This window comes from Hipposideros armiger, unplaced genomic scaffold, assembly GCF_001890085.2.
Source record: "Hipposideros armiger isolate ML-2016 unplaced genomic scaffold, ASM189008v1 scaffold_480, whole genome shotgun sequence".
Classification (NCBI taxonomy): Eukaryota; Metazoa; Chordata; class Mammalia; order Chiroptera; family Hipposideridae; genus Hipposideros; species Hipposideros armiger.
Window position 1 is genome coordinate 1 of NW_017731830.1, and position 58,159 is coordinate 58,159.

Below are 58,159 nucleotides of genomic sequence, written 5' to 3' on the forward strand. Positions count from 1 at the left end.
CTCCTGGGGTCCTAGCTCGATGGAGCCCGGTCTGGCCTACTCTTGTCCGTATTCTTCCATGCCAGCAAGTCTGATGAAGTCGTCTCCAGAAGGGCCTGGCATCTGTTGGGGCAGCTGGTAACGGCCGTGAGTGACTCGACCCTGCCTTCAGGGACTCGGACCTGTTGGCATCCTCCCCAACAGCTGAGGACATTGATTTTTCCAGTGGCCACGTTGGTGGCAGTAAGCAAATTGGTCGTGTCCCAGCCTTGGCCTCCCATAATGTGCCCCCCCTTGACGTCGTCCTTGCTGGGGTAGTCCCAGGTTTGGGATGGCGTTTTGTCCTGAGGTCACAGCCCTTTCAGCAAGCGCAGCAGCCAGTAAGTTCACCTTTTCCTTCATCTTCCGATCCACCTCCCGACGAGCCTCCTGGTCACGATTGACATAGACTTTTGTCGCCACTTCAAGGAGTTGGCTGATATTCATGCCAGCAAATCCATCCAGTTTCTGAAGTTTCTGCCGGATGTCACCCTGGGACTGCCCGACGAAAGCAGCATTGACCATCCGCTGATTCTCGACAGTCTCAGGGTCAAAGGGAGCGTAGAGACGAAATGTCTCACAGAGTCTTCCATAAAATTGGCTTGGGCTCTCCTCTGGCCCCTGGAGGACTTCAGAGATTTTATTCATATTAATGCTTTTTTTTTGCTACCATCCTTTAAGCTTCCTATAAGGGCTTCTTGATACTGTTCCAGCATCTGGAAGTCCCGGTCATTATTGGGGTCCCACTGTGGGTCCTCCTCAGGAAAATGATTCTGAGCATACACTTGAATGTTTAAGGTCCCGGGTGGGGCATGTTCCTCTAGCCATTTTATAGCTCCCTGGGTGACTCGCCGGCGTTCCTGAGTGTTGAAGAGAGTTAGGAGGAGCTGGCGACAATCAGCCCAGGTGGGCCGATGCGTTTGAATGATTGAAGGAGGTCAAAGCCTGTGGTTTCTCTGTAAATGATGGGGTATGATTTTTCCAATTTAAGAGATCGGCGGTTGAGAAGGGCTGGTATACAAAAATGCGGTGGCCTCCCTGTATCTGGCCTTCCTGATCACAGTAGACGGGCCTCTGGTTTCCTGTCGGGGGAGCTGGAGAGCACCAGTCTCAGGACCCTTGGTCTGCAGCCGCTTATTTGTGAACCCCTAGGGGGTCAGCACTGGCGGTGGAGGCATGTCAAAAACCTCCAGAACGGGCGTGGAGGGCGGAGGAAGCGGAGACAGCGAGGGCGGTGCCAGGGGCTGGGCCAGCGTCATGGGCGGAGACAGTGAAACCGGCGAGGGCGGTGCCAGGGGCTGTGCTAACGTCGTGGGCGGAGACAGTGAAGCCGGTGAGGGCGGTGCCGGGGGCTGAGCTAGCATCGTGGGCGGAGATAGTGAAGCCGGTGAGGGCGGTGCCGGGGGCTGGGCTAACGTCATGGGCGGAGACAGTGAAGCCGGTGAGGGCGGTGCCGGGGGCTGAGCTAGCGTCATGGGCGGAGACAGTGAAGCCGGCGGGGGCGGTACCAGGGGCTGGGCTAGTGTCATGGGCGGAGAAAGCAGTGCCGGTGGGAGCGGTGCCAGGAGCTGCGCTAGCGTCGTGGGTGGAGAAAGCAGAGCCAGCGGGGGCGGTGCCGGGTGCTGGGCTAGCGCCTCCCCCAGGGAAGGCGTGGATAAATCGGTAAGGAGGTGGGACTTCCTCCGGTCCGAAGACAGGACTGGCTTTTGTCCTGTTTTTTTCCTAATCTGCTTCCTTGGGGGGCTTATAGTTTGTGCTAGAAAAATTCTGCTCTGGCTTTCCAAACAGGACTTCAACCAAGGGGGTCGGGTACGTGCAGTAGCCTCCCATGAGTCAATGTAAGGGAACTGATCGGGGTGCCCGGGGCTGCTGGTAACAACGAGGTAAACTTTCCCAATGAGATCTCTGTCTAAGCTTCCCTCTTCTGGCCATTCAACACCAAATGATGGCCAATCAATCTCACAGAAGGTACGGAGCTTTTGGGGGGTCATCTCAATGCCATAATCCCCTGAAAATCTCTTCTTAAAATTTTTTAACATACATCCTAACGGAGTCTGAGTACTCTGTTGCCCACCCATGGCAACCACCCAAAATCACTGTGACACACATTCATGAGATACGGTTTGTCCGTCTCCAGCCGCTTCTCTCACAAGAATTCTCAGATGCCTCTTAGCATTGGTGGGTTGATTTAAATCCTCGACGTGGATCCCCAAACTGTACGAGACAATTTAGTGATTCCACCCTAAGCCATATGAGGTGCACCACGGAACCGTGGATCAGGACTCCACACTCACTTTGCAGGCAGGCTGTGTCTCATTCACACACACTCAAACACATTCATTCTCCATCCGCCGCCCTGTTCTTGGGAGTCACGGTTTCTCTCAGAAACTGACACACTCGGGTGACTCTGGGAGGTAATCAGTCTCCTCTTCTGTCCGCTGATGGACAGGCTACCAAGTGACCCGGGTCCTTACTTGCCTGGTCGGGTGGTGCTCCAAAGTTGGTTCCCATGGCCCTCAGAGTTCCTTCGTGCTCCTGGGTCAGTCCTCATGGCCGGCAGGGTAGACATCCCCACTGACGGACAAGAGTCCACTGGCGCTGAGTAGAGTGCGTTTCTCCTCTCATCCGGGGGAGCAGGGCTCCAGGGACAAGGGAGGTGAAAAATATCACCGTCTCCGTCTCCCAGGCGAGCCCCCAATTATGTTGCGGGGAACCCAGACAAAGAGACAGGACACCAAGGCATGGGAAGCAACTTTTACTAATGCCGGCACTGGCTCAGCGGATGCACATCCAGAGGCTGAGCCCCAACCTGGGCGGGACTCGGGGTTATATACCCTGAGGTTTCCAGGTTCCTTATTAGGACATGTGGCCATTGTGCCAGTTCCTGACTGGCTCTCAGGTGAGGTAGGAATTTGGAAATGTTAAACGCGTAAGTCTTGCTGACCGTACAGTTCAGGAATGTCTTTGTGTGAAGCCCGTGCAAAATCCTTGGTGACCACATGGTCTGAGAAGGTCTTTGTCTAGCGCCCGTTGCCACAAAATAACCAGAAAAATATAACTGATCAACTTGAATAAGTGCTACCAGGACCAAGTGTTATGAAAACGTGTGGTAGCCGAGAGCGGACCTAGTCTGGGGGAACGTCAGGGAGGTTTTCCCTTGTGTTTGTTCTGAAGGACAAACAATGACCTAGTTAGAGAAGGGAGTGGAGGAACGGGGGAGGGTCTCCAGGCAGAGGACCTGCCTAAGCCAAGGCCTGAGGCGGGAGGAAGGCCAGCCCTCTGGGGAAACAGAGAACCCTGATGGCGGAACAAGGGAAGAATGGTGATGGGCTTGGAGAGGCGGGCAGGTCCCAAGGTGTGATAAGATGTGGCAGTTCACGTAAACTACCTTGGTTTTGATTCTTGGTATAATTAGCGAGAGCTAATTTGTATGTGTAGGGGGAACAAACTTGTTAAGATGTTAAAGACGTGAACCCCACTGTCACCTAAGAATTCCAGGAATCACATATTTGAAATGCCAGCTTCTGTCCCACTTTGGAGCCCCGCCCCCCTCCCCAGCTCTTTAGATCCCAGATCGCCTTCAAGTTCATGATCTAGTTCAGCATTTCAAACACTTCCCCAAGGCTCTTGTAGGAATGAGAAAAAACTTTCTTTTGTTTGCAGTCAGGTTGGGAGGCCCCAACTGCCAGCCCTCTTCTGGAGACTGTGCGACCTCTCAAATTTGCTTTCTAGAGACATCAATCCAGTGAGGAGATCCCAGCATATTGGGACCAGGGGCCCGTGAAGCAGCTCGTTGGGAAGAACTTCAACCTTGTCGTTTTTGACAAGGAAAGGGACGTGTTCGTGATGTTCTGTGAGTATATCCACAGAGGCCACAGGAGGCTGTGGCCCCGACATGACTTGGCAGGGTTGCCCCTGGATTCGTGGGCAAAATCCATCTAAGCACCATGTGAAGGGTGGTCTTCAGGTGGTCAAAGACTGTAGATCTGGGTGCTATTGGCGACAATGTAAGTGTCCCTCGATTTCACTTCTTGGAACCTGTGGGATACCGTACACATAGTCCAGGCCTGTGGCTTTGTCACAACGCCAACGGCTAACACCGAATGCCAAGGGTGTGCACGGCCTCGTGCTGAGCCGTGCTATGCATTATCATGTAATCCTTAATACGTACTCTTGAAGGTAGGTACTATTATTGTGCCCACTCACCAGAGACCCAGGGAGGTGAGAAACTTTCCCAAAGTCAGGCCGCTCAGAAGCGCTGGCCCTGGGATGGGACCCCCGGCAGCCCGGCTCCCGCACCTGTGCCAGTAATGGCTGTGCTGCAGCAACTCTGGTTTTCTGTAACTTATCAAATGGCCCACACTTAACGCACTTGAGGTGGGGTGGCCACACCGGGGACCCACATTCTGCCTCTAAAGGACTTAGTGTCTGGCATATCGTGGGCACGTGATCAATGATGGCTGTCATGGCTGGTGTCCTTCCTTTTATAATAATTTCCAGTGCTCACCTGCAGACTCGCATGGGCGAGCAAAAACCAGGACCTTCTCTCCCACCCTGAGACTCAAATGTGGGGTGACAGTGAAGTTATTTCTCTTTTATTTAGCATTTCTCGGGTGCTTACAATGAGCAGGAATGGGTTTGCTGTTGACACATCTACCCTCATTTCCTCCGGAAAATAGGCCTCATAGGGAGGTCTGTGACTTCCCCATGCTACAGGCCAGGGAACCCAGCCTCAGAGAGGTTTGCTACCTTACCCCAGGTCACACAGTAAGTTGCAGGGCAAAAAGTTCAAAGTGACTCCGATGCTATCACTCCCTGGAGGGTGACACAGTTGCTGATGGCATCATGCAGGCCTTTGTAATCTCTCTGAAATGAACTCTTTCACAGGGGCGGGGGGGGGGGGGGGGGGGTTATGCTCTGCATGGCTGAATAACCATAATCTGTGGCCTTTACATGAGGCGGGGGCGGCCTTTCTGTACTTACCAGGCGCCCCGAGTCATGAGAACCCCATTGGGTACTGGAAAGAGGCAAAAGCAGCCTCGTTTTCCGGAAGCAGGGCTGTCAGATTGGCCTCCTGGGGTGGCAGCCATTATGTCCCCTCCTGCTCCAAGCCAGGGCCCACTGGGCTCCTGGGCAGCTGCATGGAGAGCCGATGGGCCTGGAGGCACAGGGTTTGTGAATGAGGGATGGTCATCCAGATGAGTGTCTGGGCCGTTGAGACCACTGAGACCACTCTTCCCGCAGAGAAGGGACACTTTAATGGAAAAACAGAGGCAAGGCTCAGCTCCCCTCCATGAGCTGGTCCCTGAGTTCTCGCCAGGGGGCTGGTACCTGGGCGTAAGGATGCCTGGTGTCCCCTTTCCAGGGGTCGATGTGCTGGTCACAACCTCCTGCTACCTCTGGGGCACAGTCCTATCCATCAGACAGGAAGGGACAGTGGTGTGACGGTGACTGGTCTTCAAACTGCACATCCTCTGCTTAATTAACTGGCTGACCTTGGGCTTTGAGCTTAACCTTTGTTAGAGACTCTTGTTTTCTCTCTCTCACACACACGCACGCTTTCTGGCAGAACATGAGTCACCTAGTGTTTTTCTTTTTTTGACTAGAGCAGAACTCTATGTTAAAGGAACACAAAGAACGGTAGCCAAGGTCCCAGCATACTGAAGTGTTGGTGTCTGGGTGGGAGGGGAGCAGGGTTCCCTTATTTCGGATGTGTTTAATCGTGACCAGGTACTAGGTTAGAAATGCAAAATAACCTGACACCCCATGAAAGGAAAGAGGGGGTGCAATCTCCAAAGCAGCACACAGGACACAGAGCGGTGTTGCTGGGGGGCTGTGGCTGCCAGAACCTCTGGCTGGGAGCCTGAGCCCTAGCGCTTTTCCTGCAGACGCCCCCTGGTGCAGCCGATGCAAGAAGCTGTTCCCCGTGTTGGAGGAGCTGGGCGTCAAGTACCAGAACCACTCCACCGTCACCGTCGCCAAGATCGACATCACGGCCAACGACATTCAGCTGATGTACCTGGACCGGTACCCCTTTTTCAGGCTCTTCCCCGCCGGCTCTCAACAGGTAAGTGGCCCCGGGACTCAGGGAACTGGAGATATGCTTACATTACGGTCATGGATGCGAGATCTCCCCAGTCCAGCTCTGCCTTCCACCCAACCAGCTTCACGCTCAGCTCCGACCCCCATAGTCTCTCCGCGTCATGGTCAAGTGTGTTCCTTTAGCCTCGAAAGAAGCCCCAACCTCACTGTAATTGGGCCCACCCCTGACCCAATCACTGTGGCCAAGTGGATGTGGGTGTCTGGATGTGTCAGGGACCACACCAGGCCTGTGGCTCCCTCGGGTACCCAGACTCCATGGGATGTGGTGGGGGACATTGCCTGTGAATATTGGGGGTGCAGAGCCAGCACAGCAGTCGGCAAACTTTTGACATGGAAGAGCCACCAGGAGTCAGCAGACTGCGGCTCACGAGCCACATGTTTGGCTCTTTGGGGACGTACATGTGGCTCTGAAGTAAAATTGAAAATGAAAATATAGATTCACTTATAAAATTTTTAAATTGTTGTGAGGGGCAGGATTGGCTCTTCCACGGGTCAGCAAACTTTCGAGATGTAACGTACCCAGAGAGCCGCATGTGGCTCGCGAGCCACAGTTTGCCAACCCCTGAGCTAGCGGAAGAAGGAAGCTGGTGTTCACAGAGCACTGTCCATGCTGCTTTGGCATGTGGGGTGGGCATCGATCAAACAATTCCAGGCCAGGGTCCCTGTTCCCAGGAAGACTCTGACTGCGTGGGGTGGTGGCCACAACCCCAGCCCATCTCCAAATGCAGCTGGAATCAGACCGCTTCTGCGGGGCACGTATGGCTGGAAGTCTTCATGCAGATATGGGTTTTGGAGAGCAGTGGGGATTGAAAGCAGACTAGGAGAGCGGTGTGAATTCTAGCTGGGAAGTACAGTAAGACCAAGGAGGTGGGCACAGGGTGGCCACAGCCCTGTGAAGGACATGTCGTCCTCTGTGACAGACGTCGCCTGTGGGGAGTCGGCAAGGAGGCTGGACTGAGGGGGTGGGGCTGTCACCACCCTCCGTTACTGGGAGGGAGCTTTAGACAACTAGTGGGCAGGAAAGACTGAAAGAGGCAAGGGAACAAGTGGTGGCTGAGCAACAGCTACGTACCAGACGCTTTGGAAAAGAACAACTGTTCTTAGTCTCCCTGTAATAATAACAGCAAACACATTCGGCGCTCACTAGGAGTCAGGCACTGTTTTAAGTGCTTTTCATATAGTAACTCCTTAAATCCTTCCAACACCACAACCAGATAGGTACTGTTAGGATATCCGTTTTACAGGTAAGGAAACTGAGTCCCAGATTCAGCAGCCAGACTGCCTGCTAAATGGAGAAGCCCGGGGGTGGGTGCGCCCCCATAGTCCATGCTCTGAACTGACATCACAGCCCTGTGACAGGGGGTGGGGGAGTTATTAGTTTAGGGCCACGGAAATGGGGGCTCGGAGCGCTTCTGTCGTCAGGAATTGGGCCCTGGACCTACCATGTTTAATGTTTGTGACTGGGTTCCGTTTTCCTCCCAGGCCGTGCTGTACAAGGGAGAGCACACCGTGAGGGGCTTGTCTGACTTCCTCGAGAGGCAGATCCAGTCCAGGGCGGAGGACGAAGACAAGGTAGGCGAAGCGCCCGTCCCTAGATTATCCTGTCCCTCAGAGTCATCAAGACTCCGGACGAGGAGGGCGGGTGCCGTCCACAGACAGCTGCGGACGAGCCACCGCCCAAGCTGGGCGGCTGTACTTCAGGGCACTTACAGCAAGCAAGTGGAAATGGCCGACTTGAGCGCACAGGGAAGGGTGCAGGCGCTGATGTGCACAGCTCTCAGGTGGCCCCTGGGCTCCTGTCCCTGAGTGGGGAACCCGGCGTCTAGATGCGACGCAGCCCTCTGACGTCACTCCTGATGGGACGCTGCCCATCCCCATGGTCTCCTAATCCCATCATGCCTCAGTGAGGCCAGCTGCAGGAGGCTGCCACCTGTGTTAATTAGGACTCTTTCACTGCAAGTGTCGGAGAGGCTGTCCTTGCCTCCAACAACATGGGCTTCGACCCCCCAGAGCTGGAAGGACATCAGCTGGGGGTACCCAGGGGCACTAACTTGTTTTCTGTCTCCCCATCTCTGTTTTCCTCTGGTGGCTTCATCCCCGAACAGTCACTTCCCCTTCGAGGGTCAAAGACAGCCTCACAGCTCTAAACGAATCCTCCCAGCTTACAAAGCACCTACTTCTTAGCAGCCCTGCCAGCGTCCTGGACAGGAGTGTCATTAGCGAGGCCTGGGTCACAGGCCCAGCCCCCGAGCTCCGCATGGGGCAGCCGCAGCCATGGACTTACCGTGGAGCGAGGCTGGCTCCCCAAAGGTCCTCTTAGTGGAGGGGAAAACCACAGCTGGGCCCTTCCCCACCTGAGCCCAATGGACCTCTGCATCATTAGGATTCTCCAGGTGACGCGGCTTCCAGAAAAAGAGGGCGTGCCCATGACCATCGCAATGATCACATATTTCTTTATCTCCCTCCCTCCCTTTCTTGAATAGCTAATGTCTGGTGAGCAAAGTGAAGTGACCGGTGGCGAGGAGGTATTAGCTAAGGAAGAGGAGGCAGTACCCATAATGAAGAAAAAGTTAGCTGCACAGAAGTTGCCCGCGCTGGAGAATGTGACCCAGCTGGGAGAGCCACCTGCGCAGACGGCAGCAGCTGAGGAGGAGAAGGCGACTAAGGACGAACTATAGCTTCTCCAGCCGGGGGAGAGGGTGCCATTTTCCGGGTGCGGCATCATCTTCTGAGTGGATCTACCCCAGTAAAATTATATACCACTGTGCCGGCTGGGTGGCGGCCGGATAATAAAAGCCCCTGAATGTCTTCAGCCCCGGTTTACTCAGTTTTCCTGGTTGGTGCTGCCTATTTGGCCTGGAACTCAGACGGGGCTGTGAAGGAAGCCATAATAGCAACACTTCATGCATATTTACAATGTGCTGGGCATGTTCTAGTTCTCACAACATCACTGGGAGCTAGGTTTCAGTACCCCCATTTTGCAGATGAGGAAACTGAGGCAAAGACAGGCCAAGCACCCAGTCAGGGTCACACAGTCTAGGACACCTTGAGAGTTGGTCCCAGGCAGCCTCAGGTCACAGACTCTGCGTTTAGCCACCATACACACACCATCTCCACCAGGTCCCCAGAGTTTGGCTAAAACTGTCACATGAGATGAATTGATGTGTTTACACTTGCAGCTGGGCACAGTGAGGAAGATCCAACCAATCCTCAAGTCTCGCTGTTCCTCTGAATACCATAAAAGTTAACGCCACTAATCCATAGGACTCCACCCTTTCCCTTCCTCTGACCCCGCCCATTAGTCTCCACATGACTCTACCCACCTCCCTCCTCCATAAAGCTGCGGAAGTGACCTTTTAAAACCCTATCCATGTATTACAATTCCATGGATTCCATTCCCCCTCTCTATTCCATGTCCCGAAACAATGTATATATAATTATAGTTGACATACAATCTTATTCAACATCAGTTTCAGAAATACAGTGCAGTGGTCAGGCCTCTACACCGACTATGAAGTGGTCTCCCCAACAGGACATAAGTCCATCTGGCCCCCTAAGAAATATTTACAACATTATTGATTATATTCCCCAGACTGTCTTGTCTATCCCTGAGGCCATATTGCAATTACCAATATGTACCGTCTCATCCCTTCCCCTCTTCTTCATCCCCACCCCCTCCCAGCTAACAACCCTCATTTCTTCCTGTGTCTCTGAGACTATCTCCATCCACTTCTCCCATCCATTCAGTTCCTTAGAATCCACGTATAAGTGAGATCATATGATATTTGTCTTTCTCTNTAATACTCCATTGTGTAAATGTACCAAAGTTTCTTAATCCAGTCATCTACCGATGGGCATTTTGGTTGCTTCCAAGTCTTAGCTACATGGGGAGAGGGGGGTTGTTACTCTGTGAGGGTGAAAAGGATAACTATTGTATTGTTCTGTACACCTGAAACTAACAATTAAAAAAAAAAAAGCCATCGCCCCGAAGGCTCCTACCACCACCTTGCTTTCACCCTCGAATGGCGTCCTTATCGCTTTTACAATACAATCCAGTCTGCTTACCAGGTCGTCAGGGCCCGGAGAGTTCCACAGATCTCGTCTCCTCCTACCGTTCCAGGCTCCAGCCTATTCTTGGAACGACTCAAACTCCTCCTCTCTCTCCATGGCTGTTTCTTCTTACATGAACATAGAATACCGCCTCCCCCAGATCCTCATGCATCTGGGTCCTTTTCAACCTTCAAAGCTCAGCTCAAATGTCACCACCTCAGAGAGGCATTCCCAGATAGCGGTATTTGAAAGTGTCTTATTCCTTTGTTGAACACGAGTCGCTGCCTACTTCCTGCCCTGGTGTGTAGGCCCCAGGGGAGCAGACACGTACTTCCTTCGCCTCTGCACTCCCCATGCCCAGAACGCTGGTTGGACACAGTAGATGCTTGATAAGTAACCATGGGTCAAATGAAATTCCGTATCAGGCAGCACCCTGGCTCGGAGCTACATGACTTCCCAGTCACCCCAAAAGGGAGTGGTGCTGACCGCATTGTCCCCAGGCCCAAATTAGATTCTGCACTCATTTCCTATGATCGCTCTGACAAATCCCCACAAATTCAGTGGCTCAAAACAATACCCATTTATCCTCGTACAGCTCTGGAGGCCAGCAATCAGACATTGCTTCCACTGAAGTACAGAATCTCTCGGCTGGCCTTTCCAGCTTCCGGAGGCCGCCGGCATTCCTCGGCTCCTGGGTCCTTCCTCGAATCACTGACTTCTTGTTCCCATCCTCACACCCTTCCTCTGACCCTGACTCCTCCCCCCTCTCTCGCATAAGCACCACCGTGATTGCATCAGGCCTGCCCGCAGAGCCTCTCCATCTCAAGATCCTGAACTTCATCACACCTGCAAAGTCCCTTTTGCCGTGTAACCTTCGCAAGTTCTGGGGCTTAGGACGTGGACATAGTGGGGGGGGGTCATTACTCAGCTGACCACAGCCGCTCACTGCTCGTTTGTGGTATTTCAGCCAGCTGATAATAATAGCCCTTCCCTTGGGAAAAGCAGGAACCAAGATCTCCACAAACCATCTGGGCTCCTCACTTCCCACCTTTCAGGAAGGCACACTGTTTGTGCTGTTTCAGCCCTGCAGGGCCAGCTCCCATGCCTGCCCTCCTCCAGACTGGCGTGTTCACCCCCACATGGCGCAGGGGGTCTGGGGGCCCCGCACCTCACCTGACCCAGGTGTCCCCACAGGGGCAGGTGTTAGTATTCAGGACACGGTGCCTGCTCACCTGGGTCAGCCTCAGGCCATTGGCTTCTGGTGGAAGGAAGGGTCCTGGGGGCCGCTCACCGAATCACGGGGAACAGAGTCCCTGACTGGCCACAAGCCAGAGGCTGTGTGTGCCGCCTACAGGTCCCCGGGCTATAACGGGGGCACCAGGCCTGATGGTTCCCACCACTAACAGACAATAAAAAAGGTCCTGGAAAAGTAAATGCAGGAGGTCGCTGCTCAGCCCAAGTTCACACACATTTGATTTTTCTCAACGTGACTCACTCAGGTTGGATGGCCGTCTCCATGGGACTCGGTCAAGAGCCACGAGGCAGAGCCCAGGCTCCATCATTTTCTGCCCCTGCGACTGTACCTCGGCAAAGCACCGCTGGCACTGAATTCCACGGACGGAGTCATTATTATGTGTTTTTCCTCACGTCATCTCCTTGAACCATTGTAACAACTCTGGAGATGGGTATTCTCATTGTATAGACCACGAAAGTGACCCCAAGAAGGTTAAGGAAGGAGGCTGCCGGCAGACAAGAAATAGCTGATGGATTCAGACAGACGGACCCTGAAGTCCATTCAATCACAAAGTTCTCCACTTCCCAAGAGACCGTCCCTCGGGCGGAACTCGGGTTTCTTATTTTATAGAGTGGGCCTGGTCCCATGATGTCTGAATTACTTTTTGTGTCTGACCTTGAACCATTCTCAGCTCCTCTCCTGCCAGCTCATGTCTGGACCCCAGGGCAGCTGGCTGAGCCCGTGGGGATGGGGATGCTTCAGAGGGGGCTGTCTCCAGGACAGGGAACCCGAGTGTTCCCAGTGGGGGCAGTGAACACCCCTCTTCTCCTGGCGCAGCCTCGCTTCAGATACCAGCCTCTGCCTGTCTGTCTCCTTGGGTCCACCTTGTCCTTGTCAATGCCCAAGAAAACGCCCGGTCCCTTGGCACTGCTTTCTTAAGTTAATTTCTAACTAAGGCATCTCTGGATGCTAACAGGTGCAAAGCAGCAGCTTTGTATTTGCGGGCACACGTGTGACCCCCCCCTCCCAGTGTCAATCACTTGGGGTCTGTACCTATAAGGAAAAAGAACCACCTCACAGGCTAGAAAAGGAAAAACACTGTGCCCAAAGGGCAAAATATTCCACTCCCAAGAAAAAAAAAAAATCTCAAGAAACAGAGCCAGAGAATAAAAGGAGGAGAGAGTGCCAGGCAGGGGCAGATGTACACTTAGGGGGCACACACTCGCAAATGGATTAATTCGACCTCTCTGGCCTCAGGTAAGCCTACCTGAAGGTAAGGTCTCTTCTCCCAGCCGCTTCTCTGTCCCCCAGTCTTCTGCTGGTCCCCATTCTGTTGGAGGAAGGGGGAGAGGAAGGGAGAGGAAATTAAGAGATTGGACACTTGGGTCAGACCTAGACTGAGTCATTACTCTGCTGACTCGTGGCTTCATGATTCTCTGTAAGCTAATCTCCTCTTTGGTCCTATTAACATTAGCCACTGTTTTTTCATGCATTCAACGAATATTAATGAAGCGCCTACTATGTACCAGGCCCTGGGGATGCAGCAGTGAACAAGAGCGTTTGTGATGTGCCAGGCCCTGCTTTGCATATATCACCGTAGTTAATCCCCACGACAACAACGTACGCTCGGTGACTACCCACCAGAGTGGTTTTCAAACTATAGGTCAAGCCATTCAGCGGATCATGAAACCATATGTGGACTGTATCTAAAATTTCCTTTTAATTAAATACAACAGAATACGGCAGCCAGCAATGCACACAATAATAATAATTGTTTTATAACACACACACACACACACACACACACACACACGCAGAAGCACAAACAACGGCACTGGGTCACAGGAGAAAACGTTCCCTCTAGCAGATTACAGTCACAAAAGCTTGGAAAATCCTATTCTACAACACGCATCCTTTTGAAGACTTCTTCAGACTCAGCCCAGCCCGCCACAGGCACTCGATTTGTGGAAGCAGCGGTCCCTATTTCATAGATGAGGAAACTTAACTCTAGCGGATTGAAATACCTTGCCCAATCTCACACTGTTAGTGACTGGAAAAATGGGGGTGTGAGTCGTGGGGGGAGCAGCTCCAAGTCACACATATAACCACCATGCTGCCCACGTTCGCTGCTGTAAAAATGTGGGTGTTAGTAGTGCCCGCCTAGGATTATTTTACCCATTTGGGCAGAATAATAAGTGACCCCTCTGGACCCCTCTGGAAACATTCAAATACATGGTGAAAGTTAATCACCTCTCAGATTACATATTTCCAGCCACTGCTTTACAATAGATGAGTTGCATGAAGTCAGACACTTTGTCTGTCCTGGTCATGGTTTTTCTTGGTGTGTAGTTCCCTGTTTGGAACATAGTAGCAATTCAATAGATGTTTGTTGAGTGGATAATGGATCTGGGCATGTTGAGAGTTTCCAGGAGGCGGGGGGAGGGGAAGAGCCGCTGTGATGTGAGTAGGGTGGGGTCACAGAGGGGCATTCCCGCCAAAGCCAGGCCACGGCACTACACCCCTTTTGTAGTTCAGACACAAGGTGTCTCCCGGAGCTGTGCAGCGCACACTTAACCGGCCCCTGGCTCTGCGGAGGGGGGTGAGAGCATGCATTTATCCCACCCATCTCTGTTCACAGGACTTCAGGCATCAAGCAAGGGAAGCCCAAGGGGCCAGCTTGCCCTCGCCTTTGGGCAGGACTTCCCCAAACCAGTAGCTGTGAAGAGCAAAAAGGATGGGGCGGCTTTTTGCTCTGACCTCAATGCTGATGGTAGCAGTGGTGGCCTCCTGGGTCATCACAGCTACAGCCGCTGACACCTCAGACAAAAGTAAGTGGTGATGGTGGTGGTGGTGTGTGCGTGTGTGTGCATATATATGTGTGCAAATGTATGTGTGTGTGCATGTGTGTGTGTGTGGGGGGGCAATGCTGCCCTTAGCAGAGGAAATCTCCATCCCTCTTCAGTCGTGCCTGGGACCTGCACAGCCTTTATGCTAAATCCATTTCTTACACTTTAACGTACACAGAACTCACCCAGGAATAATGGGGCCTGAGACTGTATTTCTGACAAGCTCCCAGGTGATCTGACACTGTGGTCCCTGGAGCACGCATGGAGAAGCAAGAGTCTAGACTAAGGCCCCGGGCACCTTCCTGGAAGGCCAGGAACACACTCAGCCACCCAGGAGATGTAAACACGCCTGGGGGCTCTCACACTTAGGAGGTCATTCCATTGGGTGGCGTGTGGCCCTCACTCTGCTCTCAGCTTCTCATTGGGGAAGGGAACAGGGCGCCTCCCGGAGCTGGGGGCACAGTAACTGCTGCTGCAGGGTCATGACTGACAGCGCCTGCACCACGGTCCTGCCACTTGGCTTTGCATCCTGGTGCTGCTACTTAGCAACACGTGGCTTAAACCTCTGGACCTCAGCGTCCTCGTGCTTAAAATAAGGGTAAATGCGAAAGTGATCCTCTAGGACAGCGGTTCTCAACCTGTGGGTCGCGACCCCTTTGAGGGTCGAACGACCCTTTCACAGGGGTCGCCTAAGACCATCGGAAAACAAAAAACTATTTACATTACGATTCATAACAGTAGCAAAATGACAGTTTTAGAGTAGCAACGAAAATAATTTTATGGTTGGGGGTCCCCACAACATGAGGAACTGGATTAAGGGGTTGCGGCATCAGGAAGGTTGAGAACCGCTGCTCTAGGACCAGTGTGGAGGATTCAAGGTACAAGGACTGAAAGCACCTACCGCAGCGTCTGGCATACAGCACCGGCCTAACCAACGACAGCTGAGCTTTACTATCATGGTCAGAGGCGCACACGCAGCGTGTGGCCCCCACAACCATGTGAGGGCGTTTCCAGAGAAGAGGCCACACTGAGCGGCCTTACGGAAGGTTTACCAGGAAAAGAAGGAAATGGGGATAAAAAGCATCAAATGTACAAAGGTGGGCAAGAGGTCGACAGGGGGCGGGAATCCTGGGGAGGTGTCCGGACCTCTGCATCTTCCCTCTGGACGCGGGAATGCGGGTGTTTTAAGATGCAGTTTGAAGGGACCGCCTAAGACACGGGAATGAATGGGGGAAGCGCAGCCGTCATCTGGGGGTTGTGTTTGTTTGGGAGGGTGGCACCTTGAGGCTAAGTCTTCCAGAGCACGGGGTCCTTATGGGACACGGAGGTAGCTCTGGGTGACTTCTGGCCCCGCTGCCCCCACTGTGAGGCTGGGCTCTTCTGTCTGCAGGAAGTTGCTCTGAATGTCACAGCAATGCCACTTGCATGGAGGAAGGGGCTCTCACGACGTGCTCCTGCCATGAGGGCTTCACTGGTGACGGCCTCGACTGCGTGGACCTGGACGAATGCGCCAACCCGGAGGCCCACAACTGCTCCAGCGACAGCAGTTGCGTGAACATCCCGGGCTCCTACGTGTGCGCATGCGCCCAGGGCTTCCGTCTGACACCCGAGCTGGGCTGCACCGACGTGGACGAGTGCGCAGAGCCGGAGCTCAGTGGCTGTCATCCCCTGGCCTCTTGCACCAATGGCCACGGCAACTACTCGTGTGTGTGCCCTGCGGGCTACTGGGGGGACGGGCGGCTCTGCGAGTGCTCCCCGGGCTCCTGCGGGCCGGGGCTGGACTGCGTGCCCCAGGGCGAGGCGCTCGTGTGTGCCGACCCGTGCCAGGCGCACAGCACCCTGGACCAGTACTGGCGCAGCTCCGAGCACGCGAGTGGCTACACCTGCGACTCGAACCTGCGCGGTTGGCACCGCTTCGTGGGGAGGGGCGGCACGCGCCTGGCTGAGACCTGTGTGCCCACCCTGCACTGCAACACAGCCGCACCCATGTGGCTCAACGGCACGCACCCGTCCAGCGACGAGGGCATCGTGAGCCTCACGGCCTGCGCGCACTGGAACGGCGACTGCTGCCTGTGGGACGCGCCCGTCCAGGTGAAGGCCTGTGCCGGCGGGTACTATGTCTACAACCTGACGCCGCCTCCCGAGTGCCATCTGGCGTACTGCACAGGTGAGCAGGGGCCTCCCCCAACCCCGATGGGATGGGCACCGCGGGCGACTGGGGCGCACCCGAGCTGACTGGCCCTGAGCCTGCAGACCCCAGCTCTGTGGACGGGCCCTGCGAGGACTGCAGTGCCGAAGAGGACTGCATATCGGAGAACGGCAGGTGGCGCTGCGAGTGCAAACAGGACCTGAAGGGCGCAAGCATGGGTGAGGCACTGGGGACGGGGGAGGTGTGAAGAAATGTCAGCGACATTCCTGAGGGTGGGGACAACAACATGCATTAAAGCCAGCAAGAAGCTCTCTGGGTTCTCAGAATCTCCCCTTAGTTGACCCAAAACTCCCAGAGTTTGGGGGCCTCCTCACCCCCAGCCTTCTTTCTGAGGCCCTGGCACCACGGTGGATGCACAGGTGGCTGCCACTTGTTGCCCAAAGGCCACCTGAGCCATATTCTTGTAGCTCGAGAACACAGGACTGGCGACCGGTGTGCCATTTCTTACTGGTCAGCTGAGGACCACCAGCAAGCCTCTGGCCAGCTCTAAGCCTCAGTTTCCCCGCATGTACGGCGATGGAAGCCAGCTAGTATGTCCCAACCCTCACTCACAATTTTAGTCACATGTATGTGCCAGTTTCACAATTTTACTGTACCCAAGTACCATCTATACCGGGATTTTGTTATTATCCTGCCTTTCTTCAAGTGGATTGCATCTTGTAAGTAAACCTGGAACATTGATGGTCACTACATCAATCTACGGCAAATAACCCTTACTTTAGACAGAAAGTAACAGCATAAATAAATACAATAGAAGTTATTGAATTCCAGCAGCTGTGTAATACTTCCATAAAACGAAGTTAAAAGCAGCCCAGCCCGACACCACTGCGTGCTCCAAACACTTAGCCTGAGGTCTGAGCTCAGTTTTACGGGAGAAATTAACATTCACAGCATTAGCAGCTAGTAGGGACTGTCTCCTTGGTATAGAAAGAAATTGCAATTAACTTAGTTTTTAAAAAAAACAAAACAAAAAACTGGGATTCAGTGTTTCCTAATGGTGGCACAGTGAAGACCCCCAAATCATCCTGTTTGTAGGCACCCTACACTTCAGGTAACATGGGGGCTAATGGTTGGTGCCTTGGGTCCCTTCAGTGAGGCTCAGAAGCCACTCTTGTGTCTCCATCACTCTGAAGGGGAGACCCCAGCGAGACCAGAGCGAGGCTGCTCTGAGCTGGGCCCTGGGGACATGCTGGACCCCTGATGGTGGCCACAGGTCTCCAATCCCACCTTCCCTGTCCATTTCAGACCTCTCTCACCTGGATTACACGCTGGAGTGTGGGGCCAATGACATCAAAGTGTCCCTGAGCAAGTGCCAGCTGAAGAGCCTGGAGTTTGAGAAGATCTACATGTACCTGCGTGACAGCCAGTGTTCAGCCTTCGCCGAGAGGGGCGAGCGGGTCTGGATGTCTGTGGTGACCCCGGCCAGGGATGGCCCCTGTGGCACAGCAATGACAGTACGTGCTGGCCAGTGTGCGACAGGGCTGGGGCACTGCCTAGCTGAAGTCCCAGCTCTGCAACTTACTGGTTGTATGAGCTTGGGTGAGTTATTTATTTAGCCAGGCAGTGCCTCAGTTTTCTCAACTGTAAAGTGGAGCAGTAATCGTACCTACTTTGTGGGTCTTCAAGAGGGTTAAGACCCATGTGGAGTGAGTGGGGCAGTGACTGGCACATAGTAAGTGCTCAGTGAAAGTCAGCTTCAGGAAAAGCTGACAGTCTCCCATTTGAGAGATGGGAATAGTAGGGCCCAGACAAGGCTGGGCTTCTTCCAGGCCAGTCGGTATCGTGCTGGGTTCAGAAGCAGGTCCTGGGAGGCGGGTGTGCGTCATTGGTGTTGGGAGAACCTGGACCTCACCTACAGAAGCCCCTGGAAAAGGGACCCAGAGCTCAGCATGTAAGCAGAGCGGTGCTTCCCCCCACTCCCTCACCCCCGCCTCCCAAAGGACAGAAGGCAAAGCAAGGAAGGAGAAATGAACTAATTTGAAGTCCGCCATTAATGATGACCCGGCATCATTACTATTTGGCAGAGGAACCACGGCGTCAGGCAAGAGCCGAGGCTCACAGGTCCCGCGAGCTGCGAATGAGTTCCTCAGAGTTGCTCACTTTCTGTGAACCTGTCTCATCACGAGGCAGGGAGGCGGCCCTCCCTCTTAGGGTCAGGGACGCAGGACGAGCGTTTAACTCAGGGCCTCGCACGTGACGCGTGCTCATAAAAGGTTGCTGTTTTGATGGAGGACACTGGGAGGGCAGCTCCCAAGTGACTGGAGAAAACCCCTTTGGGTCCGCGCTCTCCCCCGGCTTCTCATGCCCTGTCTTTCTCCCCCGCAACACAGAAAAACGAAACGCATGCCACGTACAGCAACGTCCTCTACCTGGCAAAAGACATCATCATCCGTGACGTCGACACCCACTTCAACTTTGAGTGCTCCTACCCCCTGGATATGAAAGTCAGCCTGCAGACCTCCCTGGAGCCTATGGTCAGGTGCGGCCAGAGAGGGTCCCCAGTGCTCCTGGCCGGCTCCAGCCCTCAATCCCTTAACCACCAGGTCCTCAGTTTCCCTGGCAACTGCCTCCCATCAGGAGCTGGGTGGAGGGACTGGGAGGATCCCAGCCAGGAATTACGGCGCCCAGATTCCAATCCAGGCTGTCGCATCCTAAGCAGATGGCTTTGGGAAGCTGACAGCCCCACTATGGGGTCTTTTCATCTGTGAAATAGGTTTCGCGATGTACTGCCTTTCTTAGAAGTACATAGTGCTCTGCAGACGGGGCTCAAATATTAGGGTCACTGGCTTATCAGGAGGGTGGGGTGTTTGGACTGGAGGGAAGAAGGGAGGGCTGGCTCTCAGTCCTGAGCTGCTATGGGACTTTGGGCAAATCATAGCCCATATTTGGACTTCAGTTTCCTTCCTTAAGTAAAAGGAGTTTGATTAGAAAGGGATTCACGAATTATGCCTCTTGGAGTTTGAGGGTCTTTAGGGAGGTCCCTTGGGGGTGCCTGTGGGTTGAACCGGAGAAGTTCCACCCATATTGAGTGCCACATGAGGTTTTCGTGTTTAAAAATATTAAAGGATTCGGCTGCTAAATACAACTGAAAATCTCCGAATAGGATGAATCATAGGCTAAAGCGCTGACTACATGTCAGACATGGTGCTCAACGCACAACAGAACATCTTGAAATCTTAGAGCACCTGGGAGGTGCAGGATGATTGTTATTCCCATTACACAGATATGGAAACTGAGGCTCAAGAAGGTTGAGTAACTTGCCCCAAGTTACAGAGTCTAGTAAGTGGCAGAGCTGGGTTCAAACCCAGAGCGCCTACTGTCCCACGACCTTCACTTTGAAACCAGCCCATGACTGTGTGTTCTCTGGGCCAACCAGACTTAGGGAAGGGTGCGTGGTGACTCGGGGGAAGAAGTCTGCCTCTGGCTAGAGCATCACCTGGGCAGGTTAGTGTCCTGGCCCCAATGTGGCCGCGTCCCTGCCCTGGTAGGCTCCAGGGAACAACACACCGGAGTGCAAATCTCTCTCTGGTTTGAGCCGGACAGCGTGCTCCCCGTCCAACTCTGAGTCCAAACCGAAAACCCAACGTCACCTGGCAAATGCACTTTCCGTCACTGAGCATTTCTCACGCACCTTATTTCCTGGGGCCTTTGTGAGATCATCCCGTGACATCTACATCAGTATGAATGTTGTCAATGAAGTTAAAAGTCAGCCATCTGAAAACCCCCCAATCTTCCATTGTACCGAGCCAGAACTCTGACCAGGGCCTGCACTGCTCATAGCCCATCCCTTTGACCTGTTTGCAGGTTGAGGCCAAAGAAGAAATCTAGGTGATTCCCTTGGAAATTTGTTGGCTGCACATCTTGAAAGCCAGGGCCACCAAGTGAGGGGGTGGACATGTTCCCAAAAGTGTGGTCTGTGGACCAGCAGCGTCAACCTCCCCTGGGGGCTTGTTAGCAATGCAGAACCTGGAGCCCCAGCCCAGACCTGCTGACTCAGAACCTGCATTGCAACAAGATCCTGAGGTGACCCGTGGGTGTCCAGCGCAGTTTTATAAAGCAGTGGTTGGTGGGTTCCAGTGCGACTGCTGGACACAAGTGCCAACCGCTGCCAGGGGTGGCCCAGGAAGCAGACCAGAGAGGGGGGGCCCCTCTGCTGCTCTCAGGTCTGGCCCCCTTTCCCTCCCCTCCTCTATCCCCCTACAGTGGCCTGAACATCAGCATGGGCGGGACCGGCCTATTCACCGTGCGGATGGCGCTTTTCCAGAGCCCCGCCTACAGGCAGCCCTACCAAGGATCCTCCGTGACCCTGTCCACCGAGGCCTTTCTCTACGTGGGCACCATGATGGATGGGGGCGACCTGTCCCGGTTTGCACTGCTAATGACCAACTGCTACGCCACGCCCAGCGGCATCGCCACAGACCCCCTGAAGTACTTCATCATTCAGGACAGGTAAGGCCCACGGACAGAATTCAAGGGGGTCTTTGGACTTGGATGCGGGGAAAGGACACCTTTATATTCACTAACCTCTGGCTGAAATTTAGCCATCCGTTATGAGCAGCCAACAAACCACAGATGTATTAGCAGGACACGTGACAACATTTACACTCCTCAGTGCTTTTCGGTTGCCACAGTATTAGAATTTCTACTAGATCGCCTGATGTAACGTATTATCAAGTGTGTGTACTTGTAAATATGTACATTTATATATAATAGATATGTAAATATATAATGCATTTGTCAAATGTTTTAATATTTTAAGAACTATGTTTCGATTTAATTGGTTTCCTTTATAATCTGATGTACTTTATTGTACGCATTTAAAACATTATTTTTGAGGAGGTGTGCATGGGCTTCCCCAGAAGGTTGTGGGGCGGTGGGGGGGGGTCCAGGTCTCAGGGAAGGGCAATAAACCTGACAGAAAAGGGCAGGAGGCAGTCACGGTGGACAGAGGACCAGCTGAAATGGAGAACTCACGCGTGCTGCTCTCACTCAGACGGCATTAGAGAATCTTGAACCACACCATGGAAAAGTAGCTCAGTTGCATTTCCTAGGCTGAACAGATATTTTTGAAAGCTTCCTGTGTGCCAGGCTCTGTGGATAACACAGTGAGCAGAAGTGACACACACCTCTGCCTGCCTACAGCTGATGACCAGCAATGAAACAAAAGTGAAATTGACAGCATGTCAGCGGTAACAGGGCTAGAAAAAGAAAAAGTGACACAGGGATGGGCAGGGGCTTTGCAGTTAGAGAAAGTGTCCCCCAGAGTGACCGATTCCTGCTCCTGTTCTCTTAGAATCAGCCTGGTGACACCCAGGGGGACGTCTCAGGTGGGTGCCCACCTGCCGTTCACACCTCTGTTTCTTGTTCATCTCCCTTTGCAATAATAATAACAATAATAATAATAAAGCGCAAGTCTGTTTGAGGGCCTTTGGCAGACCGTGGTTAAATGTCTAACTGAAATTTACCAGCTGTGTTTTACTTTGCATTTCTTTGTACGGTCGTGTTGGATGCATGCTCAGTCATACCAGTCTGCTATTTGTGGGATTGATCTTTGAAAAATAGGTGCATCTCAGTACAGATGTAAGGAGATTTAAAGAAGAGTCATAAGTAAATTATTTGGGAAACACAGGACGGTATTCGCAAAGGTGGCATCTAGCTAATGCAAAAAAAGAACTGAAATTTGGAGAACGCTGGCGTGACAGTAATGGGGGGTGGGGGGAGAGGGGCATGGAGATTGGGGTTCAGATCTTGGCTTTGCTTTTTCCTAGTTCTGAGACACAAGTCAGCTCATCTCTCTGAATATTCATATTCTCACGTGTGAAATGGGCATAAATACTACCTACTGTGTGGGGATTTTTATCTTTTTCTGAGTGAAAAAGTACAGCATGTACACTATGGAAAAGCTTGGAGAGTTTTGGAAAGGAAGCAGAAGGAAATGCTTGTCTGGGCGTGTGTGGGAGCCAGGTCGAGGACCACGGCCTCGGGGAGGTCAGAATGTCACAGGACGTGTAAGGAGACATGAGAGTGGCTAGAGGGGACCTCTGGGAGCCCTGCTCAGCCTGAGTACATGGGGCTGCCAGGGGCCGAGCTGGACGCCAATAAATACAGCTGCTGATTCCCGAATGCTATTTCCTGGGAAGTCAGAAAATGCTAACTTTTGGATAGTTTCAACTCTGCTGATGACATTTTCTCTCTAGCACCCTAAGTATGGAGCACCCACTGTGTGCCACGTACTGTAGTGGCACTTTGAGACACGAACTCATTTAATCCTCACAACTGTCTTATGATATGGGTTACCGTTATTATTCCCTGTACGCAAATGGGGACACTGGAGCACAGAGAACTCAAGTAATTTACCCAAGGTCACACAGCCAATAGACGGCGGAATGAGATTTGAACCCAGGAAGTCAGGACCCCCCCCCCCCGCGTGTTTGCTTAACCCACTCCCTTATCTGACGTAACCCTCTCAGGTGTCCACGTGCTGAGGACTCCACCATCCAGGTGCTGGAGAACGGGGAGTCCCCTCAGGGCCGGTTTTCAGTCCAGATGTTCCGATTTGCGGGGAACCATGACCTGGTCTACCTACACTGTGAAGTGTACCTGTGTGACACGGTGAATGAAAAGTGCAAACCTGTGAGTCACCTCCCCTCCCTCAGCCTATGGCCGTGCCCTTCCCCTCGCCCCGCTCCCCAGACCGAAGATATCTGGCCACCAGATCTAAAAAACGAAACACGTGGCTCTGCTGTTTCTCTGAGCAGTAAACGGGGTGGGGGTGGGGGTGGCCAGCAGGAGACCTAAGGTGCTGGGAGCTCAGGTGGGATCCCTGAAGTGTGCTGGCTTATCTGGGGCTCTGTTCTCCGAGCAGAGGCTGACGTTTTAAAGTATGGCGCACACCTTATCTGTATTAACTTTTTAATTCTTCGCAGCAACTCAGTAAGGTCCATATTGCGCTAGTCCCCTTTTCTATAGTGGGAGAGAGGCTCAGAGAACTTAAGGGACGTTCCTAAGATCAGACATCTAAGACGTGGTGGAGACGGACAGGAACCCAGAGACCTAACAACTCCTGCCGCCCCCACCCTCCAGCCCCAGCCTGGGGCAGGAGGATACTCCTCTGAGGGGTGTAGCCCCCTCCCCAGGGTAGGGCCACACTGTCCCCCTCACGGAAGGGCTTGTCACCCTCTCCCTGCAGACCTGCTCCAGGACCAGATCCCACCGTGGGGGCATCATAGACCAAACCCATGTCCTGAACTTGGGTCCCATCGTGCGAAAAGGTAAGAGGGCCACTCCTACACCTTCCAGGCGGGGCACGTTCTCGGGAGACACAGAGGGACAGAACCTGGCGCTTAGGGTCCGAAGAGCTGGAACACATGGGTTCTGAAGGGCAAGATGGACTATAAGCTGCCTTCCTTTTAGCAGACCTCATCCAGTCATTCATTCCACAAATATATTCTTGTGCCTACTGTGTGCCAGGCCCTGTGGGTATCTCGTGATAAGCAAAATAGATACAGGCTCCGCTTACATGTAGCTTATGGACCAGTGGGGTGGGGACATCATTCAAAGAGTCAGATAGATGATAGATAGATAGATATTGTGATAAGTGTCATCAAGAAAATATATTAGGAACTCTGAGCTCTTACAACAGAGGAACCAGACCCTGTCTGGAGGACTGGGGAAGAATGGAGCTGAGATTTGGAAGCTGAGGCGGGATCAGGGAAAGGGGGTGAACGAGAGGGTTGCCAGGCAGAGGGTATCACACGGGCAAACGGCCTGTGGTCAGGGAGCCCAGCCTGCCAGAATAGCTGCGAGAAGACCAGGCAGGCTGGGAGAAGGAGATGGGGGGTGGGGTGGGGCTGATGCAGGTGGCCGAGACCATGTGGGCCCTCGTAGTTCTTGCTCAGGTTTTGGGTCCTTCTCTTGAAAACAGCGGGAGCCCTGAAGGGTCCAGAGCAGGAGAGGGACCTGCTCAGATCGGGGTTTCGGAAAGACCGCCCTGGCTGCGAGAGAAAGGCAGACTGAGGGCATCCTCGCTTCTCCTCACACTGACCTTTCTGTCTCCCCCTACAGGTGTCCAGGCCACAACCTCGGGCGCTGCTCCCAGCAATATGGGTAAGTTGAGGGCCTCTTTCAGAAGGACCTGCACCAGAACCCTCCCCCGGGGCTTTTATCTGTGGGCCCAGGGAGCGCTGGCCAGCTTGGCCCGAGTGCTGAAGAGGCGACAGCATCTGCGGAAACGGCTGGACCTGGGGCTGGACATCTGCTCCTATACCCACGTTGTCCCACAGTAGTGTATACGCTACAGGCACGCACAGACAGGCCCACGAGAGCACACATCATCCAGACATGTTCGCACACACACACATACGGGTCGCATGCATACATTCACATTTGCACACTCAGATGCACAGCTAGCATTGCGTGCATATGTGCACGTACAGACATGCTCACACTGGTTACAGACCTGTACACAACAGACACGTATGCACTCTAGACCTGTAGCTCGGGCATTTCCTGGAGCCTCATGGCTCATGTCTAACACCATTTCCAGGCTCCATCCCACAGGTGACAGATATATGCCGGGTGTTACTACAGGCCACGCACCATGCTTAGTGCTGGGCTGAACATGACAGACAGACAAGAAGCCCCGTTCCTCTGCCTCTCTGCTCCTCTGAAGACAAAGGCCAGGGACTGGTGGCATTTCTAGGGCCCTTGGTTTTCCTGGCTACTGAATTGTCTGGGAATGTGGATGAAAAGTGAATCCATGTAACTGGTGGCCTTCCTGGCCCCTGGCACCTAGATCCAAGGGGACTGTTCCACCAACCCAGGGTTTGACTTGAGCTAGTTCAACCCAGCACCAGTGAGTGTCAAGGGTTCCTAAGAGGCTTGTCCTCTGTGAATATCCCAAAATGCCAAGGACGGTAGAGCAGGTTGGGCACTGCACAGGAGGGCCCTTCTGAGGGGATACCAAGCCAAGACCAGAGGAAAAGGCCATCTTCTTCAAATTGGTCCACCTGGGAGGGCACCTTTTTCTAATTGGCTTTCAGGGCAGATAAAGTTTCCTTTTTCTAACTGATCAGCCCAGAGAGCATGTCCTTTCCTAACTGGCCACTCCAGAGAAGGCATCTTATGTTAGTTTTGCACAAAGGGGCCTCAGTGCCAGCAGTGACCCCGTCACCGCTTTCCTTTCAGGGCTCCTGAAGGTCTGGCTGCCTCTGCTGCTGTCGGCGACCCTGACCCTGATGGCACAGTGATCGGCAGGCGGAAACCCTGTGCCCTCTGGCTGCCACGTCACTTGCTGCCGGCTGGGGAGGCGACGCAGCCTAGCGCTGCAGACACAGAAAGGGCCCTCACACTGGAGTCAGCTGTTTTCTCCTCTTTTCTCTCCTTCCATCCTCGCTCCCCCAAACAGCCTGTGTCTTTAAATGCTGCCTTCTCTCAAAACGGGGCTTGTGACGTGTCTGCACATGAGGCCCCTGTCTCCCTCAAGAGGGTGGCAAAATGATAATTTTAAAAGCTCATCCTTGTGAAGTCATTCATTCATTTAGCAAGTATTTACTGAGCACCTACTGTACCAGGTGCTGTTCGTGGTGTGGTGCTGAGGTTCCCATGGTGAGAGACATCAGGCTTCCTCCCTCCCTCGTGGAGCCCACAGCCTGGTCACAGAGACGAGGTTCACCTCTGGTTCTGCTGTGTGACCTTAGATAAAATACACAACGTCTCTGAGCTTCATCCATCCAGCCACTTATTCATCCCAGCATACATTCATTCATTCAATACTTGCTGAGCACCTACTATGTGCCAGGCACAGTGCTAGCGGGGGTGCAGCACAAACAAATCAGACACACTCCCAGCCTTCCTGGGGCTTAAGCTCTGGCAGGGGGAGGAGAACTCAAACAGGTATTTACAAGTGTGTCAGGCATGGCGGGAATGGCAGGTAGAGCAGGGGGCCGCTGCCTCTGCATAATGGGGATAACCGTGATGCCCTCGCAGGCTTCATTCGGTTTTCCAGAAACATTCATTTGAGAACCAGTATATGCCAGGCGCGGTGCCAGCTGCTGGCCAATACTGGGGAACAGGGCAGACAGAGTCCCTGCCGTTGCGAGCCTCACTCCCTTACAGGCGATGTGCCTGGCACGTACTCGGGGCCCCCTCCCCCGACGACACGTCTCCCTCCCGATCCAGAACACGCAGACCTGTTTACAGAGCCGCGGAAGCAGCAGCAGGGGAAGCAGACCCATTACCCGCGCCGGGAGGGGATGCTTGGTAAGGGGGACCTCCAGGAAGCTCCTTGGAGGCACAACCAGAAACCAAGGGGCTGCTGGGCCAGGAGACCCAGATATCCCAAAGGCCTCTGGGCCTCTGTACCCAGCGGGCCAAGGGAAGCCGATGCCAATGGGAAACGTCTGCCCTGATGCCAGCTGCTTCCCTGGACTCCAGCCGTGGCTTTGCAGGGGAGACCAAGGCCCTGTCGCCTTACTAGAACCTTCTGACGCCAGGGAAAACCGCACGTGTGTATCAGTACACGGAGCCTGCGGGGACAGCGTATCTGGAGTTGGGGACGTCTTATCACACGCAGACGCGCGCTGAACCCCCATCCCTGCTGCCTTTACGTAGGAGCTTTAGGTGGGAGGACTGCGGCCTGAGCTCAGCCCTGTTCACCGTCAGTCCAGGGCCAGCTGAGCCTGTCTGGACCACGTGCAGCGCCGCCCACCCTCTGAATCAGGGACAACAGAACATAAAGCAAAATCAAAACAAGGGCCGCAGAGCCAGGGAGAAGCAGCACATCAGCGTCAATCCTTTTGTCCCTCTGCTCCTTTGCCTTTCCTTGCTTTCTCCCCCCCCCTCTTTTCCATCAGTTATTCAGCTCAATAGTCAGTGAATATTTTGAGCATCAATTCAAGGCCAGGCTCTTTTACAGACAGCGAGAAAACAGCACATAATCAAAACAGAGCCCTTGCTGCAAAAGAGCTTATGTTTAAAAAGGGGGGTGGGGGGGATACATATGTGACCTGTCAGGTGGTGACAAGCACTCTGGGGGATTAAAAAAGAAACAAGGGTAATAGAGTGATGGGGCATTATTTTACATAGGATGGCCGTGAAAGGTGTCTCTGAGAAGCAGAGGCTGAGAGAAGTAAGAGAATGAACCAGGGGGATAGCTGAGGAAGAACATTACAGGTGATGGGAACAGCAGGTGCAAAGGCCCTGCGGCAGCCCCTTGTGTCTTTCCACCAGAGTTTGACTCAGGCTTGGACTAAGCCGTAAGTTTGAGGCATCACTCACAGGAGAGGGTCTGGGGCGTGCACACTGTGATTCTGTCCATTTCTTTACTCAACAAGAGCTTTCTAGGTCTGGTTAGAACTGCCAAGACAGGGTCCCTGCCCACAAAGATCTTATAGCCGTTCGAGGGGCCTAGGAGGAGAGCAGAGAAGCCCAGCAAGCTTGTGGAATTCAGGAAAGGCTTCCCAGAGGAGGCAAGCCTCAAAAATAAATGCTAAGTCGTGGCAGGCTGGGAGTGGGGCGACCCGGCAGGGGGAATGACATACGCAAAGGTTTGGAGGTGGGAGGAGAGCGGAGAAGCACAGATGGGCTGCAGCACAGAATGTGCAGGTCGATGCTATGGATGAGGCAGGAGCTGGGGACAAGGGTCAGGTCCCAGGAAGCCAGCCAGGAGTCGGGGGTGGGGGAGAGGGTGATGCTGAGGGTGACACTGTGGCATCTGGCTGCAGGGGAGACAACAGAACCAAAGAGGACAAGAATGAAAGGAGAGAAACCCATGAGGCATCTGTGAAATAGCCCTCATTAGAGACGATGAATTAGGGTCAGTGAAGTGAAGAAGAAAAAGTAGATTCCAGAAATATTTAAAAGGCTGAGTGGCAAGATTTGGTGATTATTGGAACTGGTAGACTGAAGGAGAAAAGAAGGGGCCGGGTTTCCAGCTTGGGTGGCCAGGGGTCCTTGCTGCCTATAAAAGCAGTGGTGCTTGGGGTGGCCGGTGAGCTCAGGTGCTTAGAGCACAGGCTCATACCACCAAGGTTGCCGGTTCGATCCCCACATGGGCCACAGAGCTGCACCCTCCACAACTAGATTGAAACAACTACTTGACTTGGAGATGATGGGTCCTGGAAAAACACACTGTTCCCCAATAAAATTTGAGAAAAAAAAAAAAAAGGCAGCGGTGCCACTAAGACAGGTGATGCAGTGACGAGGGAGACAGTGGAGCTGATGAGTTCCGATTTGGACCTACTGAGTTCAAGGTGGCTGCGGCATCTCAGCCCAAGCAGAGGTCCGGCAGGGAACTGGGTCGATGGATCTGAAGTTCAAGGGATGGGTTAGAGATCTGGAACCCAGCAGCCTGTGGATGGTGCTGGGAACCATGAGGTAATGCGACACTTCCCAGGGAGCGTATCTGGGGTGACAAGAAAAATGGGACCTGCCAGCATTCTCAAGGACAGCTTGGTGGAAGAGGATATAAGGTGAAGGCTAAGGATGGCGTAGGATACAAACAGGGCGAGGAGAATCCGGAAAATTGTGGAACAGGAGGCCAGGAAACGCAGAGTAGAGGCAGCCAAAATAGTCCAGTTGTGCCAAGGGGCCAGCAGTGGACTTCCGTGTGAGATGACCTTAGCAGGGCAGTTTCAGCCACGTGGCTCAGACTGGAGTGGAGGCGTCAGGGGGAGGATGCAGGAACTGACTTGGAAAAGGAAGCTCCTCACCTCACCAGAAGTTGAGGGGGCAAAGTGGAGGATGGAGCTGGCTGCTGCTGTGTCTCTAGAGGAAGGCGACACAAAGCTGAGTGAGGTCAGGTAAGGTGGCCTCCATTGTCTTGAAGCAGGAAGCCAGACCCCTGCTGAGAATGGCGGGAAGGGGCGAGGGAGTGGGCAGTGATGGCTGCAGAGACCTGAAAAGAACAGAAGGTTGGGAGCGGCTGCTGGGGAGATGAGGGTGTGCGCCTGGCCAGAGTGAAGAGATCAGTGAGCGATTTTGTGGGCTCTGATGAATTCTGGAATCCTGCATTTGTGACTGTTACAAGTTCCACATGTAGGGGATTTTCCTCCAAATGTGCTGAGGAGAGAAGGTGGCTCATAGCACCTTTTCTTTGTCCAGGTTGAGGTTTTGCTAGAAGGTGTTAACCAATGCCAGGGTCCCTGGGCTCCCCGCCACCAGTAGCAGTGGCTCCAACAGTCCTAGCGTGTCACAAAAGACACGGTGGCTGCTTGTTCTGCAAAAGCTTTGACTCTTTTATGCAAAGCCAGGTCCAAGGTATGGTCCTGTCGGTTCCATACCTGCCAACTGCTAGGGTCGCCCACGTATCAAAAGGAATTGGAGGGGCGGTGACGCGCCTATGTTTGTCTATCCTTTGCATTCCGTGACTCACCAACGCCCAACTGGCCCTTCCCAGATGCCTCAACATTGAGTATCCGAAGTTGGGAAGATCCCAAGGGCCCGAAATGGGAAGCACCCATTTATTTACCCACCTTGCTTGACCTGGCTCCACGCTGAGTGGCGTCCAGACAGAAGCAGAAGTGTTCTAAGGCCGTCAGCTGGGAACGCAAGGTACAATTGGAAATCCAGTGTGCAAACAAGTGCCTGTTTGCCTTCTCTCCACTTCCCTTTGGTATTAAGCTTCCTTTTGACTAATGTTTGGCTTCCGGTAATAAATGTGGCACCGGCTTCATTGGTTTATTGTGAGGATTAAACCTGAGAGGGAATGGGGGGCAGAGCACTCAGCAGAGCCCAGCGTGTTCAGCATTTACGACATCCAGCTGTCCCCCCTCATCCATGGTTTTTCTTTCCAAGCTTTCAGCTACCCACTGTCAACCACGACCCAAAACCATTCAAAGGGAAGTTCCAGAAATAAACAACTGGCAAGTTGTGCACCATTCTGAGTAGCGTAATGAAGTCTCGCGCCACCCCGCTCCACCCCACCCGGGACGTGAGGTCATCCCTTTATCCAGTGTCCATGCCACCCACCGTCTGGCTACTGTCAGCTGTCGCAGTGTCCAAGTCACACTTATTTTACTTAGTAACGGCCCCAAAGCACAAGGGTAGTGATACTGGCGATTCGCATATGCCAAAGAGAAGCCGTAAGGCGCTTCCTTAAACGGAAAAGGTGAAAATTCTTGACTGAAGAACAAAAATCTACATAGAGCAGGCTGAGGTTGCTAAGATCTATGGTAAGAACGAATCTTCTATCTGTAAAATGATGAAAAACGACAGAAGAAATTTGTGCTAGTTTTGCGGTCACACCTCAGGTGCAAATGTTACGGCCACAGTGCTTGAGAGGCGCTTAGTGAAGATGAAAAAGGGATTTGGTTTGTGGGACGAAGACATGACATTGCCATGGCTCATGACATACTGTCAGAAGGAGGTCAACGGCAGCTGAAAGCTACGTCACACTGCCTACGTCACTCACTCACTTCATCTCATCACGTCGGCAGTGTATCACCTCCTACCATCACGAGAGGCGTGAGTGCAGTACAATAAGATATTTTGAGGAAGAGAGAGAGACCCCCATCACATAACTTTAATTACAGTATATTGTTACAACTGTTCTTTTTATTATTAGTTACTACTAACCTCTTACAGTGCCTATTTTATAAATTAAACTCGATCGCAGGTAGGTAGGTGTAGGAAAAACATAGTACACACAGGGTCCGGTGCTTTGCACGGTTTCAGGCATCTGCTGGGGGTCTTGGACTCTAGTCCCTGCAGATAAGGGGGGACTTGCCGCATTGCTGATAGGAAGCATTTGCAGGGCGGTGAGGCTGCTGGAAGGGTTTACACTGGGGAGGGAGGCTGGCAAAGGGCCCTCCTTTCACCATCCCTTGTGGTAAACTGCTTACCTTTCCTACAGCCAACAAGCCCCGTGTATGCCCAGGAGATTAACTCCTGGCATCCCTCAGCACCAATCGTGGAGAGCCACATAGATGGGACGCTGCAATAAAAGCACGGTCTACAGCAGGCTTGCGTTTCCACAGCTGGTCTGGGGACGGAGGACGCCTGGTGTTCTCAGCCCAAGGTAGGTCCTGCTTCGAGCCCCACCAGGCTTCTCCGGGGCCTGGAGGCCTCCCCTGACCCTGGACCCACTGCCCTTGCGAGGGTCATCTGTTTCTGGGAGCTTTCAGAACCCAGCCAGGAGTTTGGACCCCGGCCCTTGTCAGATGCTCGATACACTCAACCATGCCCAGCTGACCCGCGATGCCAAGCACCGGCTGGCTGCACCAGACCTAACAACGCCCCCTCGCCCTTGCTCCTGGGCGCCCCCGCCGGGAAGCCAGGCCTCTCCTGGCGTTAATTCATCTTCCAGAACTAACGGTCCTGGGGGCTCTCTTATAACACATTCACGATACCCCTTCCAGAAACAAACTGGTCTCTATCTTTCACTGAAGTCTTCCCAAGGCTGGAAGGAGCCATCCAAAACTACGCCCATCGGAGGAAAGGTTTCCCAGAAGAGGAAATGTTATTGATTGGAGTGTAGCCAGGCTCTTCACAGCTCTTTGTCACACGCCCCCCCCCCACTTATGTATTCATTCATCCCTCAGACCTTGCGGGGCACCCGTTGTGTGCCAGACCCTGTGCTAAGAACAAGCGATGCGTCAGTGTGACATGGTGCCACGCTCAGAAATTCACATGCGCAGAGAACACTCCGGGGGCTCTTAGCACAGTGTCCGATGCCCAGAACCAAGAAAGGGCAGCCGTTCCCTTTGTCCGTCGGTACTCACAGTACTGCCAACCTCTCCCTGCCCCACCTGCTAGAGCCTCTACCTTCACCTGACTAGGAACCAACCCGAGGCCTTCTAGGACCATCTTTAGTGCCAGCTGGCTTGAAGCTGCCTCTGCTCTCTGCTGCCCACCTCATCCTCTTGGCAAGTCTCCTTTTCCTATTTCCCCGTCTCCTTTCTGCAAGTCACACCTGCTTTAGAACAATACAGCCCTTCAGAGAGGTCAGCGGTCCTCTCTGTGGCCTTAAGCAAACTATTTAACATCCTGCATAGTGCTGGCATGTAGGAGGGCCTCAGTGAATATTTCTGTGGTTAATGTTTTCTGAATCTCAGCTTCTTCATCCACAAAATGGGAACAATGACGGGACCTTCCCTGGAGGGAGGGTTCAAGGCCTGACGTGAGCGAAGGTATGCAGCGGCTGAGGTGAGTTCCCTTCTCGCCCCGGCACTCAGAGGGACGACCTCTGTCGCTCTGACCGCACCTGGGTCTTTCCCTTCCCCTAGCTGCATGGACAGTCTGCATGCCGCTGAGTGACCTGCACAGCTCAGCTTATGGAAACAATGGCCAGCCCTGCCGTCCTGTGGCTGGCCTTGGCCTCCTGCGTCCTGACCCTGGCTTCCACAGAGCAGGAAGGTGAGTGCTCTGCTCCTCTGGCATCTCGGATGCCCCTCGGTAGCTGGGCAAGTGCAGAGAAGTGGGGTCTGGGTCGAGGAGAAAAGCAAGGGCAGTCTGCAGCAAAGACTCTGAAGCTCCAAGTCAAGGGGAATAAGAAGACAGAAGCTGGAGTCAGGTAATTACCCCTCAGACAGCCAAATACAGAAATGCCCCTGCAAGCGGAGTGGGAGCCGGTTAGCAGAGCTTCCCGCGGCCGGATACGGGAAGCGCATGACGACACGGGTCCCCCAGTCGCTCTGTGCCCTGGTCTCGCCACGCGCCTTCTCCTTCCTCCTTATCAGCTTGCTCATCTGAAACGTGAGAGGATCTCTCTGTGGTCCTTCTAAAGATCTATGGACCGGGCATCTTAGATGCTTGTAGGAAGGGCTCTCAGGCTCAACACTGGGGTGAGCATTTCTGCCCGTGTCACCTGTGAGGGGGCTGGTGGGGGTTGGAGAGAGGGAGGGACTCTCAGCTCGTGGCCTCTCTTGGGAAAATAAAGTGTGTGCAGGAAATAATCCAAGAATAACATGTGCAGTGACTCCTTAAAACAAGCACATACGTAAGCAAGGCTGGAAAAATCTGTTTTTCTAAAAGTCCCACTAATGTGTATGATATGCACATGATCTCCCACTAAGGACTCAGGCAGAGGCTGCGCTTGGTACTACTGCCTTTAATTCTCCAACAATCCTTTAGGGCTTTATCTCCCCAAACGGGGGCATACGTACGTCCCAGGATGACCATGGGGGTGCATGGCAAACTCTTAGAGAATTTTTTGGTGGCTATCTCTCTGATGAGTCACGTGTATTAAAAACATATAACTAGTACATCCTACCTACGGCATCCTTGGGGTGAAACAAATTTAGAAAATCATTGAAAGAAACACATCAAGTAAATAAGAGGACAGGATAACACAGTTGTGGGAACCCCCAGCTCACAGGTGGTGTTTTGTAGGTGAGTCTCAGGAGAGTTGAACCGCCTGCCAAGGTCATCCAGCCAGCAGGTGTCGAGCTGGATTTAAACCCAGACTGACCATTCTGTTAGAAGCAAGCGTCAGAAACGGTCCGGTTAGACCAGTGGCTCTCAACTGGGGGTGATTCTGCCATGCAGGGGACCTTTGGAAATGTCTGGCGACAACTCCAGGGAGAAAGGTGCTGCTGGGTCTAATGAGAAGCGCCCAGGGCGATGCGAAACATCCCACCCCACCCACGACGCCCCACAACACACAACTATGCAGCCCAAAACATCCATAGCGCCCAGGCTGAGAAATCCTGTGTTAGATCGCTATCTGCTGATAATGGAAAAAAAATGTCTGGGATAGAGTAAGGAAAAAATGCAAGTGAGGAAAAAAAAAGCTGCACAAATTTAAACCCTTTAAAAAAAAAGCCCTATATTTAAACCTATGGGGGTTTTATTTAAACCTACAGGAAGGGCCTGAAGATTCTACAGCAAATTTATGGCTACTTCTGAGGATGGAGTGGGCTTAGGACAACTTCCGCTTCTGCTTTACTCATCTGAATGACGTTTGAGGTTTTCCCAACGAGTCTGAATTACATTTAGAACGAGCAACGCAAATACTGGTCAGACAGGACCCCGCTGTACAGTTGCACAGGGGAGCACTGCACAGCTCCAGGGCAGGGGGGCTGCCGAGCTCAATGTGAACGGTGCCCCCTGGGGCTGTGCAGGGTGGAGACCTGATATTCCTAATGCCTATAAAATACCACACTGCAGCCTCAGTGTTATTCTGACCCCTAGGCGATGAAGGCTGATGTTTAATTAATGGTTACGCGCCTCGCTCAGTTCTTTAGCAAGTCTGAAACAGAGTGCGTGTGGGCATAAAACTCCTGCAGGCTCTGGGTGGTTCAGTAAACCAAGTACTCTGTCGCTTTCCAGGTCCCAGAAACCCCACCACCAATTCCTATGGGCTGGACTTGGAGTGCGGCGTCCCCGGGGCCTGCTTTGACCCCTGCCAGAATTACACGCGCCTGGATGACCCCTCCCGGAGCATAGGGTACACAGGAGGCAAGAAGTGTGACAGGGACCTGCACGGCTGGTTCCGCTTTGTGGGAGAAGGGGGCGTGAGGATGGCGGACACCTGTGTGCCAGTCTTCCGATGCGAGGCGGACGCCCCCATGTGGCTGAACGGGACCCACCCGGTCCTCGGGCAGGGCATTGTCACCCGCACGGCTTGTGCTCACTGGTCAGGCAACTGCTGCTTCTGGAAGGCGGAGGTGCGGGTGAAGGCCTGCCCGGGAGGGTACCATGTGTACCAGCTGGATGGCAGCCCCTCGTGTAACCTGAGATACTGCACAGGTGAGTGGCAGAGACCCTGGAGGCAGCTGCAGGGCAGGGCCACCCAGTGACATGCCCAGGGGTCAGCAGAGCAAGTGGAGGACGCGCAGGGGAACAGCCACCCAGCTCCTACCCGTTACTGCCCAGTGGGCAATCGCCCTGGGGTTACCAGCTCTTCCAACACTGCAGAGGGAAGCCAGGCATTCAGATTCGAGGGGGAAACCTCCTGATATCGACAGGATGCCCTGCTATCCAAAAGGAGAGCTTTCTTATAAAACCTTCCACAAGCCGAAACGACATAAAGCCAACAAGCAATTCCCATTAATGTATATGGAAATTTGGGGAGCGTTCCCAGGCCCAAAAAAGTAACCAACCACATCACACCAAATACACTTAATTACGTCCCATTTTGTGCTCCACTTAACACCCTTATGAGCTTCTCTTGGGCGCATCTGACACCTTAGGACACATCTTGCTAACAGAGGCACAAGATAGATCCAAAGAAAGCATAGATGCCCAAAGACACAGCACAAAACGATGGTGGCTTCATGCTGAGACGCTGAGTGTGGTTGTCCGGGGAGGCGCTTGGCCAGGCCATGCCCACTACCCCCCCCCCCGGTGCCCGCTGCCTCCCTAACAGTTGGCAGCAAAACAAATGCCGGGCGCTACCTCTGATTTTTGCCTTGGCTAAAGAAATAGCATTTCTCGCGGTTAGCAAAAACAGGTACTAATGTAAGTCTTTCCTAAAAAGTGGCGAAACGTGAGCTTTCAAAAAGTAGGCGGAGCCTGCATACCTCCACGTGAGTAGTGTCACACGAAGACCTCAGGCTCCTTCGGATTTCGGTGCCATTTGAGCAGTTTGACCTCTGAGCTTCAGTTTGCTGATCTGAAAAAAAAAAAAAAAATTGGATACCGACAAAAATAACTAATGCATAGTGCTTATAATGTGCTTGCCTCCATCCTAAGCACTCGAGACTACTAACTCATTTGCTCCTCTCCTCCACTTCGTGGTCTGGGGCACAGAGAGGTTGAGCAGCGCTCTCAATGTCACACAGCTGGGATTTGAAGCCAGCAGTCTAGCTCCCTGATCGACACACTTAACCGCGAGGGTGCCCCATCTCATACAGCTACCATGAGAAGTGAATGAGCTAACACAGGGAAAGTGCTCGGAACAGAGCCTGCCACGTGGAAAGCACTAGCTTGCAACCTCAGGCTTTTCACTTCCCTGGATGGGGAGTCAGGAGATCCGAGATGGAGGCCTGACCCTTCTAAGAACTGTACGACCTCGGGCAGGACTTCTGTGCCCTGGGAGAGGGACAAGGTTGGCCCTGGGGGCCTCAGGTCCCCCCGGCTCTGCTTCCTGATCCCCTTCCTCCGTGCGTCCCCGCCAGACCCCACCACTCAGGAAGACAGGTGTGAGAAGGCCTGCCGCCCGGAGGAGGAGTGTGGCTTTGTCAATGGTACCTGGGGCTGTGTCTGCAGACGGAACCTCAACAGCACTGGTGAGCAGCTGGGACGCTGATGCTGGGCGGGAGCTGGCCGAGCAGGCACAGCAGGAGGGAGGGACTTCAGAGGGCCAGGACATGGTGTGGGCCAGAGTCAGCGGGGGTGGCACTGAGTGGAGTGGGAGTTCTCGAAGCCAGTGGGTTGGCAAGGATGGGATGCACCGAATTTCCAGGTCAGCTGCTGGACCACGCCCCAGGAAGCAGCTCTAGCCTGGGTGGGCATGACCCACGAGGGACAGAGGGATGAGAACTCTGCAAGTGCGGGGGCTGCATTCCGATACCTGCAGAATCTACATATGAGAGACAGGCACACTCCTGTGCCAGTCCTGGGTTTGCCACGTAGTAGCTGGGGCGCCTGGGACAAGTCACCTAACTTCTCTGGGCCTTAATGTCCTCATCTATAAAATGGGGATAAGATATTAATAAAAATCGCCGTTGTACAGGGCTACTGTGAGAATGAAATCAGAGCAGTCCAAGTGGGCAGGCTCTGCAGGTGATGAGCTTCTCGCCCCAGGAGGTAAGCAAGCAGAGACTGATGACCCATGGGAAGGGTTGCTGTAGACAAGCCCTAAACCCTGGAGGAGGGGTGGATGAGCTTTCCACTGAGACGTTCCTTCTCTCCTGGGACACTAACGAGGGCTTCTGCTCTTGCCGTTGGCACAAGCACACCTCCCTCTGAGCAAATTCCCATTTCCTATGGAGGAGTGTTCGAGGCAGAGGGGCAGGCAAGGGCAGGACAGGCGGGAAACTGGGCTGAAGTGTGTGTGCCTGGCGGGGGTGGCGGAGCTGAGGGGCAGGAAGGGGGCAGCCCTGCTCCCCCTGGAGACTCTGCGCATTGGGTGGATGAACCCCACCTCGAGGGCTGGGTGGTTGCTGAGGTCTGGGCCATCACAGCATCAGACTCTGGGCTTTGAGGACGTCCCCCTTGTATCTGGATGGGCTTCAAGAGCATCCCTGGCAGGCCGGCTGAACAAGGGCGCCGCGGGTCTTTATCAGTGGCTATTTAGTGGGGTCCCATCGCTCCCAGACACAATCTCTTCGTGATCTGGGCTTGTTTGCTTCTCCGTCTCCCACAGCTCCCCTCCCCTTCTAAGTTCCTGAACCTTTGACCTCTGTGCCTGTACAAACACGCCATCCTCTCCCTCACGGCCACACTCTGCCTCTGCTGTTCCCTAAGCCTGGGAGCCCTCATTTGCTTTATTAACCTGCAAAACTACCCCTGTCAAGCCTCAGCCCTCTGTGCACCCTTGTCGGGCTTACCTGATAGCTTGGGCCTTCTTGAGCGCTCCCTCTGCACCTAGAACACACGGCTGTTAGTACCTCCATCCTATTGCATGAGACTAAGCTGCTGGCAAGACCCTCACAAGCTGAGCTGAGCCCACAGTCCCTTTATTTTGGGGTTATATGTGCCCAACACACGGAGAAGGTAGCTAGTAAGAATGTATGTTGAATCATGAATACAATAGAAATTGTATTTCTCTTAACTTACTATCTACCTCCCCTATCAGAGTGTTAGCTCTGTAAGGGTGGGGGTTTTATCAGTTTTGATAATCATTGTATCCCCAGTGCTTTGAACGGTACCTGGCAGACAGTAGATGGTAAAGAGGTGTTTGTTGAATGAATGTTGGATGGGTGGATGGATGGCTGGATGAATAAATGAAGGCAGTGGCTCTGAACCAGGTCCAATGGGCAGGCCTTGCAAAGCCAGGAAGTGGGGGTTGTGTGTGTCCAGCTTGAATTCTGGCCTGGAATGTGTTGCAGTCCTGAGACCCTAATCCCCCAGGGGAACCAGACCCGGGATCCCTGGCCAGGCCTGCATGTAGGACACCCGACAATCTCAGACCAGGGGTTTCTTTGCCATCATCGCCGACCGCAAGCCCAGCCAAGAAGCCCACCTGGTACCAGGCCTCTTCGAGTCCACCCAACCCCCTGGTGGGCATGGTGGTTCTGCCAAAGGCAGGAAATATGGGCTCTTGCCACTGCTTCCAGAATCCCTGGCCACCCCACCTACTCCCCTCTCGAATTTCCAGATGTGCAGAGTTTGCAGCCTCAGCTGGACTGTGGGGACAGGGCGATCACAGTGTCGCTGGACAGGTGTCAGCTGGAAGGCCTGGGTTTTGAGGATCAGGTCATTGCCTACCTGCGGAACAGGACGTGTACCAGCATCCTGCAGAAAGATGACAGGAACCAGATGTCCGTAACCAGCCCTGCTCAGGCTAACGCCTGTGGGAACATTCTAGAGGTGAGTGGCATTCACAGCGCTGCTGCCAGAGCGGGGAGCCGGACTTGAGGGGGCCCCTGTCAGGAGCTGTGAGACCTTGGCCAAGTCACTTAGCCTCTCTGGGCCTCTAGGTTTACGTGAGATTACCTGGTAGCTCACGCAAAGAGCTTAGAGCAGGTCTGACACTTGAGCTCGATAAATGTGAGCTGTGATTATGGTTAATTAGCGGTGATGTGGGAGGGGTCGACAGAGGAGCACGCCTGGTGGTTCGGAACTCTTCCCAAGGGTCCGTAAGTTTTTGTTCTAGTTTTTGATCTGGGGTCCTCAATCCCCTCCCATTAAGTGTCAGTGCCACTGGGGCGGGGACGGGGAGAGGCCCACTTGCCACCTTGAGAGCAGAAGGCAGGGTGGCAGCATGACTGAACGGCCCCGCCTGTGGAGTCAGACAGACCTGGCTTCCAGACACATTTACACGTGTCCACATAAACATTCATGTGGTCTTCTTTTTATGCCAAAGAGAAATAGAACGCATGCCATCTACAAGAACACCCTCTCCGTGGTCAACGATTTCATCATCAGAGACACCAAACTCAGCATCAACTTCCAGTGTGCCTATCCGCTGGACATGCAAGTCGGCCTCCAAGCTGCCCTGCAGCCCATTGTAAGGTACGGCGCTGGCTGACCCTTGCCCTCTGGCCCTCAAGCCCGACACGGGTCACACTCACTGCAAGCACAGCTTACGATGTCCAAGGACACCACCCACCTCCTGCAGAGGCTTCCGTTCTTCGGATCGTTCATTCCACAAATGGGCTGGTCATATCTTAACGTCTGAGGCACAAGGCAGACCCAGGATCCTCTGTGGGTGGTGAGGATTATTATTCGGAAGCAGCGCCGCTCCATGGGAACAGTGTTCATGAAATATGCGAAGGGACAAAAACACGACAATTTCACTTATCTTGAGGAAAAAAGGCATCATCAAGTGACTAACGCCATCAGTAATTACAAGCGAGATGAGCGCAATGGAGGGGAAGCATGGAGGGGGGGTGCTGTGGGGTCAGAGAGCAAGGGCCCCTGACCTAATTGTGGGGTTGAGGGGACGGCGGGAGCAGGGGGGCCTTCCCCGCAGATGAGGGATTGAAGTTGGATTGGCTCTGACTGGATAAACGGCACCCCCTCCCTGCCCCCAATTCACCAGAAATAGAACCAAATAGCTTTCTGGGTGGGGCTCTACTTGGGCAGTGGCTTCTGTCCATCGTCCCCCTGCCAGGCTGGGAACGGAGGCCCTGTTGAATGAACGGCTCCCAGGTTAGACGTGCCAGGGTCCTGTCTGAGGGTCTCAGGAGTCCAGGTTGCTCTCCTACTGCTCCTTGCGCCCCCAGGCCCCCAGAATGGCAAGATTAAGAAGGATTACACATTTTCTAGTTCAGTGGTTCTCAGGCTGTATTTTGTTGGGGCCCAAGGTTCATCACAAATAAAAACTCAAGCCATTCATCTTGTTAAAATTGGTGTTCTATAAAAACTCTGAACCCACCGACCTGGTCCCGAGCCGTACTCCACAGGTGAGGCAAAGGAGGTCCGTACTTGGGGTGATCTGTGACGCAGGGGAAATGGGCAGAAACCCTGGAGACAGGCTGTTCCATGTGTCAGGTGCAGTGCCTACAAGACAGTAAAAGCTGATTTAAGGGATGGCTGGTCAGCTCAGTTGGTTAGAACATGGTGCTGATAACACCAAGGTTGCCGGTTCAATCCCAACATGGGCCGCTGTGAGCTGCGCCCTCCTTAAAAAACAAAAAAAAAAAAACAAAAAAGCTGATTTAAAGGAGTGCTCGAATAGTTTCTTCAAGGCTCAAAGGTGTGTGTTTGCCTTCAGAACTTCACACGAGAGCAGGACTTGATGCATTTTGTTCTCCCGGGTCAACACCTGATGGTTCTACTCTTGTGGCTTTTCCTCATCTCAGCTCCATGAACATCAGTCTGGATGGGGAAGGCGAGTTTACTGTCCGGATGGCCCTATTCCAAGACCAGAACTACACGCTGCCTTACGAAGGGGCCATAGCCGTGCTGCCCGTTGAGGCCATGCTTTATGTGGGCGCCATCTTGGAGAGAGGGGACACCTCCCGGTTTAACCTGCTGTTCAAGAACTGCTACGCCACACCCACTAGAGACAGGGAAGACCCTGTGAAATACTTCATCATCAGAAACAGGTATTGGACGGCTGTGGGTTATCTTTTGGCTGAAGCGAGGCTTGGGGAGAAAAGGGTCGCCTCACACCTACCTGGCAGCTGTGTGTAAACTGACTTGCCTCTTTTGGAAAACAATCTGGCGTTACATATCATAACCACACCCTTTGACCCAGGAATATCCGTCCTGGAACTTTAGCCTAAAGCACAAACACAGAGTAGGTGCGCAGGGGAAAGAAATGCCAATTATTTTTAATTTCAGTATCCTTTCAACTTTGGCAGCGGGTTCATTGTTTAAAATAGGGCTCTATTAAGTAATGACGGATTGTTATAAAGACGTGAACACTGACTCACCAACATGAAAATAGCATGACAACTGTTCTGGGGCAAAATATTATTGCCTATTCATAACTGGCCAACACAAAGGGAACATACGTATCTGTAGATCATGATCCAGGCCGTGGTGATAATAATAGCTAATTATTATCACGGAGTTTGGCTACATGCCAAGCAGTGTGCTGAGCAGTGCACACGGATGATCACATTAAACGCATACATCAACCGCAGGAAGTGCATATTTCTATCTCCACTCTGAAGACAAGAAAACATGGGGCTCAGTGAGTGGGGCTTAAGGAAGCTGCTCATGGTCACTTGGCGAGGAAATGGGTCTGGCTGGAATCTGAAACCAGTCTATCTCACTCCCCAAAACGCAAAGCCATGTGGCCTTATGGATAACATTATGGAGGACAGACACCCAGAGGTATAAAAGTCCTGCTGTCAGGGTGGAGGGAACCCGGGGACGGGGCAGGGGGACTTTAATTCTCTCTGACAGTGGTTTCCTACTGGACACAGATGAAAGATGCAGCCAAGGGCCTCAGGCCCCCAAGCTGTTCTAGAAGTTAGACGCTTGCCCCTGTCACCCTCCCAGCTGTCCAAACCAACGTGATTCCACCATCTTCGTGGAGGAGAATGGGGAGTCCTCCGAAGGCCGGTTCTCAGTTCAGATGTTCATGTTTGCCGGAAACTACGACCTAGTTTTCCTGCACTGCGAGGTCCGTCTCTGTGACTCCCTCCATGAACAGTGCCAGCCGGTGAGCATGCCTTTGCTTGGACTACTCTGAGCCTGACATGGGCCCCGGGGCCTGGGGGGCTTGCCATACATAGCTATTGGAATTACGAGCAGATGGAAAGAAGGAAGGAGGGAGGGAGAGAGGGGAAAGAAAGCTGGATGGATGAAGAGATGGATGGGTGGACGGATGGAAGGGAAGGACAAAAGAAGGAAGAGAAGAAAGAAAGAAGGGTAAATGGATGGACTTTAAGCCTCCCCAAAGCCCATATATACGCAATCGTTGTGTCCCTGGGGGGCTGGTCAGATGAAGGAGCCTGTCCACGAGGTCTCCTTGGCACAAGACGTATTTTAGATGACTATAATTATGGCTGCCCTTTTCAGCACTCGCTCTGCATCAAGCACTGTGCCGAAGCATTCGTGTGCCTTGTTTACTTTAACTCCCATGACAACCCTTGAAGTAGGTTCTTTTATTGATCTCATTGCACAGATGAGGAAGCTGGAACTCAGAAAAGTCCCTTGCTCAAGGGCCACACAGCTAGCAAGTATCAGAGCCCGGCAGTGGCCCGGCTGCGGTGTGACCCCAGGGCCCATGCTCTTGACCCATTTTTGGCACCGCCTGCTAAGAGCGGGCATTTCCTGAGTGTCTGCTATGTACCTACGTGCTGCAGACAAACCTCATGTTAAGCCTCCCAACCAGGAAGGTCCTGTTTAATAACAGTGGAGAGGTGAGGCCGTTTGTTCTAAGTTAGTCAGCTGAAAGAGGGTGGAGATGCGATTCTAAGCCAGGTTTGTTGGACACAACAGTGAGAATATTCTAGCTTGAGATAACCACAGCATCAGAGGTAGAGCCACGTGGTGGGTGGGCCGCATTCTCAGGCCAGACGTGCAGAGGAAACGTGCCCGTGAACGGTGGTGGCATGAGAATTCACTACCTCCACAGTCTTGCTCAAGAAGTCAAGTCCGCAGTGAAGCAGTGGCGATCGACCCAGCCCTGGTTCTGGATTTGGGACCCATCGCTCGGAAAGGTAAGTGACCACGACCTGGTGACAAACCCGTGGCTGAGTGCTGACAGTTAACAACAGGTGCCTGGGGTCAACAACCTAACAAGGGCCCCCCGCACCCCCCAACCCACACACACTGGTGAATCAATGTTTCCACGAGGTGCTCTGGGCACTAAACAGCAGTTGCCATTTGTACTGGGCCACCTGTGTGCTAGGGACCAGGCTAAGCCCCAGGACCCATCGACTCACTGAACCCTCCCCACACAGTGTCCATTTGACAGGTGAGAAACCAAAGCTCAGCGAGTTTAAGTGACTCAGCCAACATCACCGGGCTCGTGAGCGGCTGGAGTTAGAATTGAATGCAGCTCGGTTTGATTCCAAAGCGTGTTTCCTTTCCCTTATTTCTCCTGCCAGGTCCCCAGAACGCAGTCCCTCTGGGGTGAAGGCTAAGTCCTAATGCAACTTTGTTTTCTGGTGATGAACTGTGTTTCTCAAAATCCAGCTACAGCATCGAGGGGCATGATGGAGGGGAAACTTTCCAACTGCTCCTCAGATTTTCATCCGCCCTACCCACGGGTTAGCAGTTATGTCACGGTTTTTATTCCCGCTGGGATGGAGGAGTTATGACACCCAAAAGAACGAAAGTAGTCTTTTTGTCCCCCCCAAATAAGGGTACCTTAATATCATAATAGTCATATTAACAACCACAACAATAATACTGCGTGGCTGGCACCGTGCAAAACACATTTATAAGTATCATCATATGGAATGCCCACAACAGCCTCAGGAAGTAAGCCCTCTTACCACTGCCGTTCTCCAGATAAGTAAACTGAGGCTGTCTTGTAAAGATGGCTCTCGCCCTGAGTTGCCCTGCCCTTTTACTGAGCCCTCAGCTGGAAGCCTTGGGTAGTGTCACAAGGTAACCAGGGGGTCAGGAACTTCCATTGTGGAATCAGACAGACCGGGGTTCAAGTCCCAGCTCTGCTCCTTACCAGCAAGGTCAACTGGGCAAGTCCCTTAACGTCGCTGAGCCTCAGTCTTCTCATCTGTCAAATGGGGATGAGAATACTTTCCTCCCAAGTCTGTTTGGAGGATTAAGTTTCTGATGCATGAAATGGGTTTAGAAAGGTACCGGTCAGACACTAGATCCTCCACAATGTGGACTGTCAACGGCAGCAGTGGCCAGGTCCTGCAGGACTTGGAGCAGCTGAGGCCACAGTGCTGCGGCCACCAGAGCACGGCTGATGAAGCCCTCACCTCCTGCCCTTGTCTCCAGGTGCCGCGTCCGGTGATGCGAACGGAACCCCCAGCACCACAGGTATCCCCTCTTTTCCTGCCCTTCCCACGGCCTCCCCCCAAACTCCCTCTCCTTTCTCCTTTCAATTCAGGGCACATTCATTCAGCCCCTTCGGTAGGCTGGGCCTTGTGCTGAGAACTGTGGACCCTGAAATGAAGCAGTTCCAAGACTGGCTCTGGAGAGACCCTTAGTCTAGCGGGGGAGCCAGTCATTTAACAACAAATGTTTATCGAGCGCCTACTGTGTGCCAGGCGTTGTTCTAGACACTGAAGATAGAGGGATGAACAATACAAGTCAGGTGCCTGCCTCTACGGAGCTTATGTTCCATTGTGGGAAAAGGGACAGTAACAAGGTAATGCAGACAGAAAAGAGGGTGAGGTGATAGAAAATGACCAGCATGGTAATAATACCGTAAATAAGATAGAAGTTTGTCTCACACATAAATGAAGTCCAGAGATGAGCCATCCAGGGCTGGCTAGCAGGGCAGCACCACAAAGTCATCAAGAATCCAGGTGCCTGCCAGCTCATTCCTCCACCATTCATGGTCCAGGGGTGCAGCCAGAGCTCCCATCTTCTTATCTAGGCAGCAGGATGGAGAGAACATGGGAGAAGTCACTGAGTGTTAGGAAACATCCCTGGGAGACGACATACTTCTACTTAGATCTCATTGGCCAGTGCTCAGTCACATGGCCACACCTGGCTGCAAAGGAAGCTGGGAAATGTAGTCTTTATTCTAGGTGGCTGTGAACCCAACCAAGGTTTGATGGTTCTATTAACAAAGTAGGAAGAAAGAAGGAATACCAGAATGGATACATGGCCAGAAAAAAAAATTTCATAGGCAGTGATATTTCATTCAAATGAGATAAAGGAGCCACATGTGCAAATATGAGAGGAACAAGCCCTACTGGCAGAATGAACAACTATTGCAAAAAATGAGACAGCCACATAAGCCAATAAATCATAAGTGAGTAGATAGTGCAGAGGGAGCACACTGAAGTTAACTGTATTGGATAAGGTCAGGAAAGAATTTTGGTGGCTGGTAACATCTCAGTGGGGTTTTTTTGTTTTGTTTTGTTTTTGTAGAGGGCCGTGTCACTGGCCCTCACATGTGGGATCCGAACTGGGGCCCTCTGGCGTCCCAAGCCAGTTCTTAACCATCGCGCCACTCGGCCGGCCCTCAGTGGGGTTTTGATGGATGAACTGGAGTTCAGCGGGGAGACAACTCCAAGAAATGTATTTTGGACCAAAGGGAAAGCAATGCTATTGAGATTTTACTACCCACCCCCAAAATGACCTATATGGGCGAAGTCAGACATGAAAAAGTTCTACTCTCCTCCAAATCCCCAACTAGAAAACAGTCTAAAGGTTTCCAGATGAGCTCAGGATGGTCTCTCCATGCTCAGTGCTAATACTCGAACAATGATCAGAAAAGCAGTGGTTCTCGGAGAGAGTGGATGAAGCAAAGGCTAAAAGCAGCTTGAGAGCAGGGACCTCAAGTCCCATCCGTTTCCTCTAGTATTTCAGGTCAGTACAGAGACTGGAATGGGCTTCCCAGGACAGCGTGCCCAGCTGACTAATTTCTAGGGTGGGTGCTGGGCCTTCTGGAAGGGTAGGGAACCGATCTGGCCAGTGGGATGTGGGCAGAAGTCATGTATGCCCAGCAGGGCACCGCCAGTGGGCACTTACAGTTTTCATTGCTTGCTTCTGATGTTTGAGAATTAACTGAACATTAACCTCCGCTTCATAATTATAACCGGGTTGTCATACACTAATATTTCTGAGAATTATGATATTCTTCTCCCCCTCCCTTCTAGGACATCAGCAAGTGACCTTGAAATTTGAGGGTTGGGGAGACGTTATAATCTGGTGGTATGGCGGGAGGGGGTGCACATGCCTCTTCCAGGCCCCCCAATACTAGGCACCTATGATCCAGGATGTATGCCCTTCATTTATACTTCGTATACAGTAATGTCCACAAGAGATATGATCCCAACCCTTCCAGATCTTAGAGCCTGATTTTCAAAACCAACACTTAGGCGGTGTTTACCATGTGCCAGGCACTATTCTAAATGCTTGATACGAAGGGACTCACTTGAGTCTTACAAAATTCTTATACGGTAATAGCTGCTAGTGATATTTCTAACTGCACACAGGGAAACTCAGACACAGAGAGGTTCAGTAACTTGCCTGGGCCTGCACAGCTGGTGGTAGAGCTGGGATACTAAGCTAAGAGGTCGGGCCTCGGAGGCAGTGCTTTTTAACTTCTTTCTGCCTCTTCAGTATTAGTCAGAGTAAGTAATGCTAGCTGCTGTGACAAACAATCCCCAACTTCCTGTGCCCTTACACGATAGTGTATTTCCCACTTAGTTACTGGTGGTGGTGGTGGCGGCGGGTTAGAGTACTGTGCCTTGCAGTCATTAGGAACTCAAGTTCCTACCTTCTGGTAACTTCTGGCAACTCCACTATCCCCTGTGGGTTCTCTGTATTGGGTCCCTAGAAGGTGGATGACAGAGCATGGAAAACCATGTAAGGATCAGGCCTAGAAATGGCATATATGACTTCTACCCACGTCTCACTGGACAGATTCAGTCACAGGGCCCCACCTACCTGCAAAGGAGGCTGGGGAAAAGTGCCATCCTGTGTGCCCAGAAGAACATGAAAAAGTGCTTGGTGATTAGATAGCTTTGCCTCTACCACCTGACCCCTGTGCCACCTCCCAGGGGCTGTAACCCAGACCAGATATTAAGGACACTGCCTCTGTCATCCTTGTACAACAGGAGACAGAGGCCAGCTGGCTTGGGCTGCTCGGTTCCAAAGCCCGACACCTGATGTCGCTTCCCTTGCATTTCAGGGTTCCTGGTGGCCTGGCCCGTGCTTCTCCTGCCTGTCCTCCTGGCTCAGCTGTTCTGAGCTCAGCTAGGCATCTGGCCTTGCAGCTTGAGTCCTGCCTCTGGCGATGGCTTCCAGTCACCCTTCAGCTGTGTTGGAGTTCCCTCCAAGTCAGGCGTGGGGTGAACAGACGCCAGGCTGGGCTCGGTTTGGCGGAAGAGGGGAAGAACTTCCTTCAACACTTCCCGTGTCTTTGTTTTCCTCTCTGTCTCAAGGTGGGGGCCCTGTCGGCCTGGGCTGACTTGCTCATTCCTTAGCAGCTTCATGAAAGCAAGTTTGGTAGGCGCCTCTGTAGCTCCAGCCTCTCCCCGAAGTGCCTTTGTACTCCAGGGAAGAGGGACCCTGTCACTGGCGGAAAGGGAATGGGGTGCGCTCCTACAAGAGGCCCTCCCCAGGCACCCCTGTCTGACTGCTTGTGAATTGAACAGACTGACCCTTGCTTTCACCCCGCTTCCTCTGGCATATTTCCATCACGGTCTCAACAATCGCCATGGCTACGTGTTGTAAAGGGGCCACTTTCAGAGACCCGGCTCCAGGAAACATGGGGCCCCATTGCTCCCCTGTCCCCCACCACACCACAGACATGCTCTGATGTGCCTAGAACTACACCAACTCCTCCCCTGGGACCTGGACGCTGGAGGAATGGCTCGGTTTGGGTACAGAGACACTGTCACCCCAGAGCACACCTCTAGCTGTAAACAGTGCTGTGCTTGCACGGCAGGGCCAGGCAGGCAGTCCCAGCAGGAATGCTGCGTCAATGCCACAGGGGATGGTGCAGCAACGGAGCCTGGGAGGTGGGTGAAGGCCCTTTCTGGAAAAACTCGAACAAGCCCTCACAAAGCACTCCGCAAAGTTCCCAAATACGGAGCAAACTTCCCTTTCCCACAGCTGTACCTGGGCCTCTCCATGCTGGCCTCAGGAAAATGACCTGACCAGGACCAGGCCACTGGGTGAGGTGGGGGATGGGGGTGGGGGCCAGACAGGCAGAGCCTGTTTGTCTGCTGGAGGGGACTTTCCAACATTCCAACCTGCTGCCTCGTTCAGAGGAGGTGTGGTTTGCAAGAAACAGAAACCCACTCCTATGAACTCAGGCAGAAAGGGAATGGAGTCCCTGGACACAGGACAGAAGACAGAGCCCAGGTGCACAAGGCAAACCCCTAGAGACCACAATTTGTCTGTCACTTCCTGAAACCACACGCCTGCTTATCTTTGTGTGTCTCCTTCAAGTCCCTCTCTCTCTGAAACTGGCTTTTCCTGTTTATTCACCATCCCTTGACTGAATATGGGCATTGCAGCGTCACATAGCTCCCTAATTCGGGGACCACAGAGACCGACAGGCATCTGGGTATCGCACGTCCAAACTGCCCCCGGGGGAGTCTGGCTTCCTTGCTTGGGCCCGAGTGTCTCTCCTGGTCCAGGTGTCATCTCGCGTGAACACAGCCGACGGGTCCACACAAGCTGAGGGTACACACCCCGAACGGCCACTGTGACAGCGGCTTCTTTAAAAGAGAGGCTCCTGGGAAGAACTACTTCCAGCTTCCCAGTGGGTTAGAGGGTCAGACCTACCATATTCCACAGGAGGCGCTGAGCCAGGAAGGGACCTGAACGAGAGGGCATTTCCCCTTCCCGAGGCTCAGGGGCTGGGCTAGAACCTGATTCCCAGACATTTATAGGGACCCCTTTCTTCAAATGCACTTCTACCTGAACACCCAATGTGCAGAGATTAAAAGCAAATAGACGCTTGTTGATGTTGGGTGGTGAGCTGAGCTCTCCCATTCTGTGATTCCTGCCTCCTCAGGCCTTCAGGGAAACTCCATGATAACCTGCAGGGTCACCAAGGGCCCAGTTTTAGAAGTCCTGGGACATATGACCTCTAAGTCTCTTCCAGTGTAAATACATGACGTTCTACTTAACTAGGGCCAACCCTGTCTGCCTATCTACCTTTCCAATTCTCTCCATCTACCTACCTACACATCTGTCATTTAGCTGGTTACAGCTTTTTATTTTTTACAAATGGGCAGCCATGTGAGTAACAGTCTCTGGGTGTCCAGTCTGCTTCATTCATTCAATCAACGCTCATCTGCTGAGCGACTGTCCTGTCCCAGGTCCGAGGGCCCGGGTCAAGTAATGAATGAAACACAGTCCCTGTTGTCCTGGGTGGAATTAACTCCCGGTCATTTGCAAAAGGTGAAAGCTCTTACAAAGCGGGAGAGCGAAGAAAGGTTTTATTCAAGTCAGGGCAGAGAGAGAATGCCCGTGGCAGTGTCCAAAGGTGACGGCTGCCTCGGGTAGGAAGGAGAGACACCGGCAGGGGTGGGGAGTCGTCAGGGCAGAGCCCAGAGTCTGAGGGTGGGCAGCTGCCCTAACTTCAGGTTAGCTTTTTCTTACATAGGAAAGGGGGGGTCTGTCAGGCAGGCCTGGGGGCTGCCAACCTTCCGGGGGCTGGTCTGTTTGAATGATGTTATCTCCGGACTCAGACTTGGCCACCGAGGCCGGGACTTGAATGCGTCACCAGTATCACCCGCAAGAATTTGTAAATTGGATCCCAGTGTTCAGGCGCCTGAGGATTAAGAGACTGCCCTTTCCCAGGTTAGGATATTGTTAATTAACGAAGTACGGGCAGCCTTGAGAAAGAGAACAAACAGCTCTTCAGTTAATCAGTGGGGAGAAACCAAGAGAAAACAGGTGACTATCAGGATGGATCAAACTGCAGACAAACGGAGTCTGATTACAAGTGGCCAGAGAGCGAGCTCTGTGGTGAGTTAAACTGCAAACCAGCTGCGTCTAACTGCGCTATTGATTCCCTGAATTTCACCCTTACACCTGTCCTTATAAGTTCAAATCTGGTGGAACACACACAGCCTCACGGGCAGACCACAGTCCAGCACACACCCACTGACCCTCGGACGCAGGGCCCGAACCCCCATCCCACGAGCCACACTCTAACAGGTGTGCCTGTCAGCCGCATATGCCCCGTGACCCATCTCCACACACACAGAAGCTCACCTGGGCCCACAAGCCCAACCACTCACATATTGATGCCACGAGTAACTCAGTAACAGCTAACATTTTAAACACGGCCTCTGAGCCTGGCGTTATTTTAAGAGCGTTGTGGGCATTATACCAATCCACGCTCACATGAGCTATTAGTGAGTGTAGGTATACCATTATTAGCCCCAGGTTAGAGATGAGTAAACCAAGCCTTAAAGAAGTCAATTACTCACCCAAGGGGCTATAGCTTTTAATTGCTGAATTCGGGGCTTGATCCCAGGTAGCCTGAATTTGGAGCATATGCTCTTAACTGGACACCATAATCTGCCTCTGTCTATACACAACGACACACACAGAGACACTGGTATATTCATACACGTACTGCCACATACATACCCGCAGACGGGCACGTGGCAACGTACACACAAGCACAGACACGTGGACAGAGGCCCTCACCCATACACAGGCACTGACGTTCATGACACACAGATGCTGGCATCGGCACACCGCCTTATGCATGGCTGTGAGATGCAGACATGGACACTTGAGTGAGTTAGGTGACATCCTAGGCCACACACACACTCGTGGCTACATAACCATATGCGCACATACCTACAAGCACAGGACCCGGCTCCAACTCCCCGAGACACAGGACCCGGTCATGTCTCCGCTCCCATTTGAGTGCCGGTCCTCCACACCCCAGTCCTGCCCAGCTGGGCACTGGGACACGAAGACGCCCAACCCAGGGGGCACCGTGAAAATCGCCCCTGGGTCCAGCGTCGGGAAGTTCGGGAGCAGAAGGCTGACGGAGACGTGAAAAGAAACCTGACCCACGTTCAGGAAAGCTGGCGTCTCCATCCTGAGGGGGCCCCTAGCGGCAGAGGGTAGGGCAGCCCGGCCCTCCAGAAGCTTAGAGTCTGCCTGAGAAACCCGGAAGCCAAAGCTACGCAGCAGCAGCTTAAGAGCTTGACGGACACCCCAGCAGGAGGTGGAGACGGGAGAACACAGTCCAGCCGGCGGGGAGGGGAAGAGGGAAGGATTCCATCCAGGGGGTTTGGCCCCTTCATTTTCCAGATGGAAACTGAGGTCCCAAGAAGAGAGGTGGCATGCCCATTCTTTATCCTGTAAGGGATCCTATAAGACGTGCTGTAGCCAGAGCGGGCAGGGAGAAAGCGGTCCCCTGAAGGAAATGTGGAGTGGGGACCCCAAAGTATCAATTCTAGCTAACCTGAAGCATTTCCTAATCTCTCCTCACCTGCTCCTTCTCCTCCGACTGCTTTCTCCTATAAAGGGCTGGGAATCGCCCATTATCTTCCATCGCAGTCGGTTCTCCCCCCTAAAACGCTACTGAAAAGGTCCATTTCCTTCAACCCCACTGACCTTGTTCTTTCCTAAGCTACTGTCCTACCTTCCGTGGACACCCCCCCCCCCAATAGCTTCCCAACTGGTCTTTCTCCAGTCTCGCCACTCCCCATCCATTCTCTGCTCTGCCGCTGGGGAGCATTTAAAGCAGGCTCACCTCTCTTTCAATCCCTCCGGCAGCTAGCGCCTCACCTTTCTGGGTGAGGTGGGCCTGCTAGCTGGTAGCTAAAATCCTCCCCCACCTGAGCCCTGTCTCTCCCACCTTCGGGCGTATACTTATCCCCTTCACAGCTGCTCCGCATTTCCCCCAGTTCCCCACTCTGCTCCGTTTCACCCTGCACTGCCGCCTGGAGGGCCCTTCCACCCGTGGAGGCGCCCACTCTGATCAGCCTTAGGGTCACGTCTGATGGGAAGCTGTCCTGACCCTCCTCCCCGGTCTAGAGCTGACCACACTCTTTAGTGACCCCTTCTCTACAGAGCCTTACCGTCACACGTGCCGCCCCCACCCTAGGCCGTTAGCTCCTTGAGGACACGGGCTTCGCTGTACTCTAACATTACTGGCTTAATAAATGAGGACACATGCTGTGCTCCTTCTTTATCCCTTTACTTTCTAAATCATCCTACTGTGTCTACCAGGAGGGAAAGAAACCGCTTAATATCAGAAGTAAAGGAGACCTCACTTGGGCAATTATGTGAAAGAGCCAAGTCAGAATGTGAAACAGGAATTCTGGGCTCTAGTCCAAGCGCTCAGGCCTACCCCACTGTCAGCCGATCTTACAGAGGGCCGCTTTCCGTCCCCCTTAGTTTCCATCTTCTGTGGCTTCCGGGAGGTTGACTGGAAATGTGAGTGCTCCCCCCCCCCACCCCGCCCTGCCTTTTACTCATTGAGGAAGGCTGTAATGCAACTGATAGTGTGGTTATTGATGGAGAACAAATTGAGAGAGCTGGCGAGTGATTACTACTGATCAGCAGGGGGGGAAAAAATCAAGAAGCCTGCAAAACACTTGGGAGACTTAAATGCAGTTAGCAGCTGTAGGGGAGGAAAAATAATTTTCCCTCTACCCTTCTAGGTTCTTGGCTGAGAACACTGTGTAATTAAAAAGAAAAGAGTAACAGGAGAGAAACAAACAGAACTTTAACAGTATGTATAATAACATGGATACCTCCTGTATACACAGGAGAGACCCAGGAACATGAAGGAACTCCCGGAAAAGGCCCAAGCCAGCACCTTAAATACCATTTCCAGCTAAAGGCCAAAGATAAGGTTGGGGGAAAAGACAGGCCAGTTCTAGGAGGTTGCCAGGAAAGGCACAGTAAACAACGTAAGGTTGTTACGAAGATTTAAGTGGTTGCCATCTCCATGGATGAGAGTTTCTAGAGATTTAGTCATCCTCCTCTTCCTGGTACAGAGGGAGACACCTTACAAATGAAAATGTCTCTTACAAAAGGGGAGCATCTACTCAGTTTTCAGGGCTTCTTCTATGTCTGCTTGTTTCTTAAAAATAGCCAGCTGGAAATAACCTTAGGACAAAGAGGCCTATGTCGGGGGTGGCCAATTCTGCTGCTTTTCACAGCCAATTAGCAATCAAATCTTAGAAAGTCACAAAGAGGAACTTTCAAACACACACGCGTCAGAGAAAGCATTTGTTGTGGAGCTCAGCCAAAACACCGGATTCTGGGAGCTGGGGTCTCAGGAAGTAGCTCTGTTCCATAGAATTCTTTGAATGTTGACTTGGGTTGGCAGGGAGGGCAGAGGAGGGGCCTGGTGGTGCATATTTTAGTTCAATGCCTAAAGCTGGCGCCAAATTCATGGGGAAGAGCTACTATTTTAAAGGGTAGAATCCTTGGGTTCCGGGTCCCAGACCACCGTGCAACACTGGCCTCCTCCATATGTAGAACAGGAGTGGTAGGGTTGTGAGGGAAGTGAAAGAGGGACAGGGCTTCACTTTGAGAAGCAGGAAGTCACTCTGCAATGCATAAAGCATCATACAGATGGTACTGCTGCATCATCACCATTACCATCCCCCCACTACTATTATTCCCATTGTAACATAGTAAGCTGCTTCTCACGTCTCTTTATTTGCCCTCTTACCTCCTAGATGTGACCACAAGGAGACCATTTTTCAGAAACTTCTGTTTGCCAGAAAACAGGAGCTTTCCCTCCCTGAGCACATGGAATGATATTTTATGAACACTTGCTATATGTCCAAACCCGCGTGCCAAACACTTTGCATTAATCATCTAACTTCATCCTCACGGTAATCCTTTGAGATAGGGGCTGTTACTCCCACTTCACAGAGGAATAAACTGAGGCACAGAGAGGTTTAAGGAACTCAACATCATACAGAGAGCACACGTCTGTTGTTGATTTAGTGCCTCTGGGTAAGTCAGCACTTTAAGGTTCACTATTTACAGACAAGGAAGCTGAGATTAGGGAATAGGTAACTTGCTCAAGGTTGCACAGTGTAAAAATCAATACACAGAAATCTCGTTTACATCGGAGTTGCGAGGGCCTGTAGAGGGCGCCCTCGTGCCTTATGTAGATGGCAGAGCCCAAAAGGAAGCACCCTCTCCCAACTTCCTCTTCTCCTCTATAAAAGAGCAGTCCCTCCTTTGTTTCCCAGAAAGAGTGCGTGGTTTGCCCTTCTATCGCATTTCCCAAATTGCAATTCTTTGTTGTTCCTGAATAAACCCATTTTTGCTGGAGGAATATCTGGCTCTCTGTGTGTTGAAGGGCAACAACAGAGAGGACCTCAGGTTTGCTTAAATTTAAGACAACTAAAAACCTACGTCACAATTGTGGCAAGATGTGTGCATGTGTATCTATGTGTGTGCCGTGTGTATTTTTGTGTGTGCATGTGTGCACACAGGTGTTTGCGTGTGTGTGTGTGTGTGTGTGTGTGTGTGTGTGTGTGTGTGGTGGCAGCCACTAGTTAACTGTGGCAAGGCTAAATGACATAAAACCACTCTTCCTGAGACAGCCTCGAGGTCCTTTCACACCCAGAAGGAACTCAGAGCGTCAGGGGACCTGGGAGGTCCAGAGGAGATTTACGGATGACCTAATCCTGCCCTCTGTGTCCACAGGAAACTGACGTCCACAGAGCACTGGACCAGGTATCAAGAAATCCATATTTCAGTCTGAGGTTCAAGAGCGCCACTTAGCTTCCCTCAGGCCATCTGTAAATTAAGATAATGACACCCCCTCCACAATACTTAACGTTATCTATGGCTGTCAAGCCTTCCGGCCCCAGCATGGCCCTCTTTTATCCAGCCTAGGGCTGTCTCAAGACGATGTCCACTGGTAAACTTGGCCTCAGAACCCTCCAATGGTTTGGAACCTAGGACAGCACCTCTGGTCCTGAACCGCACGCAGAGAGGCAGTTCGGAATTGAGATGACTTAGGAGAAAACTCTCCCTCCCTCGATTCCTTCAAGGGTTTTCTGAAGAGCCCGGGTGAGCCAGCTCCTTCACCAGCCCTTCTCTGCTCCTTGGGGACTCAGTGGAACTGGGGACCTTGTCAAGTGTTCCCCTCTGCTTGCAACTTCTCAGGTGGAAAAGTAGCACTTTAGGGCCTTGTCCTCAAAACAGTCATGGTTGTGTCGTCCTGCTGGTGATGACATCAATGCAACTGTGATAGAAAAGGTGATGTCCCTTGGTCGCCACATAATGCTTTTACCGTACTTTATTGGCATATAATCTACATAAGATGAACAGATCTCACATCTACAAATCAGTGGATGAATTTGAACAAAATGAACATTCCCGTGCCGTCAGCACGCACTTCAAGAAACAGAATGGTACCCACTCCCCAGCAGCCCCCTTGTTGCCCCTCCAGTTACAACACCTCCCCAAAAGGCAACCACTGTCCCGGCTTCGAGCACCGTACAGCAGTTCTGTTTGGTTTTGAACTTGATATAAGAGGAACTTGACAATATCTATCTTTCGAGCCCGGCTTCCTGTCGGAGTTCTCTCTCTGAACTTGATCCATGTGGTGTGTTTAGAGTTTAATCATCCTACTTGCTGACATGATTCAACTGGAAGAATACGACCTAATGTATCGATCCTTTCTGCTGTGGATGGGCGTGTGGGTTGTTTCCAGTTCTCAGCCGCTGTGAAGCATGTTGCCTTCTCATGCACGCTTCTGTTGAGCATAGGTTCTGGGGGAGGGTGCCCATGCAGCCTCGGTAGATACAGCCAGGCAGTTTCCCAAGATGCTTGCACTTCTGCCAGACACGTGGTTTTAACATTCCAAGGTTCTTCATCCCCCAGTATCCAGTGACTAGTGGCTCTGCTTCCTTTCATTCATTGAGGACACCAAGGTTGTGTCTTTCCTCAGGGCCTTTGCACGTGATGTTCTCTTGGCCTGTCGTCATCTTTCCAACAGAAGGATGGGCACGTGCTCATCTTTTAGGCCCCAGTGCAGGTCTTGCCTCTTTCAAGCATGCCCCCAGCCTGTTAGCTACCCTTCTACACATAGCATGTAGCCTATGCCTGGTAAATGGTTAGCACTAAACAGATGTTCCCTAATATTGCTGTGGTCGAAATAAATGGTCTTTAAGTTTCTCTTTCCAAAATTCTGTGATTCTGGGAAGTGGGATTTCCTGACTCTTACCCTGGTGTGCTAAATCCCAAGGGTTCTCGATCCCCTACAGGAGATGGGCAGTTAGCAGGCCCGGTTTCCCGGGCTCCTATCCTTCTGGGGTTGTGCAGCCCCTCTTCTCTACTGAATGGTCAATAGAGGGCGCTGTGGGAACACGTCCAAAAAAGGAGGAGGGAGGCGGTCAGAATTAGAAAAGTTAGGGCCCCGGAGGGATCTTCATTTTTAAGACCCAAACCTTCATTTTACAGATGAGCAAACAGATGCCCAGACAGGAGACGTGACTTGCCCAAGGTCACACAGCTCTTGCGTGCGTGGCGGGCGGAGGCGACTTGCAGCCCTTGGCATTTTCCAAGCTCTAATGAGCCAGCTGCCCCCAGGGTGCTGTGGCCTTGATTCTGCCAGTCTGTGTTTGCCAAACACCTCCCTGCCCTGAGTTTCCTCCTTCCGCCTTCCTACTCCAGGAGAGAAAGGATCTCGGGTTTGGAGGTCGCACAAAAGCACACATTGCCCTTTTGAATCCACAATGATCTTGGAGGAAGCATTTTACTTCTCCTAATAACAGCTGACAATCATTGGCAACTTCCTAGTGCCAAATATTAGGTGACACGCGTTGCATGCGCTATCGGCTTTCATCCTGAAACCCGGGAACGCTGTGAGGGCTCAATTGCTCCGTCTCCTCTGGGAGTCCTTCCTCTGCTGATCACCCCATTGAACGGGGCCTCTCTCCACCCGTTTCCTTTGTGTCACAGCATCCAGTTTGTTTCCTCTAACAGCCTTTACAATGACGTTGATGATAATCTGGCTTATTTATTGGTCCACTTATTTTTTTTTCTGCTTCAACGCCTCCCCCTCCTCCCAGGAGAATGCCATGAAAGAAGGATTTGGGAGCCAGACAGGCCTGAGTTCGAGTCCCAGCTGGTCCACTTACTAGCATTATGACGTTGCTTTGGTTATTTACATTGTGTGAGCCTATTTTTCCCTTTGTAAAATAACGATTTGTTCATGCTTGTATTTTACAAGTATATAGATGCCTGTGCCCGTCATCTGTCGATTACACGTCCTTTTCTACATCGCCACCATGTGGTCACCCACCCTGTATTTGGTTACCCTCAGTGATGGAGGGCTCACTACAAGGCAGCCCAGGGAAGGCAGCATATCTGGGTATCCCAAGGTCAGCCAGTCATAAGAGACTTTAGGAAAGTGGGAACTTTTCTGGGCCTCAATTTTTTATTCTGTGAAGTGGGATGGTGACAAGGACACTCATCTCGCGGGATTGCTATGAAGATGGAATGAGGTTACGTATGAAGTAAGGGGCTTTCACATGGTAGGTGTTCAGGAACGTTCATTTCCTCACCTCATTCCTCAGAAAGGGAAAACGACTCTAAAAGCACATTTATTTCCCACATTGAATGGTACCTGAAGTTGTTACATGTTTTATAATGGATGGCGTGTCACCGTTTGGACACGCGTTCTTTTATTCTTGGTGATACAGAAAATAATGGTGCATTTTATCATCAAAGCCGTTTAAGGGTCAATGAGATGGGACAGCAGGTGCCAGGGACAACATTCAAATTCAGGTTTGCCTGAGTCCTAGCCCGTCTCACACCACCCATTTCTGGAGAGAAGCGTCAGTCACAGGGAAAGAAGCTGAGAGGTAAGACAACGGGAGCCGGGGGTGTCTTCAAACTAAGACCGACGCAGACACAGCCGCCCGGAGCGCCCCCACGGCTCTGCCGGTAGTTGAATTGGAAAGGTTTCACCATGCAGGTCGGTCTGAAGGAGGCTCTCACAGCCACCTCCAACCCCAGCCCCATCCCCAGTCAAGCCAAACAAAACCTTGAAAATTGCTAAGCTGTGGCGGCCGGTTGGCTCAGCTGGTTAGAGCGCAGGCTCATAACACCAAGGTTGCCAGTTCGATC

At 52.6% G+C, this 58,159-nt stretch overlaps 3 protein-coding genes and 1 long non-coding RNA gene across 8 annotated transcripts; 3 read left to right on the forward strand and 1 right to left on the reverse strand.

Moving 5' to 3' along the window:
* The first annotated feature begins 3,714 nt into the window (after nt 1–3,714).
* LOC109395686 (protein disulfide-isomerase-like protein of the testis) lies at nt 3,715–8,928 on the forward strand. Its single transcript, XM_019666935.1, has 4 exons — nt 3,715–3,871; nt 5,907–6,085; nt 7,603–7,692; nt 8,604–8,928. Exons 1-4 carry the CDS (start codon nt 3,865–3,867, stop codon nt 8,796–8,798), a joined length of 471 nt encoding a protein of 156 aa, XP_019522480.1. The 5' UTR covers nt 3,715–3,864; the 3' UTR covers nt 8,799–8,928.
* Nucleotides 8,929–12,554: 3,626 nt separating this feature from the next.
* UMOD (uromodulin) lies at nt 12,555–26,002 on the forward strand. Its single transcript, XM_019666929.1, has 11 exons — nt 12,555–12,661; nt 14,043–14,232; nt 15,641–16,417; nt 16,504–16,617; nt 17,705–17,913; nt 18,790–18,938; nt 20,663–20,908; nt 22,930–23,092; nt 23,649–23,730; nt 24,524–24,565; nt 25,646–26,002. The coding sequence occupies exons 2-11, from the start codon at nt 14,139–14,141 to the stop codon at nt 25,705–25,707; spliced, it is 1,938 nt and encodes a 645-aa protein (XP_019522474.1). The 5' UTR covers nt 12,555–12,661; nt 14,043–14,138; the 3' UTR covers nt 25,708–26,002.
* Nucleotides 12,672–38,039, reverse strand: LOC109395687 (uncharacterized). The gene is made up of 3 exons (XR_002126711.1): nt 37,891–38,039; nt 35,920–36,011; nt 12,672–12,734 (listed from the first exon to the last, which is right to left on the reverse strand). It is a non-coding gene; the product is annotated as an uncharacterized LOC109395687 (long non-coding RNA).
* On the forward strand, nt 28,654–48,220 carry GP2 (glycoprotein 2). Of its 5 annotated transcripts, XM_019666930.1 has the most exons (13): nt 28,654–29,259; nt 29,856–30,010; nt 31,311–31,475; nt 32,683–32,812; nt 34,727–35,146; nt 36,517–36,627; nt 38,661–38,872; nt 39,369–39,517; nt 40,810–41,055; nt 41,960–42,122; nt 43,041–43,125; nt 44,378–44,419; nt 47,250–48,220. In XM_019666930.1, the coding sequence occupies exons 4-13, from the start codon at nt 32,731–32,733 to the stop codon at nt 47,306–47,308; spliced, it is 1,569 nt and encodes a 522-aa protein (XP_019522475.1). In that variant the 5' UTR covers nt 28,654–29,259; nt 29,856–30,010; nt 31,311–31,475; nt 32,683–32,730; the 3' UTR covers nt 47,309–48,220. The 5 variants fall into 5 exon arrangements, with proteins under 5 accessions (XP_019522475.1, XP_019522477.1, XP_019522478.1 ...); XM_019666932.1 differs by lacking the exon at nt 29,856–30,010; XM_019666933.1 differs by lacking the exons at nt 28,654–29,259; nt 29,856–30,010 and having other exon boundaries at nt 31,286–31,475.
* Nucleotides 48,221–58,159: the final 9,939 nt, after the last annotated feature.

Excerpts from the sequence above, each read along its gene's own strand:
- LOC109395686 (XM_019666935.1), top strand. Across the intron at positions 6,086-7,602 it reads TCCCCGCCGGCTCTCAACAG|GCCGTGCTGTACAAGGGAGA; the intron begins GTAAGTGGCCCC and ends TTTTCCTCCCAG. Across the intron at positions 7,693-8,603 it reads GGGCGGAGGACGAAGACAAG|CTAATGTCTGGTGAGCAAAG; the intron begins GTAGGCGAAGCG and ends TTTCTTGAATAG.
- UMOD (XM_019666929.1), top strand. The coding sequence starts at position 14,139 with ATGGGGCGGCTTTTTGCTCTGACCTCAATGCTGATGGTAGCAGTGGTG. Across the intron at positions 18,939-20,662 it reads TCCCTGGAGCCTATGGTCAG|TGGCCTGAACATCAGCATGG; the intron begins GTGCGGCCAGAG and ends ATCCCCCTACAG. Across the intron at positions 20,909-22,929 it reads TACTTCATCATTCAGGACAG|GTGTCCACGTGCTGAGGACT; the intron begins GTAAGGCCCACG and ends TAACCCTCTCAG.
- GP2 (XM_019666930.1), top strand. The coding sequence starts at position 32,731 with ATGGAAACAATGGCCAGCCCTGCCGTCCTGTGGCTGGCCTTGGCCTCC. Across the intron at positions 41,056-41,959 it reads TACTTCATCATCAGAAACAG|CTGTCCAAACCAACGTGATT; the intron begins GTATTGGACGGC and ends TCACCCTCCCAG. Across the intron at positions 43,126-44,377 it reads GGGACCCATCGCTCGGAAAG|GTGCCGCGTCCGGTGATGCG; the intron begins GTAAGTGACCAC and ends CCTTGTCTCCAG.